Source organism: Eurypyga helias, unplaced genomic scaffold (genome assembly GCF_000690775.1).
Source record: "Eurypyga helias isolate BGI_N326 unplaced genomic scaffold, ASM69077v1 scaffold38637, whole genome shotgun sequence".
Classification (NCBI taxonomy): domain Eukaryota; kingdom Metazoa; phylum Chordata; class Aves; order Eurypygiformes; family Eurypygidae; genus Eurypyga; species Eurypyga helias.
This window is the reverse complement of record NW_010261807.1, coordinates 1-65,548: the sequence shown is the minus strand read 5'-3', so window position 1 is coordinate 65,548 and position 65,548 is coordinate 1. Positions and strand designations below refer to the sequence as shown.

General features: G+C 38.9%; 1 protein-coding gene across 1 annotated transcript; it reads left to right on the top strand.

The window, feature by feature from the left end:
* Positions 1-13,297: 13,297 nt before the first annotated feature.
* Positions 13,298-55,717, top strand: GAB1 (GRB2-associated binding protein 1). The gene is given in 10 exon segments (XM_010155499.1): positions 13,298-13,586; positions 24,451-24,664; positions 31,457-31,987; positions 31,989-32,044; positions 34,127-34,212; positions 34,413-34,716; positions 50,410-50,503; positions 50,866-50,989; positions 53,873-53,995; positions 54,241-55,717. Coding segments are annotated over 10 exon segments (1,749 nt in total). The 5' UTR covers positions 13,298-13,528; the 3' UTR covers positions 54,400-55,717.
* Positions 55,718-65,548: the final 9,831 nt, after the last annotated feature.

Genomic DNA, 65,548 nt, shown 5'->3' with positions numbered 1-65,548 from the left:
CCCTTCCGATGTGAAGGTTGTGGGAACTGGATGCTCTTTAAGGTCCCTTCCAACCCAAACCATTCTGTGATTAGCAGCGAAAGGTGGAGATTAATGGTGATATTTAAAGTGTCTCAAGTTTCTGGGCATCTCCTAGATTACAAAAGCGGCCTCATGTTCTTTATCCAAAGTAATGCCTGGTATGAGAATTGCATTTTCAGTTCATTTAATGTTGAAATGATGCTGTTTAAATTGTTTAGCCTTAGATGATACCAGAGATGTTTGTATTCATCATCTGTCCAGATGCACGAAGCCTGACTTTTCTTATTGTGCTTAGATGAAGCCTTAGATGTGGGATGCTTTTAACTGAGCTAAATGTGGAAACATTGGCCATTTGGTAAACTAAATGCCCTTTGTGTGCTAGGTGGTGAAATGGGGGGAACTGTTCTGCTAGGAGCTGCAGCACAGCTGTGGTCGCTGGCCTTGGAGACTAGGGCTGGGAAACAAGTTCCTTCTTTCATGATACAGCTACATAAAGAAAATTTTTGTTTGCATATTTTGTCTTATGATACTTATAGAAGAAGTGTATTAGTCAAAATTACAAGAGCTGTGAAGTGAGATTTCTGCCAGCAATTGTTTGAAGGACTTGCTTCATTTAAGGGGGGGGGAGAACCACAAATGACATAAAGCTTCTTACCATTTCTCTTAAACTAAGCATACAAACTTAATTCAAGATGAGTTTGGGGAGAAGCATGAATATATCTGCTATCTTCTAGTTCTTTTTTGTTCTTTCTTTACCTCTCTCAAATAGGCTAAGTCCTTAATTTTTTCATTTTGTTTTGTTTTTATGGAAATGAAGGCTTCATGGACCCTGGGGGTTGGCCTTTAATTTTAGGCCATTGTGTGGATGCTAACTACTTAAAAATAGTCATGGAGCCAACCTTGCTTCCTCTCAGGGTTTATCAGTTGGAAGCATCTTCTTTTTATCCTGTGTGTAAGCAAAGACATCTCTGGATTGATGATTTGATCTGTATAATGGAAAATCGAGGCAGGATATCCTTTTTCTGTTATTCCTTGGTGTGATGGCATCAGGTTGTGTCTTAAAATGGGGGAAGGGAAAAGGAGGATCCTATTAGCAGATACAGTGGTTTCAAGGGACTCTTAAACTGCAGGCTTGCAGAGAACCTTGTATTTACTCTCCTTGTTGAACCATTTGTGCTTCAAGTTGCTATCATAATGTGTCAGTGGTGGCTTCTGCTGCTAAGCTCGAAAGCTTTCTTGTGTGCAATATGGATGTCTTATATTTGGAAGTTGTTGGGCATACCGTGCTGAAATACATCACGAGGGGTTTCTCTGTAGTTATTCTGAGCACTTGCAGATGGTAATGAAATACTGCATTGACAAGCTAGATCCAGTGTTATCCTGCGGATATTCGGTGCCTGAGCTTCCCCTGCCAAGAAAAGAGTATTTCTACTGCAATTCCATGATTAATATGCCTCTAAACCCAAGCATCGCCTAATGTGCAGCAGAAGTACGGTGAATGCTTGGTAAAGTGTGTGCATGGGTAGGAAATGTACTCAAAATTATGTTGGAACATTATTATGGCCTTACCATTTGGCATGCTTGTAACTTCCATTGCAATACTCCTAGCCTGAAATTCTTAGAATTTATAAGGCAGAGGACGTTACCAGCCTCTGTGATTGTGGAAGAACTTTGGTTTAGTCATTTTGTGTTCAGGACAAGGAATCTGTATAAAAATGACACTAAGTCTTTATCCCCCAACATTCCTTTCTCCAGAAAACACAGTACAGCTCTTCATAGGAGGTGAGTCCCTCTCCGAGTTAGTTCATTCTGCTCTTATCGTCGTGACTCTTATATGTTGTGGTGTAACCACAAAGGAGGAACCTGAGGGCTGTAGGGGGGAGGGGGATGACAGACAGAACGTGATTGTGGGTTTGTGAAATAATAATCAGCTGGTAGTTGGGGTGCAAGACAAAAATCATGAAAGCTAATAAAAAGAAATGCTTTAATTGCCTATCTGGACTTTGGAATCTGTAACCTTCAACTGTTCATGCCAAGATGTTAGTACAATTCAAAGCACATGAATTTTTTACTGGTAATGAAGATATCTGTGGGGCTTTTATGTGAGGAAAAGACAAATATCCTTCCTTCAACACCACAAAGTACACCTCAGTTTCTTAGAATTATCAAAGGTCCTCTTCGTATTAGGAAATTGTACTGTGACTTTCCATTACCACATTTTTTTTTTTTACTAGCTTTAACTGCAGTGTTTAAGTGGACTGCTGGTTACATTTCTTAATACATGTGGTATTATTGTATGTGACCTACAGTTACACTTATTACTAATCTAAAAGCTTAGGTAAATTAAAATACTTGAAAGAATAAGACCTAATGCTGTAAGAAACTTGTGCTATTGTTTACACTGTTAAAAAATGAAGTTTGTTGTATATAATAGTCATTAGGCTATCACTTAAATGCACAATCTCAACATATGCAAGAATTGTTACCTCTGTGCTCTTAATAGTGTTTCACAGTTTTTAGCCTTGCTCAGACTAGGCTTACAGTGTTTGTTAGAGATCTGTTGTAGATAACATGTTTTAAGCAACTGTTGAAAAACCAAAGCAAGGGAAGCTTTTGAAATGTTAAGCCCACCCCTCACATATTAAATCATTTGAAATCTTACAATTGCTGTTATTTTCAGTCCATTGTGTCTGCTTCCTGTTGGTCAAAGGTTATGAGGATAGGGTGGTGTAGAGTGAGGTGGGAAGCCGGCAGGAAAAAGAAAGCTTAGCTTATTTTGGGGTAGACACAACTACAGAAATGGCCAGGACATTGCTTAAATTTTCTGAAGACTTGGAGAGGTAAACTAGAAAAAAACCCTGTTAATGTTGTTTACTTTTCTGCTTTGTAACTTAAGTATATGGAGAATGAATTGGAGTAAGTAAACAGGAGCTTCCTTTAAAGAATGTTACCTTTTTGCTTGAAAAATCTTTTTTTATTCAAAAAGGGGTGTAGCTTCTGCCTTGATTTACAAGTTGACTCAGTAATTTCTGTTTCTGAAGCGTGAGTCTGAATCTCTACTTGCTGGTTCACTTGTATCGTTAGCTCAAAGGAAGGATAAAGTTTTATGCCATGAAGTGCAAGTAGGTCTGTGATGAATTGCTTCAGTATGTTAGAGGCATATGTGGGCATGTGTGGATGTGTGTTAATATAGCCTTCTAAAACACTTAGTTTATCTTAATATTTGTATTGTTATTCAAGAACCATCTGTAATTTCTTGGCTGTTAAAACACTAGTGCAAGTACTTCAGTTTTGTCAACAGGGAGGCTTGCAGTGAGTTGCCATGAGCCAGACATTGGTGGCCGGGGCTTGGTTCTGGTGCTCAGGTTCCTCCGGCCGGGCAGCGCAGCTGCTGTGGTAAGCAATTGTGGCAACGCTGTTCGAAGCATTTGGTTTCAAAACAAATCTTGATTCAGAAGATTGCTCTGGGGTGGCAAGAAAAAAGATAAATTAATTGGTTCTGGTGGTTAAATTCTACAAAGCTGTTGATCCTAATAATATGTGGAATGAGGGTATTGTTAGAGTGTAGGAAACAGTAGAAAAGTTTGAGTTGATGCGAGTGAGAGAAAGGTTTTATAAGCTGATCAAAGTAATTATACTGAAGCATCTTAATTTTCAAGTGTGCTGGTATGTAATGAAATTTGCTATTGGTATGTGATGTAGCTGGTTTTTAAATTTCTGAACCATTTTGTTACTACCGGTGAGTTATTTGAATTTAAAAACATATTGTTTGCAGTGTTGGAAAAACAAATTTTCTGTTATAATTGCAATTCAGTTTAATTAGCATAGCAAAAGCAATTTATATATCACAATGTCTTGTAAAGAATTTTGGCTTTTTGCTTGTTTATTTTGAAATTTATTTTTTTCTGAAGTTCTTTAAGTCAGTTCAGAAAACAACTGTGGAGTGTAGTTAGTAAATATCCTATCATATAAAGTAAGAATGTATTATCAGACACAATGCTGAATTCACAGGAGCTTTTGCTTTATTTTAGCAGCTCTTCTTGCCATATCTGCATTCTTGATTGATGCATACTGCAAATGTGATGATTTGTAATGGAAAAGCTAATAACTTTGGTACTAAAATGTAAACACTGAGCATGCCTCTCCTAATTCTTCCCTGTTCCTAGAATAAAGTTGTCCTTGCACTGCCTCACAGTATTTGAGAAGTACTGTGTTGATTCTCCCTGTAATACCTTGGCAGAGCAATAGATTTCCTTTAGCTTTCCCTTTACTATGGCTGAGTAAAGTGTCTTGACTAAGTATCAGTCCTTTCATTGCTGTAATAGTTGCTGACTCATTTACAAAAGAGGTTCCTGCTTTGATCTATAGGTACTTGATTTGCAGAAATGTCAGATAGTGTACTGCCTTGTTCTCACAAAGAATGGACAAGGATGGCGAATCAGCATCTCCTATATTTAATTTATAGGGATTATGTAAAACATTGTCTGGAAATTCCTTGGGTGACTTTTCCATGTGCGTTAATGGATGTGTAGGAGCTTCTTTCATTTTGCATGCATCTAGTAGGTTAAACGAAGCTAGGTAGTTGAGAGGCAATTTGTAGAAATTATGGGGTATTCTTGAGCTGTCCTGCTTAATTCATTGCTAAATCCCCATAAATTCATCATTCCCTAGTGAAATTTGGGAAACTGCTGCTTCTGTAGCTCACATCCCCTTTCACTTATGGGGAGTACAAAACACAGTATTCAAACCTATAAATATTTTGTTGAAGAGATGATGTACAGAATGCCTGGCCTCTCTCCTGTAGAAATCTATTTTGTGTGCAGCATGAGCATGCTTGAGTGATCCAAACATGAAGCAGCAAAGCATGTTTTGTATGTTGCAACTGCAGTGTCCTTTATAGCATCTGAAAGTGTGTCAGGAATTGCATGTTTTTACATAGGTCTAGTGTCTTGCTTTTCCTTGTATATAACTTTGCAAAGATGATGAAGATAGATATCATCTTACTACGCAGGCAGGTAAGAAGGGGGTAAAAAAAAGGAAAACGGAGAATCTGTACAAAATATTACAAAAAAACACTGGGCTTGTGATCTGGAAGAATGGGGATTTTTCACACCTTGCTACAAACCATTTAAAAATGACAGTCCTAGGAAGTGAGAAATGAATAGAGAGAAGTATATGGTGAAGTATTTAATCCCTAGCCATTAGTGAGAAAGCAGTTTGCTGGTATCAGTGGAGTGTAGGCTTCGCCTTTCAGCTGTGCATTTATTGAGTCTTTATAAACCTAAATTTTTTATTTTTCTGTGCATTGCTCTCATGAAGCTTGTTACAACGTACACCCATGAGCTGATGATGGTGGAACTAGAGTCAAACAGCACGTCTGGTGTCTTCTCTGGCTTGCCTTGTTAAGGGGTCTTGTCAACACTGTAGTAATCCTTGCAATAAGTAGTGTACATACCAGTAAAAAAACAAAGGCAGAACCTACCCTGAATGTTTTGCTTTCTTAGAATTAAGACTTGTGGGGGAAGTGACTTCTAATTAAGAGCTGATGGAAAGACTGAAGCAACTTAAAAGAAAAAAAAAAACAACACAAACAAACAAAAACCAACAGACTGTTGTCTGATGAACACACAAAACCATTACTTTCTAAATAAATCCATCTGGTGCAAAGCCAAATTGTAATTTGGTTGGGTAATTGTAAGTACTATCAAAGAGGCTCACCTTCAGTAGGAATCTGAAGGAAGATGTCATGCCCTTGCTTACTCATTTGGGGAGCCTTCAGAAGTTGAAGAAAGAAGAGGTGCAGGAGAGAAGGAAAAATGAACCAAATGTGGTTTCAGTGGTAGAGCAAAGCAGTAGGAGGTAACTTGCAAGAGAGAGGGAGTCAAGTAAGTGTATTGAATTTCCTGGGAAGAAAAAGCCTAAAAATAGATAAATAGGCTCAAATCTGCAATAAAGCAAGTGGGTAAAGGGAGAACTTTAAAATAGAAGATGATGTGATCGGAGTGAGAGAAGGGAGAATGTCCTGGCAGTATTATTTTTAATAGGATGGATATGGGAAAGGCTAGAGAGGGAGATGATTAGAAAGTGCTCATGATCAGAGAGGGAAAGACCAAATTTTGGAAATGTTCTGAGAAACAGTGCAGCAAACCCAAGACCATGTAGGTGTGTGGGTAAGGAACTTCCAACAGATACACTTCTCCTTATGTCATGACAAATGTCACGTTTTCATTGCTGATAAAGCAGTGAGAGGAGATGGCAAAGCGAATACCTGTGGTAGGAAACGTGTGGCTGGCAAAGACTGTTAGAGAGTTATGGCTTAGCCACACAGGGTGCGTGGTGTGAAGTAGAACTAGAAGTGAAAAGTTAAGTTTGCAAGTGATCAGAAACAACAGAATATTTACAGGTACAAGAAGTGGTTAAGATGTAGGAAGAGGGATGGTCTGGTCACTGGTCTTAGCCTGGAGACAGTGACATGAGGGCTCAGGTTCTGGCGCTGCTGGAGATCTGCTTTATTGCTCTCTACAGCTCTCTGAATCAGTTTTCCTGTGGTGAAGGATAATTCTCTGGCGTGCAGTAGTAGGGCAGAAAGAAATTTGTGCTTGCCATTAGGAAATTTCTGACATACTGCAGAAAAGTAAGTATTTACTGAAGTGCCTAATGCTACCATTCATAGTAAGGATCAGTTTAATGTGAATTAGATGATACAGACCTGGCTGCACAATTACACTGGGACTTAGGCATAAGGCTTTAAAATTAGCAAAAATGAAAAAGCAAGAATCCCCAAGCAAAATGGAAAGGACTAGGAAAATACTCCGTTTCAAATTCACAAAATAAAGCAGCAGTTAGTGCTATACTGAGAGTTGTATTTTGTGCCTTTTTTTACACTTTAATTAGTGGTGTAACGGGAGACTAATGCACATGCTGGAATGTCAGTTATGAAACGGTGCTCAGAGTAAATCTGTGTGGAAGTATTGTTCTGCTGTATTTTCAGTGTTTTCGTTTGTTTATTTAACAAGCTAAAGTTAGAATCGACTGCACAAGACTAGAAAATGGTGACAATAGTTTGAAAACAGGAAATTTTGGCCTTGTGTGTATTCGGAACAGATGATCAGGATGATGGCCAGGAGAGTGGAAACTTCCACTGAGACTTTTTTTTCCTTATTTTGCTCAGTGAGAAAAGATGGTGCTTCCTGGAAAACAAGTCTTAAGCATTTAAAGGAGGTCGCAATATATTCAGTATTTGCCTTGTGTCACATTTGTTTATTTTGCAGCCATCTGTTTACACTTCTTGGTATTTAACACTACTAAAAGTAGAATGTTTGGACTATTCTCTAATCTTGGAAATGCAGTTTCTGCTGTTAGAATTACGACACTAAAAATACTTCTTTTTGTGCGCGGTTTAGTTCTTCTATCTTACATTTAAAAAAAAAAAAGGCATCATTTTTAGGAAAGAGGATGGCAGATGCCAGTAGGTGTTATGATTTTCAGAAGCAAATAGTTCATTACATATTCTTCAGTTCCAGTGCTCATGATATGGCTTTAAAAGAAAAGAAAAAAAAAATCCAGAAAATGCTTTCTGCAGAACACCCCTTAATTTATTTCCATGTAGAAATACACAAGTGTTAACTTCTGGGGGAAAACGTCAGCCTGAATTTTGAAATTCTACCACGTTGGAGTTAGTTCTGCAAGCTGGAAGAGTAGCAAGTAGAACAAGTAAGGTTCTCTGCTTGAAGTACTGTTTTCCAATGTGACCTCTTATGGCTACTTCTTGGTAGTCCTCCCCAGTATGTGCCTTGTGGGATGAAGCTCATCAGCGACAGTTGTCACTGGTCTATGCCTACCACAAACTGGATGCTTTAAAAAGCAGCATAGTGTGAAGGAACACTTGTTTTTATTTCACTTGAGCTTCTAATGGTATTCAAAGCACAGGTCTAATGCACGAGTTGGTGAAGCTGGGCCACACGTGTGTTTGTCTGCTGCAGTGAGCAGAACTGGACACGAGAAATGTGGAGGCAAAAAGGAGAAGAAATACTCAACTTCTGTTTGTGATGCTTCTTCCTGTTGTTTGTCAGACACGTGTAGCAATTTCACTGTTGTTGAACCTTTGCACTGGAAAAAAAGTAAAGGGAAGGGAATAGGTTAGATAGATGGGAGCTCAAAGCATAAAGAAAATCAAATCTTGACCCCAGCAGTCAAGTGAAAAGACCTCACCAGTAGGTTCAGGACTTGAACAAATGTCAAGGAGAGATTCTGAAGTGACCTTGGGCTGTCTTCCCCCTGCAACTTCTCACTAGTTCGCAGTCTGCGTGGCTTCTACTCTAAGTTCTTTGGGAGCAAGGAAACATTGTCATGTGTTTGTAAAACATCAAGTGTTCTTTTGGATGTTTCCCTTACCCCCTGGCTAAGTCGCCTCTTTCTTCCATGTCTTAGTTGACTTCTCTGCGAAAGGAAGATAAACAGTGCCCTTTTTAAAGCAGTCTAGAGTACAGAGATGAAAACCTAAGCACAAAGGTCTGAGGTCTTAAGAGATGAGAAGGAAGATCTGGGATTTGTAATTTCATTCCTGGGTCTACTGGTCATACATGGGGGAAAGGATTTATTAGCGGTATTACTGGAGCAGGATGTAAGTGATACCCTCCTTGGCATAGCTAGTGCTCAGCAGTGTTGGAGTTTTCCTGACTGGCTGCTACCCAAGAGAAAAAAAAGGGATAAATGTGCTAGAATGGGAAAATCGGCTTTAAATGACATGAGGATTATGGATAATAATACTTACTGAAGTAAAAAAAGGGTAACTGACCAGTTTCTCAGTAAGCAGTTATTTGACCACGAGAGCAAATTTTGTAAATAGATACATAAAAATAAAAAAAAAAAGACCAGAGAAGGTTCTTATATTTAACATTTTTAAGCTTTTATGTAAACATTTAATGTAATTATTTTGGCCTCTTGAGCAACAGCTTGAGAGGGTCCAAATGGAAGGTTACATCCTTTTGAAAATATAAATGTAAATTATCTACTCCTTCCTGCCCTTTCCTCCTTCCTTTCCTTCTCCATTTACACATACATCCCCCATTTCCTACATCTTTGAACTACAGCCAGCAGCTGAATGAGGTACATCTTGAATATATATGATGGGAGAAGGGAAATCTATAAATATAAATATTAAGGGATCCGTAGCTACAACTTTTTCAACTGTCACACCTCTCCTAAGGAGATGATACTGTAAATCCTTTGTACTGCATACAGGTTTAGCTACAGTCTTCATCAAAAAACAAAAAAATCAGCTAAATCCCAACACTGCTAAATGATGCTTTTTGCCAATTTCTTAGTGGATTCACTCACACTTAAATCTGCAGTTTGCACATATGTGAGTGGAAAAAATAATCATAGGAATTTCTTGTTTTGCTTTATACCCTATTCAAAATGTCATGTGAAAAATACAGAATTCCACTATTCCTTTGATCATTAGATGCTCTGTGAGTGAGCAGCTTGTCACATTTTTAACTGCCTCAAAAACAAGCAAACAAGCTTGTTTCTATAGTTATGATGGTCTCATGATATGATGGTCTCATGATACAAACAGGACAATGTTTGGCAAGAATGCTGATGTCCTGTGTTAGGCCAGCTGATACGCTTTGCAGCTCAAAGGAGAAAACAAGCTGAAAGGCACACAAGGCTTTTCTTAGTCTGAAACAAAAGCAGCAAACCTCGTTAAACCTTGTTGTGTAATGATTTACAAAGCCTACACAGGCTTTTGGTGAACTTGATTCCCATGACGTTTGCCCATACGAGGCTTTTAAAAGGAACGATTTTACTTCTGAATTTAGGTATTTAAGCTGCATGGAGTGCTTTGTAACTAGGTGTTATTATAGTTATAAAATACAATTTTAAACCCCCTGTTTGTATTAATAGCAAACATTTTATATATATATGAGACAAAACTTTTAAAGAAAGGCCCACCTTTTCTCTATTTGCTCAAATGTCTTTCCAGACATAAACATTTTGTTGCATTACCAATATAATTTAAAATACCATACTAGCTATTTTTTTGACTTCTTCTCAAACTTAATGCACTTGACTTTTAGCACAGAAAACCAGTGTTTGATAATGTGTGGCTGATACCATCAGTAACGTGACTGTACCTGTAGTTTTCCTGTGACTTAAACCAGTTGCATCTTTTTTGGTGATTATGAGAAGTAGTCTGTAACATGCTCTGTAAAAGAAAATGCACTCTTCCTTACACATATGGCACAGTGTTCTGTACTTCAGTGAGGCAGTATGCAGCTTTCATTACAACAAATACTGAAATGTTAAAAATAGATCAAGCTGTAAGAATCCCAGATATTTTCAAATAACAAAGAGTGATTTATGTGGGCTCATTTTGCACTTTGACGAAATATAGAGGCGCTTTTGTACTATGATTAGCAAGGGTGCTGATGTCAGTTCGCTTGTCTAGCTTTAAGCTTTATTCTGCTGCTAAATTGTGCTTTGTACTGTAATCCAGAGAACCTTTGTATCTGCCTTATTAGTGTGTAGTTTATGGAATTGTTTTTGTTTTTGAATATAATCTGTGCCAGTTTCAGTGAGTGTGACTCATTATATGACTGAAATAAACATTCACATATGCAGTCTGTGAAAACTCTTCAAAAATAGTAGCAGGTGCTGGTAGGCTAAATTCAATGTTTTAAGTATTTCAAAGTTGCTTTTTTGTAGCCTGAAGGGCTGAAAGCAAATCCTGTTTAGCTGGTTGATTTTCTGAGTTTTAAAAAGTCCTGTTTTACTCACTGATGCTCAACAGAGATTGTCAGGGCTGCTAAGAATTTTTCCACTTTTTAATGCAGTACTAGAAAAACTTCTAGAAGAGGCATGCTTGGTTGACAGAGTTGATTATTTTGTTGTTGGTTGGTTGGTTTTGTTAACACAAATCATGGAAAAAAAAATGCATCGTGCTTCTCAATTACTCTTGTCCATCTCCTATCTCTAATCTTTTTCCTCCTGACTTAAGCTCTGCAAATTTAATCTGAATGACTGAAAGCTGAGGTTAAAGATAAAGGTAGTTTCTGAGGCAACAGAGTTTTGCAGCTTGGTTTGTAACAGTTATCTGTGATCAACCTTGTCTGGAAAGAGAGCCTCTGATACTGAAGTTTCCTGTTATCCAAGCATCTAAGTTGTCACTTGATTTGGAAACAGGAAACAAAACAAAGTTTGCCAGTGTTTTTGGGCTGCTGTTAAACAGTGCTTATCAGCTCTTCTACTAGAAGACGAACATCCTTCAGTTTACATTTCCAGTGTGTCTGTTACATCTTACAGTTTTGTGTTTTACTGCTCACCCAGTTAAACTTACCATGGAAATAGTTGCTTGAGACCTGGACTGGATCCACACTGTTCAGTGTTTAAAGGCAGATGCTATATTCACAACTACAATAAATGTACTTGTTTTATAAAATAGAAAAGTTATCTTGAAATCAAGTAACTTTTAGGGGCTTGGTAGTTGGAGGATGGATCACAAGCCTTAATTAAGCTGTTTGGCATTTTTCCTTTTCTCCTGTTTTCTGTATTATATTTTCATAATAGCTTCCTAAGCTTAATACCCAAAAAAGGCATGCCCACTTGACAATGAGTGTTTTGTGAGTCTCTAGTGCAGAGCTGACGGCGCTAGTTCGGAGCTGTGAGATGGCAGTGCGGTTTTTGCTCTTTGTCCTTTATGTCCTCCCTCTGCTAGTTTGAAGGTAACAGCTACAGAAAAATGAAATGAAAACACTCTTGTGCCTCAAGAAAATGCATCTGAATGTTTTCCTAATACAGAGTAAGAAACTCTTGTTTTTAAAGCTGCATCCCAGTGTGTAAAGGACATCACATGACGACCTCTTCTGGGACCATCCTTGATTTCACTCCTTTCTTGGTTAGCATGTAGCCAGGGCTGGCCAGAAGAACTCCCCTCTTCTATTTTTTTGTAATTTCTTCTGTTGTTTTTTTGTCCTTCCAAAGGACTTGCTTGTGATCTTGTTTGAATATCCTGGAGGAGTTTTAAATGGGGTGCCTTGGGGCATGGTGTGAGCCTGCGGTGTAACGCGCAGTGGCTTGGGTACTGCTTTGGTTTGCCTTGGTCTCCAACTTCCCTGAAAAGCGTAAAACCAAATACAAAACAGTGGTGGTTCCTCACTGTGTTCAGGCTCTGCTTTCAGTTTTCTGACTGAACGCAGAGCAGCTCTTCTAGTGGGCAGTGGCAGTGTGTCTAGTTTTTTCTACTGTGCCAGTTATCCCGGTGTTTGTGCACATAAGGAAACTTATGCTAGTAGAGCTAAGGAACCAAAATGCAGATAAATAGGGCAATAAAGATGCTTTTGGTAATGCTTCGACAGTTGTATGCAAAACTTGGTTTCTTGGTTTGAGTTGGTGTAATAATTCTCGACGGAGATTCTGAGTGATGGAGGCCTACGGGAGGGAAAGGCAGCTGAGGATTACTTGGAAGATGAAGCAGTTCAGTTGTGCTTTTCTCTTGGGCCAGTTTTTATTCTGTCTGCAGCATCAGGAAGACTGGTATTTTTTCCATGGACATACCTTCCACAGAGACTGATTTTATGGAGTAAAATGATAATGTTTGGTTGTTCTCTCCATCCCCATTTCGCTTAACAGTTTCCAAAACAACAATGTAGCTTTTTTTCTGTGAGAAGTGCTATTGTAGAAACATGAAGTTCCAAGTGGAGAGTTACCCTAACACTGAAGTGAGCATACCGTGTGAGCATTGTCTGTTCTTTAAATGCAGGATGCTGTCGTTAAGAATTGGTGAAAAATTCAGAGTTAAAATACATCAGCCGAAAGCAGTGGATACTTGGAATGAGACACTATGGACTACTTAAAAGAGATATTTTATTTTGTTTTCCCCATGCCTGTGCCAGCTTCCTTCAGAAGTGTTTTCTGTGTGCCTTTTTCTCCTCTTCTGGTTCCCTCGCCCCTTTTTTCTTGACTGGATTAATCATTTCTCATTTTGTAAACAGTGATTTAATTATGTCAACTTGTTAAAAACAAAGCTCAAATGCAGAAATAAACTTTGAAATACAAATTGACTAATCCTCTAGCCCACTGCGCTAACAATACATAAATAGATTGTGTTGAATGTAGGCAACTGGTGTGTAATCTCTTAGAATTCTAATTGAACTACTTACTGTTATTCTGTTCAACCCAGGTTGAACCATATGCAAAAGGTAACAGTATTAAAATATAATTTCTTCCTTCTAATTTTTCTTCCTTTTTTTCTCTTTCTAATTTTCAGGCATGGAAGAGAAGATGGTTTGTCCTTCGCAGTGGCCGTTTAACAGGGGATCCAGATGTATTGGAATACTACAAAAATGACCATGCCAAGAAGCCTATCCGTATTATTGACTTAAATTTGTGTCAACAAGTGGATGCTGGATTAACTTTCAACAAAAAGGAGTTTGAAAACAGTTATATTTTTGATATCAACACTATAGACAGAGTTTTCTATTTGGTAGCAGACAGCGAGGAGGAGATGAATAAGTGGGTTCGATGTATCTGTGATATTTGTGGGTTCAACCCTACAGATGAGGGTAAGTTCTCTTGGTTTTTCTGAGAAAGTGCAATGCTTACATGCAAAGAGTGTTTCAAAGATCAGATAACTGTCTTTAGCTGGAATAAGTTTTAACACTTGTAAGCATTGGCTGTGAAACTTAGTTGTTACTCTGGAAAAAAGTAAGCAGAACAGAGGCAGATATTAAGAATTTCTTACAAATTAAGTGTACCATAGGACTTGGATGATGCTCTTTGGTTTTGCATGATGTTAGGTCTTGAGAGCATAGGAAAAAAATCTTGAAAAATCATGCAAGACAGAAGATCATAATAATCATCAAAGGAATCCCAGTTGGTATAAAAACATGGTTATGCAGCAGGGATGAGTGTAAGATGTCAGGTTTCTAATATTACCATTTCTCCGTCTGCTTTGCAACTTGGAAAAAAAAAAAAAAATCCACTCCCCACCAGCTGAAACAAACAAAAACCAACTTTTAGTTCTCCACTATCCAGCTCTAATCCTACCAAAGTAGACATTGTGTGAAAGCAGCTTATAGGAAACAGGATGGTGTGTTTAATTCCCACAAATACCATGTGGCTATTGCTTGTCCTGAATCCATCCTTATTTATTATTTACTTATTATTCCTGCATTCCTTCTGGAGATTAGTGGATTGCATGACTTGCTGTAGCTCTGTGCCCAGTCCCAAGAAAAGATTAAGTAGGAGTGGTAGGAGGGTTATAAATAAAGCATGCCTGCCTGAAGGGGTTAGAATGAAATCCGTGTTTTTTGTAGGACTGTGGATTGAGGGGAGGTATGGGGGCAGAAAAAGACTTGCATTTCTTCTACCAAATCTTCAAAAATGACTGGAAAACGTTGTTGCTTTCTGATGCAGAGCACTTTACTTTCTCCTTATTGCAGTTTTGAACTAAAACTCTTGTCACAGAAGCTTCTTCTATGAATTGTCCTTTTTTACAGCAAATTCAGTAAAGGGTACTTGTTTTGATAGTTCCAGCATGTTTTCATGACATCCTGAACATAGCCGAGACCACCCACAGCACGTTTCTAAGAGCAACTGCCATGTGATTCAGTATTTAGTCTGCCAGGCATGAGTTACATATGGGAGAGGTTGGTTGCTTTTTGGTGAATACTTCACCTAGTGTACCAGTGCAGCCATGGGCAGGAGCACTCATAAATCATTGGTTCTGGGGACATACTAGGAATTTGGGAAGTAAGGAGGAAATGTGTTAACTTGGCAGCTCTTGTGTGGGTAGGAGTGCAAAGAAGCACGTGTCTCTTGCATGGGGTGGAGAGGTAGGCGCCCCTCAAAGCCATGAGTCCTTCCTTGCTGACAGACGGTGTACTCCTTATCCTTAATTTTCTGTCGATGTTGCATCTTCTGTTGAACTGAAGATGAAACATGCTATGAATGCAGAGAGAACTATGCCCTTACTGGCTGTTTGGACCAAAACTGGCTTTTGCTTTAGTCAATTCTATCAGTAACTTCTCCCTATTATACTCCCATTGCATGTTTCATCTTTGGCACTTTAGCTTGTCTGAATTAGCCCAACACCTTTACTTTACGTAGCTGAGAGTTGACAGTACTGTCTGTTTTACGAGTTTAGTAATGTCTTGCAAAGTGAGGAAGAATTAAAAAAAGAAAATGGGAAAATCAGTTGCTGAGTGTCTGGTTTTTGCCAAGTACTCACTTTTACAAGACAAATCTTCCTGCTAATGGAAGAGCAAATAATAAATGTACATCATAAAAATCTGTGTTAACCTACAGTTTATTTTGAGAAGTTAGAGTAGCTGAATTTCACTGCAGGCAATGAAAAAGCACTGTTATTTTAGTATGGAACTGAACAAAAAGATAGCATGGGGTTAAGCGTCTTGCTATAGGAGGACTGTCACCAACATCCTCAGCTTGATCAAGAACTGGAAGCATCATTAGCCTTGTTGCTTCTGCTGCTGTTGATTTGGAAGCCCAGTCCAGTTGCCTGCTTGGATTTATAAGGAAGAAAATTATGAGATGGTGATGGTTAGTGCTATTAGAATATGAATATGGAGTAGTTGTTTTGGTGTTGGGCGAAGAGAGGGCGAAAGTTAATCATAGCTGTGGTGAGACTAGGAAAATAAAGATCCCTTCAGACTAGCTCTGAGCTGCTCTTTCCATACTTAGTGAAGACTGAGGAATTGCTATGTTGTGAAGTTTGTATTTTCTTTTATTCCTTTTCTTAAAAGTGAATATTCACAGTAATTTTTAACTATGTAATGCACCAACTAGAAATTGATGTATGCACATGAAATCTGTTCATTTTATTCTAGAGATATACAGTGTTAACCTTTGCATGCGGACTGGGTAGAGAAATTTGTTCCTTAGTCATATTTACAAGGCATTGAGCCTCCAACTTTTTGATTGCATCATAATATAGCGTAATCTGTAATGATTACATTACATTATATTATATGGCTTTGTATAGGGGCTTCCTTGTAAGGATGGCTTTACAGTGATTTAGGTCTTTTAAACTTACAAGACTGAAAGGAAAAGAAATTTGCTTTTTTAAAATAAGCTAAATAATTCTGCTTACATAAACTGATCTCTGGGTAATTTCTGTGTTGGGGTTTGGTTATTTTTTTTGTCAGCTATTGCTTCTTGTTTTCAAATGGAAGCTGGAAAATGTTTGTTTCTGTAGCACTTTTCTTTTTAAAATGCATATGCAAAGAGGGAGGAGCTACACATGAGCATGGGTTTTAGGTTTACCACCAAGTCTCACGCTGCACTTTGAACATTCATATTTTCTCTGAGGCCATAATATAGTAGGTCATTTAGAGATTAAATATAAGCAAAAATGTTTTGCCAGGTTTTGTTATGCACTCCAGTGAGAGAGGTTCTGGGATGGAGAGACTAAGTGGACATGGGAAATGACTATTCTCCTCTGCCTGGTGCTGTGGAGACTTCAGCCAAAATACTGTGGCCTGAGCTTGCAGGAGGATGAGGGTAAATGTTTAAAGAATGGTAGAAACAGAGGAAATAGATGATTTTTTTTTTTTTAACTGATTGATGAGGGGAAAAATTTGAAGGGTTTGTTTGTCCCAGGAAGAAAATACTGAGGGAAGATCTGACTTTCAAAGTATAAAAAGCTGTGATAAGCAGGACATGGATCAGTTGTTACCTAGAGAGAAGTAATTTGTTTCTCTTTCGTGAGCGATGTAACGATAAACAAACACCTTCTAAGGATATTTAAGTACAGGCTGGGAAAGCCCTTCCCTAGAACCCAGTAGACATCTGTGATGAATGTTTTATACGTGATCCAGCTCTGTGTTTCTGTAATTTAGTGAATTGCGTGCTTGGCAGAGCAGGGCAAGGAGGAAATAATCTTACTAGATGCAAACATGTTACTTGCATGTATTCATGCGAATAAAGATAGCAGTAACAAAGTAAACCAGAAGAAATATACAAACTAAAGCAGAAGAAAAAAAGAAAAGGGAAGAACAAGACACTGAAATCTAGAATTACATTTACACAAATAATACGTGCTAAAGGGTTTCTGTCATCAGAAGGACTGTACTTTGAAAGAGCTTCAGCTTGCTTCACAAACAAGGCTCTCAAAGTTTGCAGTATTTCTATTCAGGCAGCTGCTGTCTGATACATGCCTCTCATGCCTTCTGCAGTTTGAACGGCAAAATTATTTTCAGATAACTTTTTTTTTAATTGTGTTCTGATAACACATGCACTGCAAGCTGATCATAGCTTGGGCGCAGTATCACTGGCAGGATGAACGTAAGTCCACCTTCTGATCCTGACTCCTTGTGTTACCACTAGTGCTGTGTGGTAAGGCATCACTGCTGCTGTGTTGCGTTGGAGATCTCTGTATCAGATCAGGATACCAGTGTGCTGCATGGAACATAAAACAGGCTCTGCCCCTAAGAACTTACTAGCTGCAGTGAGACATTAATGAAGGAGCAGAAGCGTGGGAAGAAGTGAAAGCAATTAAGGTGGTTTTGACCATTGTGGCAGATAAGTGGTCTTACTGCTTCAGCTGTTGGACTGTTGCTGAACTCTGGGTTTTTTGAAAAGAAACTTTCAGGGTGTCTTCAGTAAATAAATAGTGGACATCAGAGGTGGTTAGTGTATCCTTCCTGCATGAAGGATCTGCCTGTAAGAAATAAAAAAATCATCTTCTTTGACAGCTTTAATAAGTGGGTGATAGAGATTGGCACACTTGGCAAGTGAAAATCATCATCTCAGTGGGAATCTGGGTCATGAAGGGGCTCAAAAATGAGGACAGATAATATGAGCCTTTAGATGAAGGAAGGGAGGCTCTGAAGAGGAGGGTCCAGAGAAGTGCCATGATGGCAGTAAGCTTAAAAAGCCTTTTCAATGAAGTTACACCATAAAGATAATGTACCTAATGACGAGTTGAGGGGCTTTTTTTGTGTCTCTTGAATATGATTAACTAGAAAGAAAATCAGCTCAAAGATGACCTGCCAGGAGGATGAGTGACTGGTGACCTGGAGTGTAGTGAAGAATGACATGAAAGGACAGAGTTAAGCATTAGGAGAGAGACCTTCCACACAAGGATTGTGGGTCTGTTGCCCTTGAAGTGAGGCAGTAGACATAGAGGGAATAGTGGCACAAGGACATCTCTTTCTTTGGAGGCTTCTTTGGTTGTTTTGAGGTGGGAAATAATGGCCACTGAGATACACAAACTTTTTTTGAGTGTGGAATTGCTGAGAGGAAGGTGAGGATAGACTGTGAAGGAAGCTGTCAGAGTTGCAAGCTTTCATCTGGCAAAGTTGCAGAGGAATAATTGAAGAAGCAGGCCCAGAGAAGGACCTGAGACTTAGCATAGCAGGTTTGGTAGAGGTGGTAGCTGGTGGCTAAAGATGGGAGTAAAGAGAGGTAAAGCTGAGGTAGTTGTTGCCCATTATCCAAAAAGAGAGAGAGAAGACAGCAGAGAAGCCTAAGATGTCTTTGACTTCGATGATTCGTTTAAAGGGTGGGTGGCTAAGTCAGATGACGATGAATAGAGCACAAAATCTGCAGTAGTAAGTCTTCCCTTACAAGTACATGAGGAAAAAAGAAATGTATATTAAAAAGATACAATTTTCTATCAGGAGTTTGATCGGAATCTTAATCTTTAGTGTTTGGGGTTATTATCTTAAGCTGCCAGCTGTATGTGGCAGAAATTCATATGGAAGGTGATTCTACTCTTCCTTGAAAAATAAACTGAATATAACATGCCTAGGTAATTAATTTTCCCTGGTTCCTGCTTGGACACCTTTTGTGGCATTAACATCACCTCGTGAACTCCTAGGACAAGGGGATTGCAAGAGGGTGGGTTGGAAAATTGCTCTGCAGATTCCATGTTCCAAAGTCGTGTGGTGCTGCGTGGCAATACGTGGAGCACTGAAACGCTCTCTGAAGCACAGAGGTGCCCACTGTTCCGGGCAGTGTGCTGCAGCCCTGGCTGGGTAAACTCACCACGTCACTATTCTGCTGAGGAGAGCTCTGAGTCTTTTTCGTGAGGGAGATGCCCAACCGTTGTGATGTGATGGCCTGCACTGTTTCTCTTCACAAGCACTTACAGAAGTTAGTCTAGAACAGGGCTCCTTGATTATTTTTCCTCCATCACCCAGCCTGCATACCATCTGAAGATGGAGAGAACAGGCTACAGGTGTTGATATTCCCTCTCCTCCCCTTTTTGAATGAATAGTCTTGCGAAGAAAATTGCAGGTGGAGAGGGGGAAGAAATTCTGAGTGTAAATGCTTTTGCTATTTTCACATTTGGATAGGGCAACCAAAAGTACAGCTTAAAATTACATATTAACTGCAGATAAGTAGTAAATTTTAGATGTGAGCTCTGAAAGCTGGAAACTTCAGCATGTGATAGGAACTCGGAAGAGTCAGTCATGTTTCTGGTTTGATGCAGGAGGCAGGGTTGTCCTGAGCATAATATACAAAGAGCAACTGCTGAATTCTTCGTTAGTGTTCTTCAAATAGGTTATCACGTTTATCTTCAGAAAAAGAGGGATATTTTGCAATTATATTGAACTAAGAAAACAAACTTACAAAACACACAGGAGCCTTTTATTCAAGTATTTAAAAGGATTTTCTCTGGGTATAGCAGAAGGGTTCAGAATTGAGGATTCCTGTGTAGACTTGATATTGATTGTAAGCTGATCGCTGATACTGAAAACATGCTTGCACTCTGTGTGTGCGCATGCACACATGTGGCCCTTTGCTTCCAGGGTCTTTGAGACCATGTAGAAGCTGACACTGGAGGAAACTCCATCAGAGTATTTCAGTCTGTATCTCATTACATTAACCAGCATAGATAATGACTTAACAGATTTAATTAAAAAAAAAAAAAAGGTCCTTTTAAGGATTAAAGCTAAGTTTGGTGGTGTTTTTTTTGTTTTTGTTTTTTTTTTTTATTTTGGCTCCCGCTGTTGTAAATTTTTATTCAAGGATATTACTCTAATATTTTGATGGACTTTGGGGGTTTTGAAGATAACATCTGCATCACAGTAAATGGGTTAAATGAGACATTTCAGAAGAATAATAGAACTATGCAATTGCATATCTCTTGCTGATTCACTGTTACAATGGGAAAATCCCACTTCTATTTTTGTCTTTCTACCTATGATCTGCAAAGAATGCATTTTCTTACTTTGATTGCAATTTTGACATTTAAAAAAATGCTTCCTCTAATGAGGCTTCTGTGTTCTGCTCACTATGAGAACGTTTCAAGTATTTACATAATTAGAATATGAAGACACCATATATCATAATGTAGCCAAGAATTTAATTTTTGCTCTTATTAAAAAAAAAAACAACAAAAAAACCAAAACAAGCAACCAAACAAAACCAACCCTAAATGCAAACTCCCACACTCAAATCTTTTAGATTGTTCACAAAGCACAGATATAGGAACATGTGAAATAAAGAAGCTTTATATAGCTAAGAAGGAAGAGAGAGGAGCCTTTTATTCTTCAGGAATTTTTTTTACCTCATTAATTTTGATTGTTTCATTAGTGAGGCAAATACAAAATGGTTATGAGGAAAAAAGTACAAATTCTAGTGAAAATGATGCCTGTAACTGCTCTTAACAAAGCAACTGAGAAAAGGTAAAACTCTTGCTCTGTTTTGAGAAAGCTGCTTGTTCTAGCTGTACTGAATGCAGGAATTATAAAAACAAAATAGGATTCTTGTTATGCTCATTTGCATGTTAAATAATCTGGATGTTTTTCCAGCTCCCAGTTATTTCAAAGCAGTCCGAGTGTCTGAACTTTGGGAACAAACCAAATGACTTACAACACTCTTTGGTGTGCAGATGACCCCTTCTCTAAAAATCTGCTAATCCAAAGTGGAGCACGTTGATGATTGTACTCTTTGAAATCATAATAGGCTGCTGGGAGTAACCCTTTCCTCATATCAGCTTCTGAAGTACGTGGCTAAAGAGAATATTTGAGAGGATACAGATAGGCAAACAGCATTCATTTGCTCAGTGATGGAAGTCAGTAACATTTCTGTTTTCTTTGTAGTTAAATTGGAAATAGGATGAATGTGTAAAGCCAGTAAGAAGTAACCCAGCAGTGAAGTATTTTAGACTAAGTTCAGTTGTTCTTTGAATCAGGCATTGGCCTACTCAACACATACACAATGCCTGCATGAGGATGAATTTCAGATCAGAAAGTTTGTATTTTAATAGTGTAGTGCTCTATCCACTGGGGGGGTGGAGGGGGTGGGGTAAGAAAAAGTTCCCAACCAAACCACACAAAAACCCCCGCAACAGATCTGTAGGAGGACTTGCGGATTTTCTCAAGTGGTATCTCTCTCAAAACAAATGAGGCAGCTCATCACAAGGAAAGTATCCCTAATGATCCCTTAACATTAATGGGCTCTCCAAATCCTTGCTGAGAGAAGAAATCATGAACCTTTTGGACAGTGTCACCTTTAATACTCGGTAACAGTCAGAAGGCAAATGGTTAGAATAGGAGCAGGATGAATTATTGAGTCTTCCTAAATCGGCGTGTCTCAGACTTTTTTTTTGAGTGTTTTATGCAATAGTTAGCTCTACTTTCAGAGAAGGGAAACTGGGAAGGGTGAGGGTGAAGGGAAACCAGGTCTGTACTGAAATGGCAAGAAAAATTAAGCAGCACCAACTTAGTAAAGCTGCGTGACAGAGTTGTGTCAGGTTCGGAATGGGGATTATGACTAGGAGGTGATTGTTCAGTGTTTCTCTCAAGGTGGGAGCGGAAGGATATCAAGTGAAACTGAGGCAGCAAGTTTCAAAGAAAAGGAAGTGGTTTTTTTGTGCCACACATAGTAAGGTGTGGAGCTTACTGCTATAGGATGGTAGCAGAGGTCAAAAATGCGTATGTGCTCAGAAGGGGTAGGACAGATTCAGAGAAAAGGTTGTCAGAGGCTGGTCAGCATAGACTGTGGGTGCAGCCTTGGCACTGGGATGCCCCAAAGCTGTTGAGCCCCAGCAGCTGAGGGCAGTGTGGCAGGCTGGCCTTGCTGCTTGTACTCGGGCTGTCTGCAGTAGGCTGCTCTCAGAGATGGCATTGCGTGCTTCAGAGGCTACAGGTCTGAGCCAATATATTTGGCCTAACAGTCTTCACCACCTTGTCTCCTGTCACCAATTCCAAGTTACAGCCAGCCTTTAACTTCTCTTTCTTTCTTTTTTTTCCTCTATCACGCACAGTTTTCTTACTCTTCTGAGAAAGTAACTTTTTCTTTCTCCAAACTTGGCAGATACATTGTTCCTCTTTCAAGCTCCTTGATTTTATTTTTCATTGGAAAGTTACCCTTGAGTCCTATTACTCTTCCTTGGAATGCTAGTGCATGGTTTATTTAAATGCATCAGCCTCATGTAGGCATGCATCTTACTGTATACCTGTTGAGCTCTCCTGACTACCTGTGGTCTGACACACCCATCTTCCTTGGAAGCTGCAGGGATGTTGTATTTGATTCCTTTTTTCCCCTTGTGTGAACTCGGCACCAAGCAGATCTAATGATGTGAAGGTCATATAGTCAGGGACAAGGAACAAGGGTGGGGTTTGTTGTATACCTACGCCCTTGAAGATCTCACTTGTAAGTGTGGCCAAAGAATGGTAGTCTATCTGGCAGGAAACCTTTCCTCTCTGCTCTTACTTGGGCATAAATTTACTTGAAATCCTTAGTTCTGGAGGGGAGAGTGCAGAGAGCTACTTGTCCTTTCTTCCACTACCTCTTTTCCAAGAGCAAGAACTACGTGCTGGGTAGATCCATTCTGTTCCTGCTGTTAAACCCCAACATTCCCCTAGAATGAAGAAATGCCAGTATGTGCCTCAAATAAGCTCCTTCAAGCTCTTGAAATCCCTAAATAATACAAATTTATTAATACTTTAATATTTTAGCATGTAGTAAAGAAACCACTTTATTTTTGTGTGTGTATGATCTCTGGTTGCAGTCTGGTTCTGCCTTTGTTCAGATAACTAGTCTGATGGATAGGTCAGGCGTGACCTTTTCTAAAAACTATTTTTTTTTTTTGGGTTATCCTACCTTTTCAGGTAGGTCGAGTTGAGGAATTTTCGTACACCTAGACTTCTTCCACCCGCATGGGTGTGGTGGGATTTAATTTCTGAGCCTGCCTAATGCCATGGGAGTTCAAAGCAAGTACTGCTGTTTCTATTTCCACATCTAAATCACTTGTACCTAGTGTATATAGAACTGGAAGCAGGAGGACTATGTTCTGGTCTGCTCATCTGGTTCTTCCCAGGATATTGCTGGGAAACTGGAGCCAGATGAAGTTACTTTGTAGTGCATAGGTGGCCTATAAGCCCAACAGGAGCAGTCTGCAGTGGATAATAATATGTTCATTTAAACAGCACTAATAATCAGCGTCCATTCTTGGAATGTGCAAATTGGAATGTATGATGAGTTGGAAGTACAAGGGAGCCTTGATAATTGAGGAACAATTTGCTTAATTATGTTCTTCTTAGTCAATGTATCATTAAAAAAAATGAAAAAGTTAAATGATTGTTTAATGTTTGGCAGTGTCAATATTTTCCAGTCTCCCAGATAATTTAATAGTCAGGATACATAAATTTGGAAGGAAAAAAGTATGCTCTAGAATATACATGAATAGGAAGTGGGTAAAAATTATGAAGGCAAGGTTATTTAAAAAAAACGCCAACAAACCCAAACAAACAAAAAAACCTCTCCACCTCCTCACACCCCCTCCCGCCCAAAAAAACCTAAACCGAACAACAACAAACCACAACTACTTCATTTATTGCACTAAAATAAAAAGTTGGTGTATGTAATGAGGGGGCTTAGTGGAACATAGTACCTCTGCATTGTTTTTGTAGTCATAAGGGATCTTCCATTCCAAAAGCAGTGTTCTTCCTGTTGCTTTTCAGCTATTGACAGAGGCCAGTTCTTGGCTGGTGACTAATCTCAAATGTTGAAGTGACCTTGGTCAAAAAGGGATGAATACATGCAAGTGCTGATTCAGGTTACCATATTCAAGTAATAACTTAGGGCCTTTGTCTGCTCTTGATTAAAACAATAGATTTGCGTTCTTAGCTGTTTTACTGCAGTGGTCAGCTTTTTTTTTTTCTTCTTTCTGTGACCAGAAAACAGGTTAAATAAGTCATTAAATAAGGCATAACCCCTGTTTCCAAGGCATAAAGAAATTGATTAGAGTTTGAAAATATATATTTCTATATAAATCTTTATATCTTTATAAGTACTCTGAAAAAAATGTTAATATCCAGATGTTTTTATGTCTGCTGTTTTACAGTTTTGAATTAAAAACCTTGACCTTTCTCATCCTCTGTTAATAAATTTTTTGGTAGTATGGTAAGACTGTGTCTTCATTGTAAAAACAATGCTTTGCTTCTGTGTTTGTAGATGCTGTGAAGCCACCAGTCAGTTCTTTACAACCGTCTGCTGAATTACCCTTGCCCATCAACACTTCACCACCTTCCATGCAAGCAGAATCTTCAATACCTCCTCCTTATCAGCTTATTAATATCCCTCCACTGGAGTCTTCCTCTGGTCAAGAAGATCCTCAAGACTACCTACTGCTAATAAACTGTCAAAGTAAAAAACCTGAACCTATGAGGTAAGTGATATTTTTTTTCTTCTTAATAACACTTATTTGTATTACAGGCCAAGAATGTTTGTGCTAAAAGTACTTTGTTTACTGCTGAGTCATAGAATGTTTGGATGTATATAATCTGTGGGGGGAAGATGCCTGTAACTTTTCCTTCTTTTTGTTCAATGCTTAAACTTTTTGCACCAATAGTAAGTTATTTCATTAGCACTAGACCCATACTGCAGTATTCAGAATGTGGACAGCAATCACCAGTGTCAAGTACCAGATAAGTGCAGTGATTCATTTTACTGTAGGTTGGAGTGATGTATGGCACAGAGCAGAGAAGTACCCTTTCTTTATCCACAATTTGATGTGGTTTAGTTTATTTTAGGACTAGAAAAAGCTGGAGAAATATATCCTTTCTCCCTCTGGTATTTGGTGCCTTAGTTCTGCCAGTTAAAGCTTTCATGGAAGGGTTTCATTAAAACATGCTGATACATACTATCACTGGCCAGACTACCACATCACTGAATATAGCCGTCCTCAAGTGGTATTTGTTGACTGTTACTGATGGGGTTCAGACTTTCAGGCAAGAGTAAGAGATAATTACTTTATGATAACTAGGAATGCAGGAGACTTCAACTACTCAGTTTCTGTATCTTGGTATTTAACTTTTTCCAAATAACAAAAATATTTAAAAGCAAGCTCAGATAAGCCTTATTTCTTACTGAATAAAGAGTACCCATGCAGTCAGCTCTCCAGAGAAGCGTACAGTAAGAAATTTTAAGGAAAGAATTGAGAACTTCTACTGAAATAAATGTTATTTATTTCTCCAACTGCTACTTCGAATTTATAGATGTACAGCACCTCCTGCTTAGAGGGTTATGATATTTACAGTAGCTACCTGGGAAATATTGCTATGGTTTTTCAGAATGGATCATGGTGGCCTGGAGACTTAGTGGAATCTCTGTCCTCTAGGATTTAAAACAAACAAAAAAAAAACCAACCCCAAAAAACCACCACAAACCAACCACAAATAAACTTGACTGGACAAGCTCCTAAGGAGCCTCACCTGACTTTGAAGTTGGCTTTGCTAAGATGTATTGGAAGAGCTGGACCAGATAATCTCCAGCAGTCCCTTCCAACCTTGTGTATTCTGTGAGAAAACCTTATAGATCTCTCTGTCAAGCTGCTTTTCAGCAGTAATTTAAAATAAAAACCACTGGGGTGTTTCCAGAAGAATAAACAAAGTATCGAGGTTTTTTTTTTTTTGATTGCAGACAAGCACATGGAAGGCTGAAGAAAGCTTCCTTTGAAAGTGTTTTCATGAGGATTTCATATGCTCCCTTAGGGCTTTACCTTTTAATGGTGGTGCCTTCTTCATCAACACCTTGATGCTCTGCCAGTTTTACCTGTGCCATGTGCTCTCCACTCCCTTGGCATTTTTATCTTGCTTTGTTGTGCCTGAGGAGCTTCCTGCTCTGTTTACTGATGATTGCATGGTAGGAAAGTATCCAACCGTTACAGTCATTCCTATAAAACAGGGGAACGAGCCTACAATTCCCCCAGAGTATGGAATGTGCAGTTTACAGGCAGAACTGCACGCCTCAAAGCCCCTTGCAAAAGAAGGGGAAACCCAGTTTCTGTTTTCTCAGTGTTAAAGGTTTTAGCGTTTACTGATGTTTAGAAGCTGATGGTGCCCGGGAGGTACATCACCGTTCCTGCCCAAAGCTGCCAGTTGGTGTCGTTTCCAGAACAGCTTGGCAGAGAAATCCTGACTTCCCATTTTGGTACCCTGGCTCATCAGAAATGTGTCTCAGTGCCCGTTTGCTTCTGGGAGCAATAGGCAGGGTGGATTTGTAACACCACCACAGGAAGCATGTTATTAGGAATGATGGAGCTTGGGATGGGTATTTGACTTTCTGGCCTGACCTCTACAGCTCTGTGATGTGTGGGTTAAGTAGAGGGAGGAAAGTCTGAGGAGACTGTAGAAGTGGGCACAAAACGTGGCTACGTAGAGAGTCCATGCATAGCCTGCGAAATTTCTTGAAGACACTGGTGGCACAGGAGAGAAGGTGTTTGGGTGTTGGAGAAGGCAGAAAGTCCAGTGGAGACAAGATGTTGAGGGAACTGAGGAAGAACTGAACAAAGTCTTTAGGAGCATAGAGATTGTTTAAATAAATGATGTTTTTGTAGGAATATTAGAAGTCTGTGAAACACTGGCATTGTGATTACATGGGTTTAGTGTATTATATTAACTAAATTCACTAAATAGCTATGCCCTTTTATTAAGAAGGCTGTAATAATGAAAATTCAGAATAATAGTTATGCTGGAGTCTCAGTTTCATGTAAAAGAACTGCCTAAGTTTCATGTCTGGTACAGCAGGTATTCTGCTGGATTTGAGCTGGAGTATAGAGGATACAGACCTTTTCCTAAGGAATTAGAGCTTTGTGTATCTGCACAGCATGTTGCTATTATGATCAGTTAGAGAGCACCCTGTGCACCACTCTAATTCACATTCTTAGGGGTGAATAGGAATTAAATGGCCACATATTTTCCTGTTAATTTCCAGACTTGGAAGGATTTATCTGTGTATTCCATACAACCTTTTTCTGTAGTGTAAAGTCCAAAGCTTAGTAGATGTAATTAAACAGGCAGGCATTGTTACTTGAATGCTTTTTTTCTGTGATGTTTTCCCTTTAGACTTTAAAGTTGCCTATATCCAGAAAGAACATTTTCTGTCCTAATTTTGCATGTTACTTTACAGATAATCTGGGAACCACTGAATTTTGTTTCAAGGCTTTGGTGTTCTTTTCTGTGGGAGGCAGGTAGCTGTGAAACACAGAGGAAGTATCAGAGCAGCCTCTCTGAAATTTTTGAGTTGCGGTGCTTCAAAACTAACAATTTTTAAATGCTTCATTATGGTGTCACGCAATGCACCACTTAGAGTTGTGAGAGTATCTTAGATGCAGCACATGCAACTGTAATAATCATGCTATATTTTGTCTGAAATAGTTTTATGCTCCAATCACTATTGCCTTGAGAAACAGTATTGTTCAACTTGGGTTTTAGTGAGATTCTAAGGTTCATATTTGGATCAGAAATAAGAAAATCCAGCCAAAGACTGTTTCCAATCCCTGTATTGTTCTGGCTCATTTGAGAGGTGTATTGAAATACTAAACGCTGTCTTCCTCATCTTTCTTATGTTTATGAACCAGCCAAGGGTCACCCTTTCTCTCGGAAGAAGGGCAGGAATACCTGCTATTAGAAGATTTTGAAAGTAAAAAGATTCCACTGCAGTGAGTGAACAGTAGCCATTCTTGGAACACGTGTGAGAAATTAAGCACAGAAACATTAACTTGCCTGAAAATACTGTTTGTTTGAGATGCATCTTGCATGGTGTTCTCTGAGTTTTAACAGGAAAACTACGTAACTTTGGCTTCCACTGTCTGGAAATAGAGCTGGTTTATTACTTATTTATTTACCTCTTTGCATTATTAGTATGCTTGCTGTTTCTGTCCCAGATTGATGGCATACGAGCAGTTTTGCTGCCACTTCGTTCGTAGTGTTCCATTTAATCGGTCACATCGAGTCCTGCAGATGGGAAAAGAATCAGCTCAAAAGGATAAGTGGTCAAGCCAGACCAAATGCAGAATATTAAAAAATGGGATGATTACCCCTCAAACTGAAACGCTTTTAAAACTTTTTTCCTGGGTTACTGTCAACAAGTAGTTTTTCAGTACATGGGGGCAGAAATTACCGAGCATCCTGTATCTGAAATCTTTTTTTTTTAAAAAAAAAAAAAAGCACAGGAGTAAAGATTGTCTCTGAACCTAAATTTCCTTGAGGTAACGTGAATCAATTACGCATTGTAGATTTTTCCAAATTGTTCATGGTGTTCTTATGGTGATGTTATCATGGTTAATATTGACTTTTGCAAGCTAGTTAAACTTCAGAGGTTGAATTCTCTGCCTTCATTTTGGTGTCATCTGCTTTCTTGGTCTGTGTTTCAGACTATCTTCAAACTTTTCCTCTTGCAAAATGAGATTGGTTACAACCCGTTCATATTTTGAAAAATGTTTCAGTAGACTGAGGTGTTGATTTCAAAACATTACTTTTAAAAACATGAAGTAAGTCAGAAATGCCCTTCTATAATGAAAAATATGAGTTGCCATCAGCGAAGCAAATGAGAGGCCTGGTTACCTTGTGTCAGTCTTCTGTTTTCAGGAGTGCTTGTGGTCAAGAAAGAAGCAGCAGCATTCACTTAGAAACACAAAACCTCCTATATTTAAAAATTATAAGTTATTTCTTACATATGATGGGTAACCCTTAAGCACTGGCATTGTACATGTGCTGTTGTTGCATTTTGAGCTTTGGTTATATATTCCTGCATGGTTTTTTTTTTTAAATATAAACATGATGTTTATCTTATTTCTTTAGTTTTGAATTTTCTGTTTAATTGTAAATTATATCCTAGTGAACCAAAACTAGTAATTTTGGTTCTGCATTTGATTGTCAGTGTCCAGGTTCTCTAGACTGTCCACTTTTATTTTTATAGCATATGAAATGCAGATCACAATCCTTGCCATACTTGCTCACGTGAAACACAAGTGACTTTTGCTGGGATGTTGGTCTGACTGAATACCACAAAACTGGAAGAGTACATCTAGAAAGTGAGGAACTCCAGAATGAATACTTTGAGTAAAGAGCAAGGGCTGCAGCAGTTGCTCAGTGTCACTAGTCATGCAGTATGCTCACAATTTATTATGCACTCTGTAGCCTCATGTTAACATAGCAGTCCTATGTGCTCTGTTTTTTGCAAGTTTGTTAAACTTTGGGTGGTTCGTTAGTGAATTTCTGAAGCTCTGACGCAAAGGAAGTAAACTGTTAGCAAAAAATAGGTATGTTTTTGATGGTCAGCATTGTAAGGAATACAAGAAGTTTCACTTCCTTGGTTGTGCCAAGGATAAATACTTCATGAGAACATTCTCTTCTTCTGTTGGGGGTCTGTTAAACTAAATACAGATTAACGTTCAGAGTCACCTAGAACCAATTCTGACCAGTGAGACAGAACTCTATGTTTGAAATAGTAACCAGAGGCAAAATTAGTGTGCTTTTTATAATGAAAAAAGCCCACAAGATCAAAAATAAGAACAAGGTAATAGAAAAAGGTGATATGATTCAGGTCATAGAAGAACTTTCATGAGCTGCTCGGACTGATGGATGATTGAATTTCTGCTTTTAAACAGGACAAAGCCCACTTGGTTAGGTGAAATGACATTTTTCTTTACTGCAGATGTCCAGCCTAAGCTAATCATGTCTGTTCCCTTGATAGCTGGCAGAGAGGCACATTGGGAGTGAATCATCGGGTTTAGATGGATATCTAAGAGCAGCAGATTGTGTTTCACACAATCTCCATTTCTCCCAACGACTGCAGAGGAAACCTAAATGAATAGCTAAACTGGATTTCTTTCTCCTCAGGTTACCAAAAACCCTGGGAGATAAATCCAGCTGTCCCTTAAGAAAGAAAGTTTTGTGTGATCTTATCGACAAATTGAAATTTGAATAATAAATTCTGGTTGTGGTTGCTTTGAGGTAGAGAGCCTCTTAAAAGAAAGGGAAAAATGCTTCTTGTGGTAGTCATACTGTTGTTTCTTTATTTATTTTATTCATCAGAAGTTTTGTAAACTGCATGGTCCAGTTGTGTAGTAGAGCTTATTATTAAGACTAGTATAGCAGCTATTCCTTGATACATACACAGGCTGAAATGTTTACATATATCTGTATAAACTAATGCAGTGGTATGATACTTTGGTAATGAAAATAGGAAATATCATGGTATAGTTGATCAAAATGTGCATGGACTGCATTAACTCCACCTGTGTTAGTATTTTGCCACTGTCTTGACTTTTCATTTAAGCAAGGAGTCAGACTGAGAACAGAATTTCTCTGCCTGGAGCGACGTAACTGGGGAGGTTTACAAAAAAAAAAACCAAACCCCACCAAAATAAAGATTGCAATGTGTTTACTTTCCACCCAAGTTCACTGGTACTGGTTAGTACCAGTATTAATGAGTGCTATCCTCATGAAAGATGAAAATGCTAAACAAATCAAAGGTAGACCTTTGCAGTTTTATCTAACAACACATTGCCTTAGCTTGCATTCAAGACAAAAGCACTCTTGCGCATACCTGTCCTATAGATTCCTCTCCCCCCCCCCCCCCCCCCAGTATGGTATCTTCCTCCTATTTCTGTTCTTCTCTGTTATTTATCTCTCCTTTATGTATTTTGAACCAGTTTATATGGTCAGTAGATAACTTCAGGCATGCACTTAAGGGTGTCTTAAACAGTCACTTTTTTTCTCTAATGTGTTTTTCATAGAGCTAGCAAGTGCTGTAAACCCAAGGATTGACTGAGTGTATTATTTTTACCTTTAACAGTGCCATTGAATTGATGCTAGTTCGCAGTGTGGGGTAAAAAACCAAAACCCCAAACCTCCAGCCCCAAAACAAACTGCTCCAGATTGGCATCATGGAAATCACTTGCTTTATGAAACATCAACTTGTTTGGTTGCTGCTAAAGCTCCACACTTGTGTTACCTGTTTACATGCATGGATTTGTATGTATGTAGTTAGTTAGGTCCTTCTTAAGTACTACTGTTTGTTTGTTTAATAATTGAGTTCCAGCATTTCATTAAAAAAAAAAAGGAGACTGGCAGACTTTTTAGTTGTTTACATTTTATGTTGTGTTTATTATTTGTAATGTTTGTTTTTCTTTTATATGTTCATCAACACTTAAATCTTACAATCTTATGTGTAGATCTCATGCTGACTCGGCAAAATCCAGCTCTTCTGAAACAGACTGCAATGATAACGTGCCCTCCCACAAAACTCCTGCTCCGTCAGCGAGCAAGCATGCTGTGAATGGCTTTTTTCAGCAGCAGGGTGTCTATGACTCTCCGCCTTCTCGTTCTGGACTGACACTGGCAGACTGCAGCCTTTATAACCTGCCTAGGAGTTACTCACAGGATGTTTTACCGAAGGCAGCATCTCCATCTGGGACTGATGCAGAAGGAGAGCAACATGTTTTCAATACCCCGACAGCAGCATCTTCGTTAGATGCACAGATGAGACACATCTCCATTAGCTATGACATTCCCCCCACACCTGGAGGTACTTACCAGATTCCACGAACTTTTCCAGAGGGAACGTTGTCTCAGACTTCAAAGCTGGAGACTATTCCAGATATTCCTCCACCTCGGCCACCAAAACCTCACCACGCTGCAGATCGATCTCCTGTGGAAACATGTAGCATTAGTCGCACTGCTTCAGACACTGACAGTAGCTATTGCGCCACCCTCACGCAGTAATACCATTTCAACTGTAGATTTGAATATCTTTCGTAAAGGTCAGTATTCCGTATTTTATCCTGGGCTTCCAGAATTTGAATTTTAAATGATGTAATCTTGTGATGCGTGGTGTGGTACAAGTGACAGGAATGGGCTGAATGCTATGAGGGGCATTTCTAGCCTTTAAAAACAAGTGGGTAGCCATTTACAAAGCAGTCTGGTTGCAGTGCTTAAAATGCGTAAGAAAGAGGAAAAAAAGGTTATTAAAGGAATCAATCAAAACAGCAAAGCCCAGAACATTGCTAAGGGATGTATATTGCACTCTAGCATTCAGTCTTAACTAAAAATATTAGAAGGCAGATATATTTATGGTGTTTTTCTTCTTTAGAAAACAGCAGTGAAGAACTAATCATCTCTTTTTTGCTAATAAGCTCATATAGCTGAGTTCAGTATTGCGGTTATCAGTCCTTCAGAAGGACCAAAGTAAGGTTAGTGTATAGTGGTCCAAATCTGCAGAAGCTGTGTTTCCTGGAGGTCAGCAGGACATGGTATATGCCCAGGGCTTTGAGATCAACCCTGATTTGGCTATCGTTTCCACCTACTTTTATTTCTCTTCTTGCTGTAGATATTAATACTGCAGTTTTTAATTAAAATCAAAGTTTTCCCTTACAGTTACCTAAATGTTGTTATTCCATATGTGCTAGTACGTTGGTGGTGGTGGTGGGTTTTGGTTGTTTTGGGGTTTTTGGGTTTTTTTTTCCCCTGCCTGCTTTTTTGTTCCTGTTTTTATTCTTTCAGATTTAAATTTGAGAAATGCAGCAAGAGGTAGAGATTGGAAAGCTGGTATTTATCATTAGAGAGCTGCTGTTCTAGTTTTGTTAACCACTTTTGGGCTGAGTTTAATTTTTTTCAGGTTCCTGAGGCAGGTGGGGATCACGGTGTTATTTTTTAAGTAGAATTTTGAACTAGTTACAGTCGATGCTTATGTTGGAGAGGATTTTAAAGGAGAATTATTTGAGTTGGGCTAGATACGGGATGGGAGGCTGAAGTGAGGAAGAGGACAAAAAGCTGTTTAAGAGGAGGCAGTGTACAGAATGGATGTGACCAGGCAGGTGCTGAGATAGTATTATCCTGTTTGCTATTCATTTTGTAGGCTAAGCGTAATAATATTGATGGTTGTTAGTGTTTTATGAAGTAAAACCCTGAAAGACCATTGTTTGCTTTACTGTCTTCTCTCATTTTGCTAAGTTTGTAAGTGAGTGCTCCTACTCTAAGGCTGAGTTCATCAGCCTCGGGAGAATTAGCCTTTCTGAAAAAACTGTTTTAATTTGGTGCTTAATAGCAGAAGTGTTTATTTTTCCTTTGAGGTGGAAATCTCAAAAAAACCTCAGAGCTTTTTTTCAGGGTGAGGCAGGGATAAAGCCCAGAGTTTGCTCACAGAGTTTTTGGCTCAGCATCAGGAGAAGGGACATGCCTGTTGCAGGGTGAGGCAGCCTGTCACCTGCATGCGTGAGCAGGACCTGGGACTCAAGTGTCTCTCAGACACCCCTGTCCAACAGAGAAGCAGCCACGAAGGTGAGGAGCACCTTAATGCAGACTGCCAAAAGCCAGGAACCTGAAAATGGAGACGTCCTCCGTTCTGTAGCACTTAGTTCAAACTGAAAGCCCCTGGAGACTGCACTGGGGAGCTGAGAGCTGGGTTTCACCTGCAACAGATTGTGCCCTGTTGAATCAGCACTGTCCAAGGGAATGGCATTCAGTCAGAAAACCTTTTTCGAGACCCTAAATTACATCTGCTGTTTGTTTATTTTAGAATAGGTTTTTCATGAGGGCCCAGTATCTCAAAACCCACTCTTGCCCTGGAAGTAATGCTTTTCTGCTTTTTTAAAAGGAAAAATAATTTTTTTCTTGTCGTGGAAAAATGCCACTTTAAAGAGCTTCAGGTTGTGACTGATGAGTGCTAAGTTTGTGAACACAGTCATCTCAAGTACATGGATAAAATCTATGGGCCACAGCTTCAGGAGGTGTGTTTGCATGTTCGTAGAAGCAGACAGTAAATAACAACAGACTCCGGATGCCTGGTGCCAAGTAACAGGAGCAGGGATGAAATAAATAGCCACTTTCTCTTCTTGTTTCTTTAGAAATTAGTTCTCAAGACTGTTATGATATTCCACGAACGTTTCCGAATGACAGATCTAATTCATTGGAGGGCTTCCATAACCACTTCGTAAGTATGACTTGATGTGATGAGAGGCGACAGTGCTTGAATGTTCTTTGTTCCCATGTAAAAAAGCAAGCTGTATGGTGTTTGTGATTTTTCAGTTTCAGTAAAATATATTAATCTGAGTAGATTAGGTTAAAAAACTCATATGATTCACAGCTGATTGCATAACTTATTTTGTTAAAGGAAATATATGTTAATTCTAGAAAAACAGAAGCATGTTGACAGTGGGAAGTGTTTCAAGTGAAGAACTAGATGAAAATTATGTCCCAATGAATCCCAACTCTCCTCCACGACAGCATTCCAGCAGCTTCACTGAACCCATCCAGGAAACAAACTATGTACCAATGACACCAGGCACGTTTGATTTTCCGTTATTTGGAAAGCAAGTCCCTCCTCCTGCTCACATGGGTTTCAGGTCCAGTCCAAAGACCCCTCCCAGACGGTCAGTACCTGCTGCGGAATGTGAGCCACCACCAGTGGATCGGAACCTCAAACCAGACAGAAAAGGTGAGGAAAATATCCAATAGGAGTTGATTTTTATCATCTAAGAAAATAACATAGAAGTCCCAGTTGGATTAGTGGAAAATGATCATATTCTTAGAAATTCTAACGAAATAATTTTTATTCTAGGAGATAGCCATAACACAAAAGAATCCTAGGATTATTTTTAGGCATATTAAAACATGACAGTAACAGTGCCAAATACAAGCAGAGTTTTAATTTTTATTGCTGTAGTTATTAGTGGAAAAAATGACACAGAATTGCTAGCAGTCAGAAGTGTGAGTTTTAGTCCTTATACATAGAAGACAGCAAACTGACTTGTGATGGAGAGAGAGTGCACTGGGCATTCGGTAGAATACAAATTTATAGCCATAACAGTGCTTGGTACAGGATCAGTACACATTTTCATTGTATGAAGTACAAGTTTAAAATAACTTATTTAAATATTTTCATTTTTTTCCTTTGATGTGAACGTTCTTAGAAGAAATTAGTTGATGCAACAAGAATGAGTTGTACATTCTGTTGCTTTTTAGTCCTACTAAAAGCATATAATGGTCTTAGAAGTTCTTACATAGAATTATTCATACAAATGCTTCAAATGAAGGAAGAATTAGATTGAAGAAATAGTGTTTACTACTAAGTAGGTCACATTAAATCCTCATTTCAGTCTGTAAAAGCAAGGAGAATCACTTGATGTTGGAGCTGCTTAATGCTTAAATGCTAGTGGCCACGTGGGGCAGTCAGGGGAAGATGTTAAACATACGGGCTCTGAGGTTACCATATATATTTTCCTTGGGTTCCAGATGAGATCTTAAGATATATTTGCTTTATCACAGGAGCTGGGCGCCATGCCTACATTGAAGTTTGTATAAATTGCAGTAGGTGAAAATTTCCATGCCTTTATAGAGTGTGGTACATTAAACAAAGTCACAGAGCAAAAAGAAAGGTAGATTTATGTGGCAATATTTTAAACTGCTGAATATGTGGAATATGACTGTTTATCAGTCTGAGGAAGCTGCAATAACTTCAGTGACAAAATTGAAAAAAACCCCAAATTTTAGAGGGCCCCTTCCAAGCTATGCTAAAAAAATTAATCTCTTGAATCTGGTATATACTGGGTTTGCTTTTCCTTAAAATAAGGATTATTTGGGTGATTGGTGTTCTTTACAAAGATGACACTGTTGTGTTGTGTCTGTAAGTGATACCTGTATAGAGAATCGCTAATAGATTGGATGTTAGGAAAAAATTCTTCACTGAAAGGGTTGTCAAGCACTGGAACAGGCTGCCCAGGGAAGTGGTTGAGAGGCAAATACCTGGAGGTGTTTAAGAGATGTGTAGCTGTGGTGCTTAGGGACATAGTTTAGTGGTGGATTTGGCAGCGTTAGGTTAAGAGTTGGACTTGATCTTAAAGGCCTTTTTCAACTTAAATGATTCTATGATTCTAATCAATACTTTAGACTTTCCAGTTAATCTAAAATGTTTTATCAGCCAGCTTATCAGAAATGTAAGTAACTTATTTCCCTACTATGCGGTTTTTCAGGAAAGATAGCTTGCTTACTTGCAGAAGAACATTAGGTCAAATGTCTGCACTATTTTATATTTGAGTAAGTCCTACTTTTAGAACTGCGTGCTTGAAAAATTAGTATTTATGTTCAGAATGAGCATCTTCATTTTGGGGAAAACTGGATGGCAAATATTCAGATGATACAAAATATTCACTGACTAAAGCTTTAAATTAGTCTACCCCTAAGTGAAAACAGCCTGTGATTTAAGTGAAGTAGATTTCATTGTGATATAGAGGATTTTGTCGTGAAATGGGAAGTACTGTGTCTCGTTCTGACCATGCATCTTCGGAAAACGAGGCATGCCTTTTGCAAGACCTTGGCTCTCTGCTTATGTCTAATTGTTTTTGTCTTACCAGACAGTAGTCTTGTTTAGTTCTTAAGAAATACTGGACAGTAACAGATTTATGAAAGCTGATACTGGAAAATATTCTCAAAATAAACACTGAACTGCTTTAAAATATTTTTCCTGACTGGCCAGTTTGTGTATTTTACTGATAAAATGTTTTGACATTACAACATAGAAATTTACTACTTTTAAAAGCTGCTTACTTCTGCTGTTGGCAGTGCAAAGCAGTTGCACAGATGTCTGCTGGGCAGCAGTACTGCTCTTGCATCTTTCTTCTTGAAACTGAATTAGTGTTTCACATTCTGAAAGTGGTGTGTAAGGTTCCTGCTTTGCTCCTGTCCTCAAATGCATTACGTATAGAAAGGCCTAGCTAACATCAGGAAAAAGATTTTTACGTGTGCTAACATACCTGTTGATGAGTTTAATGTGACTACATTTTTTGCCTTTAGACTTTTAGAAGCTGTTATCAGTGTAAAACGATATGATTATTTAATGTAATTTAAAGATAGCTTTACTTTAAAACTAATCTATCACCTAAAGTAAGTATTTTATAGTAAATGCTTAGAGGCTGAAACCAAGAATGCTAATGATTCTGATTTATCACTTTTACCTTAGTAACACACACACACACTGGCTCACTCAGATTTTATTAAGTGTACTACTTCGAGTCTTCCATTGTTGTGAAGAGCAGATGTGATGACACATCAGGATGGTAATATATTCCTGTTTCCATAGTGAGTTCTCCATGCAAAAAACCTTCTTTCAGGAACATCTTTGGGAAAATGGAACTGCAGTTCCTTTTGAATTTAAATAGGATAAAACTCTTGTTTTAGTGGGCCCTTACCTAACTAAAATGAGTGTGTGCTTTTCCAGCTTTCAAGTTCTTGTAGCGGCTTCTATTCTCATGTTGTTTCTGCTTATATGAATGTACTGTGATGGTCTTAGGCTACAGGTTAGTGAATAGGAAGTAACAAGTTGGCCAGTGTGTTCAATAAAACTTAAGAAAGACATAGAAAGGCAGGAAATGTGACATAAAATAGTTATCTCCTGGGTATTGCACCCTTTCAATGTTTTAGGTTGGTGGTGGGTTTTTTTTGTGTGTGTGTTGTGGGGTTTTGGGTATGTGGGTTTTTTTTTTATATGCCATTATTTCAAGAATTTTGAAGACCACTGCTCAGTAACGTTTCTGTGTGGGCCAGGGGGGTTCATTATATTCAGTGCTAAAAATGCATTTCACAAAGAAATAATGCAGTGAAACTAGCCCATAAAAAAAGAATGCACTGCTGCTTGTTGTTAAATGAACATGCTTAGTTATCTCCTCTATTTTTCTTTGGTTTAAGACTTACTGTTTACAGGCAGTATAGTTTGGCAATGGAGTGGCCATTCTGTTGTATATAGCCTGCTCTCCTTCTGCTGTTTCTGTTTTGTAAACCTGAGGTGAAACACGTACTCGGTGACTTCTGATTCTGCTGGATTTGAAGAATAATGCGTCAGGCAGCAAAGGGCCTGGCGATCTGTTTATCAGCAGCATTGACTGTAATGTGTATGTCTTCACAATAAGCACCTGATGTTCTGGATAATCTAATGAATTGTTAAAATTCTACAAAATTTTAAGCATAAGTACAGTTATATAGAAGTAGTGACTGTGAGAGAGGACTGAGTTATGAAAAATCAACAACATGGGTAAACTAAATGTAGGTAATAAGTAGGTCTAAAATTCATTGAAGTTTGTGCCGATTCTCCTGAGGAGAGGGTGCTTGCCCGTACCTACTGTGAGAGCCTGAGTCTCTCTGGGCTTCCCACATATAGGAGTAGCCTGGGCCAGGAGCCGTGGTGAACTATGAGATACCCTGTGTCTTTTTCTGCTGGTTTCTAGAAGAACGTTGTTTCAGAAAATGGGTTAAAAAATAATAACAAATTAAAAAAACACGACCATCTACAGCCTTGAGATTGCACTGCATTTTCTTGTAGTTTCATTTTTCTAGCTCACAGCTGCTTCTGTAAATGCAGGGAGCTTCCAGTACTTTCTGGAAGCCTTGAAAGTACTTTCAAAACATGGTGTTGGCTTCTTGCCCCAATAGCTTGAATCAAAGCACTTTACTATTTCTTTAGAGCATACCAAAAGGTAAGTGATATATTGCTTGGGACAAAATGCAGAGCGTTTGGCCAGGTGCATTTCTGCATTTGCCTGTAATTGAATGACAAAAATAATCTCTTTTTCATTTGCTTTTTCAGGGTGCTATTTCTTTTTTGTAATAAAGAACCATTGTCTCTACTGATTTTTGTATTTCTGCTTTTTGGCTGCTTTAGCTTGCTATGGTTGCATGTAGTCATGATGCTAAATGGGAAGCATTGTTGCTAGCAAAAGGTTTCAAGTGGAAGAAATACTGCATCCATCCATGCAGTTGGGTCATATTCTCGGAATCGTTCAAAGACTGTAACTGGTTCTGCCAGAGTGTTTGTGATTTTTGTTTTGACAGACGCACAATCCTTCCTCAAAATACTGTTTATCCAAGAAGGAGCAGTAGAATTAAAGATGCCCAAATGCAGTGAGGTGAATACTCCCTAGACAGCTAAGACAACAAAGAACAGCCAGATTCTCTTCTGCTCCACTTCATACTTTCCCTAGGGCTCTTTCAGAAAATCTGAGAAGGTTTATGATACGAGGCAGTGGATCCTGTGATCTCCATCCTGCTGACAGCTTGCAGGACTGTAGTCCACGTTTCGCTGTTCCACAGGGAACTGCTCTGTGTAGCAAGGCAGGTCCCAGGTGGCTGAGCTGGCAGTCCACAAGAAAATTTTAAGGCCTGACAGAGGTCTGCGAGTCTAGACAATCTTAATCTTCAGTACAAACGTGACGTAAGTCAGAGATCAAGGGAAGTACATGGTCAAAAATAAAAGGGGTAGAGCGTGAATTGGTTTTTGTAGGTCAGGAGGCAGCATTTGAGTGGTGGGGGATGTCGGTGAGCCTTTGGGCATGATAATGAGCCCCTCCTACCCCATAGTTTATTTCCAGGGGTAGGAGGGTGGGGTTTGTGATCTTAAAGCAAGACTTTAAGACCAAACAACTACAAAACAAGATTTATTTTTTTAAAAAAATAAGCATTTAGGAGTGTATGTAACTGTGTGTGTGTGTACATCTCCTCTGTGAAGTTTAACACTTGAGAAATATGTGCTTGCCATCTCCACTGATAAAACGTAGTTTTTCAATATCTGCATCAGTTCAGTCAATGGTGGAATTGGCAATGATGGAATTTAGTTCTTCAAAGTCTTGGTTTGATGCCTTACTTACTGTAACTTGGTAACTTCTCTGAGGGGCTGTGAGTCTGTGTGCCAGAGTGGGTGTTTTTAAACTTCTGAAAAGGAATGTATGAACTGGGGGCATATGGCTGAACTAACAATTCGTGACTATGATGGAATGGAAACCAGAAGTTAAATCTCAATCATTTGAATATAGTGTAATGCTGCCATTTTTGTAGTGTTTTTGATTCACGGTACTTAAGCTGAATTCTCTCGTAAAACATTTTTAGCACAGATCCTAGTTCAGGGTCATGGGGAGCTGTGGTAGAACGATGCACTCAGCCACTGACCAGATTGCTGACATAGGCAGTAAAGAACCTGGGGTGCCCAGCCTACAACATGGCACTGGCCTATGCTCCATTTGTCTGAATAGCAGTTGTATTCATCCAAATATTGTGAGTTTAATTGCATTCAAGATTACTTTAAGCTAGATTTTCCAGTCCTGGTTTTGTGTTGGATCGCACAGATTATTTTGCTGATGGCAAAAATAACCAACAGCTAGTGTAGTGTATTTTCACCTTTGTTTTTTTACAAAAGGTTTATGTTTCAACCAAAATATATCAGTGTTTAGTCTGAGAGGCTTCCTGTAACTGTTCATACGATTGCCTTTAAAAGAGACTGCTGCTTGGCCCTGGTAATTTTCAGCCCAGCAAGTGGTAAATTAGGAATTGGAGACAGTGAGTGATGCATACATTTCTTTTCATGCAAACAAAATACCCAGTTGAACCTTGAAAACAAACAAACAAAATAAACCAAGGGAGAAGAAAAAGTCTCATGGAGTTGGGGTTTGTGATTGTTTTGAAAATGTTAAAAAATTTTATCTGGTTGTTTTTCTAATAGATTTTTCTCATTTAAGATTAAGACATAATCTATGTGGTTAAACCACAAATATGTGGATTGCTTATAAAAATGTGACTGCATCTTTGTCGTGACTACTCGTGAGCATCTCCCAAACAGATTAACTCCATAGAAAATTCCGTTTTTCTTTAAGAGCATAGGCCCACTTTGAAGCAGTAACTGTGTACAGAGCTTTCACTTGTCAGGAAGCATCTGCCATATTCTGGCCCCTGTAGGACCCACTGTGATGCTCCTGGATGACCAGCATAATGACCCATTGTAGTGTAGTATGATGCTGTAAAAATCCCAAGCAAACTAGGTAGTTGTTAAGGAAATTAAGAACCCTCATTAATCATTGTTAGTTATAATAGTCCGGTGAACAGTTTCCATGTTAAATATTTACATGTTTGAGTGTCTGAGTTGGACAATGTGAACATACTGCACATCCTGATATAGCAGGAGCACCACGCCATCCTGAAATAAATCTTCAAAGAAACAGTTAAGGCATTTATGACAACAGGAGCCGACATTTCTTTAAAAATAATACTTAGAAGTTGGCAACAACTGCAGTGTTCTACACTACCATGATTATCTTGTATATTCTTAAAGGATCACTCATTTTCTCAGGCTTAAGGACAGGTAGACATTGAAAAAATGTGAATGGTAATTTTAATCAGTAGCAAGAACTGAACTGTAGATCAGTTTAAAAAGAAACTAATTTTCATCATGACTTTCCTCAGCAGTACTGTTCATTTTGTTTTGAAGAAAGCAAAATCCATGTGTTTAATCCTTCCATTTACTCTTGAAAGCTACACCTCCTGTTCATTCCATTTAGGAATTGGAGGGGGGGAAAAAAAAAAATTTTAGGGATGTGGGGTGTTGCCTCAGAGTTCCTAAAACAGGCTAAATACAAATTTATCCTATAGCTCCTTGCTACTATATACTGGTCCTAAAGTGGCAGCTGTGATTTGTCTTATAAAACTTTGAAACAACAAATAATTTCAAGTAAAGATTGTGTTTGGATGGCGGCACCACAGCTGTGAAGGAAGCTGTGGTTTACTGGATGGTTTTCAAAAAATTAAACGTATCTGACTTTTCTGAAGACAACCTGCAAGACTTGCTCTGATACTAGTGGCAGACATGATAGTGTTGAACTCCAAAGATGCTAAGGAGAGGAGGAACAGGAGAACACGGGTAATAGCACCCCATTTTTTTTTCTTCTCTCCTTGTTTTTTGTTTTCTTCCCTGTATGCTTAATGCCTTTTTAGGGACATGTAGTTTTTATTGTGCATATTGTCATGCTGTTCTATTGGCTTTTTTTATAGAATTAATGGTAGGCTTGATGGGGTTTTTTTTTAGTTTTTTTTTTTATTTTAACAAAACATAAAAAAACTAAGCGAGTAACTTCTTCATGGGCTAGGGTGTGTGTTGGGGGAGGTCAAAGCCACGTCAACCACGTCAAAGTAGTATCCCTTGGCCTTCGTGAATCTTAATGCAGCTCTAAACGGCTAATCAATGAACATGCGAGAACACTGTCTTAAAAGACTTACTGAACGCTTGCCGTTCATCATGCTTTGGGGGCTTTTTAAATACAGACATGTAGACTTTACTTGTTAATTACAGCAGTCAAATAGTAGTTGGATGATTAATAGCTTTAGTATTTTCTGAGTAGTTTTTATGGCATTTGGCAAATACTTTATGAATACCAGTGAACCTTAGCTGTCAGATGCAGTTGGACTTCTTTAGAACCAGCTATTTTTTCCAATTCATTCTTAATTTCTGGAGTATTTGAAGTACCAGTGCTCAGTGAGAAGTTATTTTGAGAAGGTAAAGATATCTAAGAAAACCTGAGAGCATCTCTTCACATGACTGCTTTTTATATTTTGTAACAGTGAAAGAATAAATTGATATCAGTTTGTTTTTACTGTCCTGAAGAGGCTATAGTTACCCCCGTCCATGTGGTATCACTGACTAGAACTAAGCATATTATTGATATTCCTGTTTGTTGCTGGATACTAGTATGGAAATGGATATGAATGTTGTATAACTAAATACATGTTTCTAATTAGAAGTACCTTGGCAGGAAAGAGTCTTAATAAAAACAGAGATGAAAAAGCAAATTCAGGATATTTGTATAGCTCTGTGGTGAAGACTCTGAACTCTGGAATCAGAGTTCACTGGGGTGAGGAAGAGGAAGAGAAGAAAGGGGGAGGTTATTCTGCAGAATTGAAAGCCAAATAATAAACCCTGTGGGAGTAACACTCTGGGAGCTCCATCCTTGTTTTTTAAGAAAAAAACTACAGTGGTTCTGAGTACTGGAATTCTTGGACCTCAGTGCAAATTTCAGTTTTTTCCACTTACAGAGAAAAATGGGCGAAGAGCTGTATTTTTTAATGGAAACGGGAAACTGCTGTTAGTTATCTCTCTTTACTTTTTTGGATGCAGGGTACTTATGTGGCTGGGTTTGCCCATTGCTGTCCCCCTCCTGTTCCAAGTAAAGCACTGCTGTAGCATTCCTATGTCGGATCTCCTTGTCTCGTGAGGATTAGTCCTGTTGGCCAGGAAACGGCATTAACAGATCACACATTTCCTAAATTTTATGTCACATTAGTAGATTTACTTTAAAGTTTGAAGCCCTAAATAGCTGGTATTTAAATAGAGCGTTGGCCTCTTTCATGAGGATGTTAGCAATTTCCTGACGTAAAATCTCTTGCCAGCAAGCCATGGAGCAAGCAGGCAGTCAGGAAAGAAGCGTTCTTAACAGAAATCTTGTTTAGTACTAGTGCTTCAAGGCGATAGTCTGAAAACAAGTGAGGCTCTTCAGTGAGTGGCTTACGTCCTCAAAAACAAAAATGTTTGGACCCACCTACTCTCATGCAGGAATTCGCTACAGTGGGACTCCTCTTCCTCCCCCCAACTTTGTATTCCAAGTGTTTTGTGGAAAACAAGAAGAGAATACATTAGCCGATGGAAAAAACAGAAGGTTTTTCAGTTTAAACCGTTATTTGAAACAAAACCAAACATGTGAAACAGACTCTTCTCCTGGTGACTTCTCGGACAAAGGCGGCATTGACACACACCAAAATGCCAGGAGCAGAATTCATGCCATCTGAGTGCGCTCTAACGCTGGATCCATAATCGCTTGTTCTGCTTGGTGGTTTTTACAAGCAGTCATTTGTTAGAAAAATAGACTTCATTAGTGATTATTCAGCTCAGAGTGCCCTTGCACAGTATTCGGCTGATAGAACGTGCAGAGACCCAGGTTCTCTCCTGGCTGTAGCACTTTGCATTTCACAGGTGGTGACTTGACTGGACAATGAAAACATCCCATTTTCACTTCTTGTTTGGTTGGTTTCACTTGCAATAATTTATTTGTTTGGTTGGGTTTTTTCCCCCCATAGGTCTGCGTTCCATGGTGTTGTTACACAATTTATTTCCTTTTCAGTTTAAAAAAACAAACAAACAAACAAAAAAACCCTATAATTTTTTACCCAGGTTTCTCTTTCCCAGAATAGGCATGCAAGTTAAAAGCATTGTCTTATGTGAGTACTTCAACATTAGATGAGGTAGATTTGGCCCTGTGGGCCTAAACCAGGGGAAATGTGTTCCTCAGTGTTGCTGGTGTTGGAATGCTGTGTGGAGCCAGGCTCTCCATGGAGACCTACTGTCCTTCCTCCTTCACTAAGCTGATTTGAAGAACAGCTCTAGGACAATTATCTCTAGTGATTATTTCTCAATAGAAATGTTGAGGACCAGTCTGTTGTACGGCTGTGAGGCACTTTCTCCTCCATGTTCTATTCAGCTAGGATGTGCTCTTGGAGAAAATCGGCAAGGTTCATTGGGAACAGCACCATGAATTCCAGTTGTAGTACTTAAGATATAAAGTTCTACAAAAATATGTCTTACTGTTCAGAGATGTGCCTTAAGACAGTGACTGAACTGACAATCCTTAGATAAAGAATGGCACTGCTAAATTTTCTGATGGATTTACTAAAAATAAGTCTTTTGAGGGAGTAAGGGATGTGATTGAGGGATTTCTGTGCCCTAGCTTGTGTTACTTTATCTTTCTACATGGGGAAAAAATAGGGTGGAGGAATTCTGCACTACACAGACACAAATAAGTAACCTCAGTGTGGTTGCGATTTCTGCCCCCCTCCTTTTCCTTTGCCTGGTGTCAGGTTTTTCTGTTGCACAGTGTAAGCTCCTCAACAGAGATTAGGCCTTTTGGTTTTTTTGTTTAGTAAGGAGGAAAAACAACCGTTCCACAAATATTTCAGTTCTCTGGGACATATTAAACTAGAGCAGTTGCATTATTCTGGCTAGCTGGTAGCACAAGCTGTTTTACCTCCAAATTTATTTAAGTGTAACTGTCAGCAGCAAGAGTTGAAAGCTTAGTGAGATTATTTTATACTGTAACATTTTGTATGTTCTTGTCTGATGCAGAAGAGGAATATTAAAGGTGCCTGTGTTTATTTATATAGCTCTTCTCAAAGTCTCAGAATGGTTTGTAAGTGCTAAATTAAATATGAGGCAGGCAATTACATAATATTCACATTTACAGATGGGGATAGTCATAGTTCAGCAAGGTTAGCTGCACGAGACCACATTAGCATCATTAAGAAAAGTAGAAATGAGTCACAGCCCCGAGTTCCATGTGCTTATCTTCTGTGTTACGGGTTTCAGGCACTCAGACATATGTTTGGCTGTAAGAGCAGCAAGGTTATAAAGTACACACTGGTTAAGTAATTTCATTAACCCTGTTAGCCTTGCTAGATGTCTTACTGTACTTACAATCTGCGCTCTTATGTCAATGCATTGATTGGCATTTTAAATTGACTTGCATAGGGCCAAATTTCTTTTAAATCCAATTATAAAACTGTGGAACACAAAGTTAATGTGTTAGGTAATGATATTCAGCAACAAATTGTTCTTAATAAAAGGTGTTTGAATTTGCTCTTCCACATTTGTTCAATCGATTTAAGATCTTGGCCTTTTTATATAGGCAAACTTTTATGGTAGAGTTGTAGGCAAGAATATCGAATCAGCTCAGAACGAACTGTGCCAACATGTTAGGTCATGTTTTCGACTTAGCTCCAGTCAACAGCATACTTTATGGAAATGTTTTGTGTACCACTTTACAATCTGGGTCTTTGGTCAGCATTGCCCAACTGCTTGGTCTTTTCACTGGCATGTTGAGACACTTAAGGGAGCATCTGATTTTGAAACTGGAGAAGAACTGTCTGTGTAAAAGTCATTTCATGTCCTTTGCTTTTTAAGGATGTTGCTGTGCAGCACTACTAGTAAATAAATAGATGTAGGGTTATGTGCATGGTGTCTCAGAAGCACTGTGTAGAAGTTAAGATCCAGTACAAAACCTATCTGTTTACCTTTCTTGTTGTTAGTTGATTATTCCCAATACTTCAGTGATAACAGTAATAGAGCACTTCATATGCAAAACCCTTGGGGTAGAGATTTGCAAATTCCTGGTGTTTGTTGCCAAGTTTATTTTTCACAAAGGATTCTCACTCATTGCTGGTAGTACCAGCCCACATCTGAGTCTGTACCTGTCCTTTTCCATTTTGTGCTGCAGGGCAACTTTCTAACATAAGCGGACTTAAACTTTTCATTTGGTTTATTGTAAAGATTTACCTTTCATATACCTTGTTGTTGTGCCACTCGAAGGCACTTGCCTTTTCTAATATTAACACTTTCTCAGATACACTTCTATGACACATAAGAGTTATTATGCATTATTGGTCATATTTATTTAAAATAGACAATGTGACCCGAAATGCAGAGTTTGGTCAAGTTGGCTAAGAACTGTGTTGGGGGAGAGGTTATATTACTGCCTGTAGGGACTTACAGGGCTTATTGACCCCACTGTTGACTTTGTTTGTACTCTTCACTTTGTTATCAGACTCATCTGAAGTGTTATGTTGTGTAATAGCATGACTGAGGATAGCTAATAGTATGAGGAATGATTAGTGCATATACTGCACTAGTATATAGATTATATACAATTAAAAAAGGGTTTAGAGAATGTAAATTTATGACAGGGTCATTTGTGGTGGAGGCTGTGTTGTGCCATGATGGGGGGACTGTAGGCAGGCTGGGAGCTTGAAGGGAAAGTTCCCATGTGTCTGCTAAGTTGGAGAGGTGTGTTTGCTAAAGAGAGATACAGACCTCTGGGGTACAAGCTTAACCAGTGCAGTGTGGAAAAAGTGTTGTAGAGAACGGATTGAGAACAGCTCTGAAGAGAAGGACTTGGGGGTACTGGTGGATGAAAAGCTGGACATGAGCCAGCAGTGTGTGCTGGCAGCACAGAAAGCCAACCATACCCTAGGATTATCAAGATAAGCGTGGCCAGCAGGTCGAGGTAGGGGATTCTGCCCCTGTACTCTGCTCTCATGAGACCCCTCCTGGAGTGCTGTGTCCAGCTGTGGAGCCCTCAACATCACAAGGATATAGACCGGTTGGAGCGAGTCCAGAGGAGGCCACGAAGATGTTCAGAGGGCTGGAGCACCTCTGCTATGGGGACAGGCTGAGAGAGTTGGGCTTGTTCAGCCTGGAGAAGAGAAGGCTCTGGGGAGACCCTATTGCAGCCTTCCAGTACCTGAAGGGGCTACAAGGAAGATGAGGGGGACTTTTGACAAGGGCCTGTAGTGACAGGACAAGGGGTAACAGGTTTAAACTGAAAGTGGGTAGAGTTAGATTGGACATCAGGGAAAACATTGCTCACGGAGAGGATGGTGAGGCACTGGAACAGGTTGCCCAGAGAAGCCGTGGATGCCCCATCCCTGGAAGTGTTCAAGGCCAGGCTGGATGAGGCTTGGAGCAACCTGGTCTAGTGGAAGGTGTCCCTGCCCATGGCAGGGGGGTTGGAACTAGATGATCTTTAAGGTCCCTTCCAACCCAAACCATTCTATGATTCCTGAGGCTTCTCAAGTGGAAAATGCACAGTGGATAGGAGACCTCCCGAGAGTATCACTGTTTCAAAACTAATGTAACTAATATAACTAAAGAGGGTTTAATTTCTTTGAGGGTACTTCAGCTTACATCATGACTATTCTCTAGTCATGCTAGATATTTCTCAAATATGGAATTTTTTAATGTAATGCAACTTGAAATCAGTTAATAGTAATGATTAGTTTCAGTATTTGTTCATGCACTTTTTAGCCTTTTTATACATCTTTTATGCTTGCCTCCAACGAATTACTTGCATGCAATGTTTTCTTTCTTTCTGGTTTGGTGCTTAAGCCCTTAGTGTGAGACCTAGCTAGACTGTAAAACTCTCCTTCAGCAGCTTGCTTATGCTTGTGGCATTAACCTTTCTGCAGGGGGTTGTGCTGTTTATTTACAAAATTCCATTGTCCTGTTACAAATAGAATATTATTAAGAGAGTCTTCTTTTTACCAATTAGGTCAAAGTCCTAAAATTTTAAGACCTAAACCACATGGTTTAGAGCGAACTGATTCACAAACCATAGGTGACTTTACTACAAGAAGAAAGGGTATGTACTTTAGCACTGTATGTATATGGGGATTTATAAAATTAAGTAAAGCAAAAGTTAAAAAAACTGTTATTCTAGGATAACTAACTTATATATAGCCTTTTTACTTCTGCTGTAATCTGAGATACATTTTCCTTGCCAGGCATAAAGTTCCTATATTAGGAATTAAAGTCTTTCTGGCTCGAACAGCACATTAAAAACATGTCCTTAATATGAACATGGGTGTTCTGATCTCTTAAGATGTAGCTGTTCATACTTTGAATTGACTCTCGTCTGCTTATTTAGAAATTAGTATATATAACTTAACTGTAGGTTGCTTGAAATAAATTTTGGTAGGCAATAACCTGAAACCACCGTTTAGCCAACAGCAGGAGACCCAAATAAACACTGAAATACAGCAAAATACCAATCCCCTAACCACTTGCTAGTACAGAGATTTATTTATGCATCTTAATGAGCACTGCTGGGCTTTATTGAAGGTGCTGAGGTGGTGCCTTATGTAGTCACAAGAAGTAGAGGAGATTACAAATAATGTCAGTGATCTCACAAAAGAGTCACTCCTCATTACCTTGGGTTTTTGAAGCCCATTGCAACTAGATGAAATATTCCAGCTGTTCTCAGTGTGCTTTGGACAAAGTCCTGACTGTTTCGACTGGAGCAGTACCTTGTTCACCAGTTATATACACCAGGTACTCTCAGGCCTCTACAGAGGACTTGAGCCAAGCTCATCATTTTGTGTCATCTTGCCTAAGTCAAGTTCAGATCTGCCACTCTTATATCTCTTTATATCTAGAGATGAGTTGTAGTTCCTCTTCTGAGTCTGTGGGGACAGCTTTTTATGAGCAAGTGAGGTAAAGTGGCGGAATTCCTGGAGTAGGCTTGATATACTTTGAGTGTCAAAACTTACAGCATTATGTAGTTATGACTTCGTAACAGAAAACCATTTGGGATGCTAAAGACTGATACTTATCCAGAAAATTTGAATCGGGGGTCCTTATCTTCAGTATATATAATGGCTGACTTTTCAGTAAATGCAATCTGAAAAATGAGTATAATGAAATTGTGTGGAGTACAGTTCTGCTTTTTTCTTGTGAGACAACCACACTGATTAAGCAACTGATCCCTGTCAGTTCCTCATGTGGTCACTTAGGACAGCTCTAACTCCACATGAAGTAGAGCCCTAGGCCTGACATTTGACCTTGGTAAATCTGCTAATCGGCAGCAAACTAATGGGGGAGGGCAAGGAGAGAAAGGGCTGTTATTGTAATGACATTGCATTTTATTTTCTAAAAACAGTTTTAGGGAAGATGAAATTGAGATTCAAACTGTGACAGCAGTTTGTGTGAATTTTTTAAATTGTTTTTTCTCCCCACAAGTCCTTTTACACACACATGCACACACAAAATGTTTAGGAGGTGTGAAGCATACAAGCTGGAGAGACAGATAGTGTGTTTCTCACTAATCATCTATTTGTGGTTCTGTTCTGAAAATGGAATTTAAAAATGGCATCTTTTCGAGAACAGTGTTAACTCTCACTAGTGGCACAAACACGTTGCTGCTGTGGTTGTCCATTGGTAAGCACTGAAGCAAGCCAAGCACTTCTTGGAGTTGAAGCTGGGTTTTGGCTCATCTCACTTTTGCAGACTTAGTCTTAGCTGCAGGTTCAGCCCACACTTGGAGCTGTGACACCTCACCAGTAAGGGTACATGTATGCAGCGAGGGCAAAGTTTGCATAATAGTAATTGTCTGCAAGACAAGGAAAGAATTGGCTCTGCTGAAACAGTCCATCAGCCCGATCCTGGGCTTCTGAGTTCAGCAAGTCGTCATGGCAGAGTGAACATGATGCTGCCATTTTCAGAGTCTCTTTTCAAAACAGAATTCCTACATAGAAGTATATCTTGCAAAATTCTTAAATTGTGGGTTCTTTTCTAATTGAAGCTGCTTTTCAGTACCTGGAAAGATTAAAAATATAAGTTAATATATCATGGCTTTCTGAGAACTGAACAGTGTCTCCTTTTCCCAATTAGGACATTTACTATTTAAAAAAATAGTATTTTTTGGTATTAAGGCTTTGAAAAGCTATTACATTCAAGTTTGTTTAGGAATGTTCTGTGCTTTAAGATTGTCTGTTTCTTCTATAGCAAAACCAGCTCCACTAGAAATAAAACCTCTGCCTGAATGGGAAGAATTACAAGCCCCAGTTAGATCTCCTATCACCAGAAGCTTTGCACGAGAGTAAGTTTCTTAGCTTTTCCTCTTTGAGATTAATTCTTTTTGTTGACTAGAGTGTTAATAAATGTGTGTACTTCCGTATTATATTTTTAGCCGGTATATTACAAATTGAAGTTTCCTTTGGAAGTGTGCATTTGTATATGTGTGTGGGTGTGTATATATGCTCACGTGCATCGAAGCAAGGTGTGTCCATACAAATTTTTATTCTGTCATATTAAATATAAGGGACTGTATATAACTAAAAGAAGTGACACTCTAGTAAACTTGAATGAAAATTTCAGCTCTAATATACTTATTTTTGTTGTTTACCAGGAGGTTTAAGATATTCGAGATGTATTGTTTGTAAAATAATTCCTGGTAATTAGCTCCTCCAGGTTTCCCATGTCTCCCAGACCGGATTCAGTTCATAGCACAACTTCCAGCAGTGATTCGCACGACAGTGAAGAGAATTATGTATCCATGAATCCAAATCAGTCCACTGAAGACCCAGTATGTAAAATCTACGTATTAACTACTCTCTTCCTGCGCAGTCCTTCCTTTAAATCATGCGAACACAGATCCTTTCACTTGACATCACTTGCTTTCTAGATCAAAATAATAATTTTAAAAATCTCCATAGAAAACCTGTGATTTTGCTAAGATTTCACTGAAGAAGTTAAAAGCATAATCCTATATAAAGAGGATGGTTAATATACATATCTATTGTACAAAACAGTTCAATACACATGACTTCTTTTTTCTTTTTTTAAACTCTCCTATTTGTAATTGCTTGTCCTTGGCTATGTACCAGTTCAGTATTATGACATCTAGGGAAATAAACTGTTTTGGGACTTCTGAGACATGCTTAAAAACCTTTATTAATAGAACTTTTTCCACGAACTGTGGCAGAATAGGTTAAAAAACAAAGATTGATGATTGTTGTTTACATTCTATAAAAACTGAGCTTTAGGTACTTTTATTAGTGTTCTTTCAAAAACAAGTATAGAAGGGATTTTTGTGTATTTAGAATCTATATTTTTCTCCTTTGGGGGAAAATTTTCTCAGATAATAAAGTTTGAGACTCAGCTTGCAGTGCAGTAAGTGTGGAGCTAGTTAAGAAAAGTTAATGATATGTTCTGTGGTTTTTGTTTGGTTGGGAGGGAAGGGGAAAGAGGAGAAGAACCAGTAACATTATTTTAAAGTAAGAGAGTAGCAGTAAAGCTAGGCCTAAACTAAAATGTGGTCCAGAATATCCCTAAAGCACTGGAGGAAAACCTGTGTCTTGAGCTCAGCATTATAGTTCAATGCATTTGCCACATCTTTATGGCTTGGGTTTTTAGTAGAGAATACAGCAATGCTTTTCATCTATAAAGCATTATGAAAGACCTTTGGGGAGGGCCTGTCTAGCACCTCTTTTGTGCTGTTCGTTTGTCTACCTCCTAATATGGCATGTGCTAGCCCATTGCACTATGCCCTGGACTCTGCTCCTCTTGCAGTGCTGCTTGCTTCCCCATCCCCTGCTGCTCTGGGTACCTGCCCTGGTCTTCTCCAGTCTCCCTCCCCTCCAGCTCACCATTACTGCCTCTTGGGTCCCCCTGAGGGTGCCTCTCCTGCTGAGTCTCTGCAGCAGCTCTGACTGGGTGCAAGCTCCTGAGCCTCTGGAGCATCCTGACCGGGGCTCTGTGCCCTGTCTGACCTGCCAGCAGCACAGGTGCACTTCCCAGGTGAAGTGCCCTTCAGCAGTGGGGTAGATGGCATAGAAACTTAGCTCCTCTCTTGTGAGAGACTGATTGGTAAGTAATCAGTAACGTCCTATTCCGTGGCTGTGAGAAACATCCCATTTTACGCAACTGTTTAGAATGGCCTGTGCCCACAGTTCTCCGGTGGCAGGTTCAAACTGAGGGTTTCTGTTGATTCCTTGCACAGTGCTCTTTCAGGGGTTTAACGACAATATAGTATCACAGCTCAGGCAGCCTGTTGTTAATATCTTCTGTTTGCTTGCACTGTTCATTCCTTAAGGTTGCTCTACAGACTTCCCTTCATTTTCATTTACATATTTAAAGTTTCTGTTTTCTAATGCATATGTTCTGCCTGTTGAGTTTGTTTGAAATAACAGATTATTTTTTGTTTAAAGAGTAATAGCTTTTTTTATTTATGCTGGAAACATTGATACAGAACCTGATTTTTGTATGTAAAATATGCAGAAATTTGTTTAGAGAACTTGGGCAACAAAAATTAACTTTGTCTCAGTTGTTTGTTTGTCGTTGTTACCACTTAAATGAGTTGGACGATACAGATGTAATGGATACCTTCAATTTAAAAAGCCCAGCCTCTTAGGCTTTAACCCATAATTTTTTTTTTTATTTTCTAGAGAACCTGAATGTTTCCAGAAATCTCAAGGCCTTTGTTTTAAAATGTGCCAATTACATAGATGCTTTTAAGATTTTTATTTGTTCCAACTGCATCTTAGAAAGGAGTCCATACTTTTTCATCTTTTTCTGTCATCAGCTTCGAAGGATCTTATTTGGACTTGTCATACTTCTGGTTTATTTAATAAAATCGGCAATATTCTGCTTTTTTCTTTCAAGTTGCTGACAGCCTTACCCTTCCGTCTTTCCTGCTGCCTTCCTCTTCATTTTTTGCTGACTGCTGCCCTCTGTCTTCCTTTTTTTTTCTTTATCTTTTAGAGAAGAGTCCTTCTATTGTACTGTTCCTATAACACCTGTTAAGAGGGAGGGATCAGGCTGGGAGAGGACAGAGGAGGTGAGGTTGTAAAAGTCTGGGCTAATTGAAATTTAGGTATATACAATGGAGCTTGAGTTCACACAGCCCTACCCAAGTTTTCCTAAGTTTTAATCTTTTGGTCTTATCACTTCAATAATACATTTTGATTTTCAGCTTGATCATGATGGCTTTTGAATGAAATGCCTAAGTTTCATTTCAAGTTTTGCCACTATTGTAAGGCTGAAATTCTTGTAAGGTATTGAACAGCAATTTAAGGAAATAAAAGATTTTGTAATTAAGTAATATTAAATTTGAGATGTAACAACTTCATTTAAAAAGAACAAACCGCGCTCCATTCTTATGATATGAAAAGGACATTAGGTGGAAGACACAGATCTGTTTGGTGGCAACCTTAAATTTGAGGGGGTTGGTTTGGGAGTTTCCCCCACCCCCCTGCCCTGTTGGATTTTGTCTCTGTCCCAATTTTGACTTAGAATCTATCCCCTTGTTATACAGTGTCAATCAAATTGGCATGGTTTAACTGATTGCAAGGCCTCTTAGTCAGTTCATTAACCTTTAATATTTTGGCAGCTTATAATAAGTGTATTTGATAATGTGGACCATTAGCATGTACATTTGTAGCTGAAGTTATTTATATTACAATTTCAGAATTTGTTTGGAAGCAACAGTCTTGATGGAGGAAGCAGCCCTATGGTAAAACCTAAAGGAGATAAACAAGTAGAATATTTAGATCTGGATCTAGATTCGGGAAAATCTACCCCACCTCGTAAGGTAAGCAGATCTTCCTCTTGCATTTCTGCCATCAAGAGTTTAAAATTTCTTCACACAGGTAGTTGCTGGAAAAGAGGGAGCCTCCAGCAAGATCATCTTAACTAGTTTGTCAAATGGTCAATTGAAGAGCCTATTTGCATCTTTCAGACAAACCTATGCTTGTTCTATATCCGTTTGGAACAGCTACTTACTTTTTGTTGTTAATTAATTTTAACATGTTTTTCACTCTCCCTTGCCGCTCCCAGAAAAAGAGCAGTGGCTCAGGCAGCAGTGTGGCAGATGAAAGAGTTGATTACGTTGTGGTTGACCAGCAGAAAACGCTAGCGTTGAAGAGCACACGTGAGGCATGGACTGATGGGAGGCAGTCTACAGAATCTGAAACACCTACGAAAAGTGTGAAATGAAAATACTGCTTTTTCTTGAAAGAACAGAAAGGAGTGAATTTTGAAGAATTGCAGAACCACAATGGCAATGTTGTTGGACTGTACAGTACCTGATTTCACTGGTGTGTGAATAGGTTCTTGACCGAATAGGATGGAAGCCAAAGGACACTTCAAATATATCAAAGGAATTTTGAGGTCATAAAAGTGGCTATGTGGTCTCTGGAAAAATTGCAGCCTGTAAATAACATGTAAAATAGTATCACTTAGCTTTCAGAAAACCTTTTGTTCTGTAGTTAACACATTTGTAGTATTACTATGTTTATGCACTTTTTCAGTTACAATGTTGGTTCAGGTATTCCGGGTTAGTGTACCTTAACGCCTAATTCATCTGGAGAATTTTTTTTTTCCTTACACTACTATTCCTTACAATTTTAGGTTAATTAAGCTACATGTAGATACAGAAATTAATATTTGAACTTCATTTTAACAACTTAAAATTGATTTTTGCGGAAATACTTTCACAATTGAATAATCTACTTGAAATGCCAAGAGATGACCGTTAGTTACATACTTGTTTATATTTAATACATGCAAGATTATTTGGAAGTCTACAGGTTACCTTCCTAACAAAAATTGCTGTGAGTTAATAATAATGAACTGTACTGGGTTTAGACATACAATCCTGGCTTTTATGTTAGTTAGTAGTGGTGGAACTTCTATTGTATTTTATTAATGACAGTGTTCTGTGTTCAATGGGTGAAGATTCTGCAGGGTGGGATCTTACACTTTTAAAGACTGAATAATTAAATATCAAGTAAGCCTGCAAACCACTGATGGCATGCAGTAAAATTGTGATCTCACATGTATTAACATGAAATAACCTTTATATTATTTACAGAAGGTAGAGTATATAAATCAGGTACGTACCAAGCACTGTTGTGCTAATTCACTGATCAGGTTTAGACAATGAGCTTTAGTTTTTTACTGTTTAGAAGTTCTAATGTCAGTTTTGAGTTCAAGATAAATGGGACAGTTTGACATTCACTGTTTGTAGTACTAGCAAAATACTGTGATTTTGAATTAGACATTAATTCAAATGGAAATACTATGTTTTGACACCATAGTGCCCTTCTTACGATCTCTGTTACTTTAATCTCCTGCTTGGCCTTATATTTAAATCCCTATGCAACTGATATTTTATATCTCTGTTTTTAAAAATTAGATAACATACTTAAATGATCCCACTTGTTGCTCTTTCCTGGTACAGGATTTTAAGCTCTGTATACTGTGATCTTTTATTTTACTATGCCAGTTCCAAATAATAATCTGCCTTGGTTTAGAAACATTTTTTGTTATTTGGAAGAAGATAGGGTTCTTTAAATATGTGAGTGAGTTAGGTCTAGGTAGAAAACTTACTAACACCTTTTTTTTGTTTTTTACACAAACACCCTTGAGTAAGTGGTGGTTTTATTTTCCCACCCAATTGTTTTTGTCCAGGTCTTTTAAAAGTTGAGTGTCGAGCTGTGTTGTTTTCTGGCATGTTGGCCTTAGTACTGTGCCTAATCTACCGCTGGTTGTTTCTCTCCCCTCACAGCCACAACCTACAGTATGTAAATTATCTTATTCTTAACAAAGGTTCTTTTTAAATTAGTAATATTTTGATGCTTTGAATGTCCATTTTAAAAAAGAAACTAAACACAATGCATTTTGAGGTGAATTTTAAATAAATCAAGTTGTTCAGTTTTGATGTGTAAACTCTGTCCTGTGAAACACCAGACCGATGTTAATGCATCTGCGAAGGTGCCCGGGTACCAACCACACTTTTGCAGAATTGTAGATTACCTCTTAGGACCTCTAAAAAAACATACAGCTAAAACAATTTTCAAAATGAATCTCTCCCGGCACCAAGCAGCTATATTATCTGAATTCCCAGACTTCTGGGATCCAGGGGACCTTGGTGGCTCAATCAGAAGTAGCTCCAATACATAAAGATTCTGGAACTACAGCTCAATTTTGCTTTGATGGTCTTCCTATCCAATCATAAACTCTTCTTCACTGACGCGGCAGTCGAAGCACCTGTAGACACGGTGAGTACTTGGTAACTAATGTAATGCTAGTTTTGTCCTAGGACACTGGCTTTAAGCATTTTATCGGTGCGTCTCCGTTCATTAGCAGATGTGCTTAGATAATTACTTTGCTGTTTGTCCTACATGTTTTGGTGCTTGCCATTGGGGAGAAGAATCCATACTGTGGACTCTCGTACTCATGTACACCCAAGGACTAAGATCATCCTGGAATATTTCAAACTCGTGTTTCTTTAGTCTTTCTACATGCAGGAGAATATGAAGGAGAAGGTTTGGAAGAGCTGCTCATCTTTTACCTATCCCTAACCCATCTGTTCTCAAAACATTTAGCAACTACACAACTCTGCATTACTTTTAAAACTCTGAGTTTTGATAGTCAAGCAGTGATACTTATATTTAGATAACTGTACTGGTTTTCCAGATGATGTCAGCATCTCTGCTAGTGAAGTATAAATCCCTAAAAGAATCTGTTTCCTAGGCTGACGTCTCTTGTTGAGCTGGTGATACAAGCTGGTTTTGCTCCAAGTTTGCTGGTATCAGTCCTTGGTTTACAGATCACGCTTATTCTTTGTTTTACCTTTGGTAGCATTTGTAATGTTAATTACTACTATGATTGAGAATCTGCTATTAATTTCTAGGCTTTTTCCCTTCCTTTTTTTACTGAAGACAGCAGTTTTCAGCGTGTACAGACACTAATAATGCATGCTAAGTAATAGTCTAAAATTTCTCTTTAATTAGATTTCTAAGCAGTTTTCTCTTCCTAATTCCAGTAATACGTTTTCTCTACTTACCTGTTGTCCAAAGTATGTTCGGAATCAGAGCCACGATACTAACTGGATGATCCATCTCATTTTCACCTATAGAGCTAAAGCGGGGCTTCATGCTGCAGGTATGTCTGAGCTTGGGGATGGTCTAAGGGTGCGAATATTAAATTGAAAATATGATTCCTAAAAATGTAGGTGGTAGAAAGAAAGCTAGACTAAGGCTAGCCTTGTGTAACTTTCAGTTACTAGCTTTGTGAAAAAAACAGTTAAAGGGATGGGTGCTGGTGGAACCTCCAGTAAATATCAGTGCAGTAGTAGTTTATGACTGTTGTTTGTCAAGTGTTTTCAAACAGGTAAGTTCTTGTTTCACTATAACAGTATGTTACCAGTTGTGGATATATTTTTCGTTGCTGCGTGTGTCGTAAACAAGAGTCATTTTAAGCTGCAAATACGTGTGTGTAATAGGTCTTTCACAAATACACAAAATCTTGTCACCAAATCCAAAAAGAAAAACCTAGTGCCTTGGGCACTAAGATTGACTCTAAAGATGGTTTGGTATCACTTCATGGGCTAATCCAAACAACATGTTACCGGGAAAGTGCTCGTGGCCACCCTTCTACACACCGTGACATCATCAGGACTACCTCGAGAAGTGCTGCACAGCTGATTCACACATGGCACTAGTGACATAGTGCCACGCATAGGGCGTCCTGGCAAATTACAGTTTTGCTGTTTTAATTAAGTAATTTAGAATTCATTGCTCCTTGTAGCTAAATGAGTAATGGGCAGCTCTGTACCTTGCACTGTGAGCTAAGCAATGTTTTTATCGCAGTGAAATTTAAGCTTAGATATGACTGACAGCAGCACTCAGGTTTTATCGATGCATATAGTAGTCTTGCAAAACTACTTTGGAAACTTCGCAGCCCTGGACAAACCTTCCATTCCCTCCTTCACGTAGAGGTTTGTGTCATGAAAAACCAAAGGATATTTATTTGGTCAATAAAAAGGTGCTATCGTACAATATCAGTGTGCAGTTCTAGAAAGCAATAATATGAGTTAATCTGGTTGTTTTATACCTATAGTTCTGAAGAAGCTGAGCACTATCCCCAGGTGAACTTAAATTTGGAGGCTATCCTCCGTATTTCTTGCATCTGCCCTTAGTCTCTGTATTGCACCAAACACCGCTTTCTTGTCTGTCTTATTACATGGAAATACTAATGTGGCCCATGACCACAGTAAAAAGTGGTTGTCAGGCAATTAGTATGATAAATGTTCCACAAAAACATTGTGCTGATTGGGTGTAGATGGACCAAATACCAAGTTGTGAGGTTTTTGTTTGGCTTTTCTGTTTTAATTGAACAAGCAATTTGGGTGTGGGTCTCAACCTGGTAAGATGCAAAGTGAGGCAAAAAGAAAAGGTGCTTGGGATAGTTATGAACAAAGTCTTGGACATTAAAGGTTTCCTGGTATATTTCTATGGTTCAGCATCCTTGATGTTAATTTTCAGTAACAGAAGTGGAAGAATAGCACGTGGTTGGATGGGTGACCAGTTGAAAGGCTTTTGCCATCTTGTTGTTAGATAAACAGAGCTAGACCGTTAACGATGCCACTGTTTTTCTTTTTAGATAGTCTTTAAAAGAAAGTTGCCATGTTTTATGTAAAAGGGACAATCTAGGCTTGCTTCAGCTTTTTTATAAGAAACAAGTTAGCTGAAGTGTACAGCTTAACTTAAGAAAGCCCAAACATTTTGGTAAAACTAACTTGCAAAACAAGTGTCTTGCTGTGATGCCAGATGGAGTAAACCAGTAGAAATACTTTTCAGTTTCTAAACCACAAAGCATGGGCCAATGCCTTTTACCTCTGTGTAAAGGAACACAACGCCAATGTTAGAAAAACTTGCTAATTTTGAAATATTTTGTTTGACTGTGGTAAAGTGGAATAGGAAAAAATCCCATACAGTTTAGAACATAAAATACAAAGTTGTTAAAATGGGGACTCGTGATATTTTCTTGCAGTTGTAAAATCAGCATTTGTAGTAATCATCGTGATTCACTCTTGAAGATCTTGCAGGATCCATCATGGTTGCCAGGCTTTTTCCTGGTAAGTTACATCTGCAATGGAACAACAAGAAAATGTATGTCACATCAATTTTGGAAAAGGCCAGTCCTACTATTAAAACAAGGTTTTATTAAATGCTGTTTGGGGTTCTTTTTGGCTGGTGGTGGGTGCTAGGGTGGGTGTGTGAGGCTTGCACAGGGTATCCAGACAACTTGATTGCACTTTGGGGAAAGGGTGTGGAAATCTAGTCTTCTGAAGATATTTAAGAGGTGCAACACAAAGTAGAACGAGGCTTAGTGTTACTTTTAGAATCGAACCAGCATTTCTAAGTATGAAATGAAATGCTTCGTAATAAAACAAGGCTTACAGTAGAGCATTTCAATATTTTATTCAAGTTTAGCTGTAGTCATTGCAGGGGAGTTGAGCTAGTCTTGAACTAGTTTTAACTAGCCGGTGAGTAGCTGTATAATCTCGCAGTGCCACTACATGCCCAATGGACAACACTTAAAGATAAAGGAAAAGTATAAGATTTCTATTCTAAAACCCCATTTACAGAAAATACATTGGTACCTGGGAAGCTGATCATTGGCACTGAATGTAAGCAAATAGAGCTGCATCTTTTTAATTAGTGGACTAGAGTAAGAGGAAAGTATAATTATGCCTTATTTTTCCTGAATTGAGATTATATAAGTTATCATATGCTGTTTTCAGGGAGTGTACTTCGCAGGAAGGAATCACTACTTGCTTCTGTGCACTTGTACTGTGGATTTGTACAGTTGTAATCTGTGCAGATTAAATGTTTGTTTTAGGATTTTTTTTCCCCTTACCCGTTAGTGGTGAAGGATGCTGACCTGGGAGTTTTGGAGGTGCTCATGAGTGTGGAGTGAATTGCATCAAATCCAACGCTCTGCTGAGGTCGTCTTCAAAGTAATACATATAAATCATGTGTACACATTGAGTTATTGTAGAAAAAGATTACAGACAGTAGAGACCAAAATGTTGAAAGAAAGGGTGCTCATGGTTAGGCTCCATAATCTCTTGTTAGGCACGGAGCAGCATTTTCAAATGGCACCAGGTGTAACAGGGTTACAAGTTCCCCAGGCACACAGATCCATTGTGTGCTCTTTTAAGGAGCAGACTTCAAGATTCAAGGCACGGGTGTATCCTGTTTAAGTAACTGAAGGTCCGAGAACTTTTTCAAAATAACGTCATTTTACTCAGGTAAACTTTGGCTGGGAGTAGTTGCTGCAGGAGATTTTGGCAAGAAGCTGAAATGGTGCTGATCAATGATCAGGTCTGGTCTTGAACTGTGAGATGTTTCTGTGCAATCTTACTCCGGACCTAGTTTTTGTGATAATGCACTTCATGGTGTGTGACATGGTGGTCACACAGATTCATTAGTAGTTTCAACCTGGTTTTGTGAAGGTCTACTTGCATAAAAATTCAGGGATAAGTGTCCAGTTGACAGTTCAAAGATCTTTCTTGAGTTTTTGTTTTAGTAGGTGCATTGTTTAGAAAGATCGAAACTTTAAATTAAACAGGTAGTTACTGTTCTGTAAATGAGATTAAATTCTGATGTAAAAAACCTCAAAACCAAACTAACAGAAAATAACCACTCTGAGAGCCCTCAAAAAAAAAAAAATACAACCTGATTTCAGCTGTACATCTTTATTTAGTATCTTCTGTTCATAGGCCTGACCGCAGGTAAACCGCAGCCGTGCGGACCTTTTCCCTTTCCTTCAGAGAGCGTTGCGTCTGAGCACTGTCAGTGCTGTTGGCTGAGGCTTTCTGCTCAGGGATGCTGGCATCCCTTTGCCTGGCTGACTCCCTTATGGTCAGATGGTTCTCTGAAGCTCTCGGAGGTTTGGGGCACACGATCTGTCAGGATTTTTTTTTTTCCCCCCCTAGTAGTTTTTGTCTCCCCTGCATCGCAGTGGTCCGAATGCATGCTGTTACATTTTCCCCAAGGCACTTAGTTCTTTGGTCAAGTCTTGCTTTGATTTCCTGTGCCTTTCTGACATGATTTTCTTCCCCAAATACTCTGCTTAATTAAAGGAAGTTTGAAAAATAATTACTCTTATGATAGCTGCTCTGTTTTTCCTGAGTGAGCAGATGTTTTCTTAACCTATCAAATTATCTGCTGTTTTTCAGAATCACTAATGCAAAAGGAATTCAGGTGCTGTATACAGACTAGGAACTCAAAAGTAGTAAACAAAGCTTAACACAAAATGGGTATTCATGTCTAACACCAGGGACTTGGAAAATACCTGTGGCACAAAGCACAAATAAGAACACACAATTTTTACAATAAAAAAGGCCTTTTGCAGAGGCCTTGATGTAGCAAATTTGGGTGTACAGGGCAGATAACCTGTGTGTATGTGGAATCCCACTAGAACCATTATTTCAGGAATAAAACTGCAGGTTTAATTTAAACAGAAAAGTTGAAGTAATGAATCTTGCTTAAGAAAACTCTTGCAAAGTTATCCCTGTCTTTTCAGTGAAGTCCAGATTTGTATCTAACTTCTTAAAATCCTTTTTTTGCTCTAAGAATGACAGCCCCAGGAGGAAGTCAGGTGGTTTAACTGCAGTGCCAGTAGACGGAGGGAGTGACTTCTGCAAGGGAGCCTCTCTGCTTGCCTTGTCTCGCTCTGGTTGCCACGCCACACGGTGAGAAGTGAACTTCATGGGTGCGAGGAAACAAGGTCAGGGGAGAACCTCACCACTGAGAGGGAGGAGAATGTAGAGTTTTGGAAAGGGTCTGTCTGTGTAATGAAGAGTGTGTTTGTATTAGATATAAAAATATATTTTACATATTTAAAAAAAATAACAAACCATAGATTTTTTTATCTTGATTGAGTCTTTTCAGTCACAGCAGCATGCAAATAAAACCTAAAAGCATTTTATTTATTTGGGGTTTCTGTTGTGAGCGTGCTGCTTGCTACAGAATCTCCCTTCTCAAGTGTCAGCAGCTGGCACTACGTAGGGTTAGCTTTTTGCATGGGTAGATTTGATTGATGAGAGGGCTTGTTTTAAACTGGACGCAAGCGGTGTGTGACAAGCTGTGTGGATGTGTCGCTGTTACCAAATATGAAAGATTTTTGGTTTTCACCTGTCACCAATTTTTTAGTCTGCTTTTTGAAGGTAGACCTAAAACATAATAGGCTTACGTATGTTCATTAGTTTGTTTAAGCACTCTAGATGAACTCGGTGCTGTTTATCTTGTATGAAACATTAATTTTGCTAGGGTATTTACACTGGCATCGGAACAACTTTGTTCTCTTCACACTACTCAATTTAAAGAGCACATGGATAGAAATTTATACACTTCCATGTGCTAAACCCTAAAACATTTTCTGTTGCATTAAGGAATCTGCTGAAATTAATGTATAATATGTTTTGCATGTGTTGAGATTTTTTGTGTGGGGTGTGGTTTTGGTTTTGATGGTTTTTTGGGGTTTTGTTTGTTTTTTAAACAGTGAAAATTGATGCATTATCAGTTATAGCCAAGCTGTGCCTTTGTTGGGCAGGGAGGTTTGAGGTTTTTTTAAACAAACATAGCATGAATGTCGTGGCTGATTTGACTGCTGGTCCTCTGTGTGTATATATATCACCTGTTGCCTGCAGCAGCATTGATCTGAGATTGGAGTAAAAATGATGGTGACAGAAAAGCAATGGCTTTGGAGTAGGCCTAATTATATGTAGATTTGGATGGGACAGTCCAGCTCAACATCAGTGTTGCGAGGGGCTAGAAAAACTGGCAGTGTCTGATGTCACTGGTGGAGTGTCTTACTTTCGCATTTTTAACTAAACTTTATCAAACAACAACCAAGCTGCTTAAGATCTGAATGCAAACCAGGTGCTTTCCCCTCTCCTACCTTCTTGAATCCAAATGACTGCCATGTGTCTCATGGTGTGACCACAAACAACTCTAGTTCATTCCTTTCGTTTCCCAAACTTTGGGAAGATTTACAGTGTTGACGCCTATTAGCATAATTGCTGCACAGCTAGTAGTAGCATTTAGAGCTGCTCTTACTTGTGGTGTTTCAATTTCTTGTTTAACAAGAAGTCATCTAAAGAATATTAATTAAAGTTATGATTACACAACTGAGCAACAAAGTTGAAAGACTTATTGCCTGAGAGATTTGACAAAAATCTGTAATTAAAACGTGCTTTACTAACTTAATAAGCCTGTTCGTGATTAGTAGTCTCTGCAGTTTAGTACTGGCTGAGGGAGGATTTTTTACCTTATTGTGTATTTGACCGTATGTTGGTGTTTAGCACATTGGCAACCCCTGTCGTGAGCTGCTTCATGCCGCTGGTTGCTTTTAATTTAAGGTCTCCATATTTGGGATCTGTATAGACTGTAAAGACTTTGTGTGTTCATGAGCATCTTCCTGTTAACTTGGAGAGTTTTTGGATTTTTTTTTTTTTTTTGGTGTAGTCTCCTGCTTTGCTTTCAGGACTTTAAGAAATTTGGAATCTTTAGTCTTACTTTCCGCTTTTTACAAGAGAACTTTCTTTGTCTTTTTATTTATTATGCCTGCCCTCTGTACTCGTTAGAAGTCTAACAGTTCGCTCTATTTTTGCCTTCAGCTGAGCCTTTTCCTCTGAGCATGGCAGAGATTTTGGTAACTCTTCCTGCTGTTTCACAGCATGGTTCTCTTCACTTGGAAACAGCTTGTCCAAAATCCTGATGTAGGAGTTGAGCTCCTGGTGATGTGGCTCTCTTGCAGTGTGATACAGGGTCCATGGCAAAGTCAAGTGAGTAATACTGAATAATGAAATGATGGATGGTTTTGAGTTAGGATTTCTGTTGAGAAAGTAAATTGTTTATTCAGAAGCATTTGGTTCTATACAGTTGTATTTCATTACTATCCTGTTAGGGTTATAAAAAAATACTCCTATGATATTGCTGGTTGTATACAAGTGCAAGATTACTGGGTTTTATTTCCCTACCTCTGATGTAGAGAGAGAAAAAAACAATCCTGTTTCTATTGTGGAATTAAGGTTTGGGCTAGGAACCTTTTTTTTTTTGGGTAATGCTTCACCTTCTGTGAATTATTTCTTTGAGGCTGGTGTTTTCTTGCATATTAACTTTGAAATCTAAGCAAAAATTATTCTGTTGCTGTGGTAAAGGCAGAGTTTCTCCGAAGTAAGGGAATTGGAGAAGCTAAAGCAGTAGCCAGGAAGAGAAACGATTTTAAGTGGAGATGAATGATGCCATATTAATCTTTCCTGGATACCAGGCATACAGATATCTCAACACCACCCACTGATGTGGGGCAGCGTTAGGGTTGTTTTTCTGGCTGGCCAAGGATCAGTGAGATTTGGATGGAGGTGTGGTGCTTTTCTCCCTTCTCCCCGTACTAACTTCTCTCACCTTACCCATGTGGTGGTGCCCCCCAGTTCCTGGAGGCTCTGCAGCCTAAAGACTTCCATACGGCCTCAGCCATTGTGTGGTGAGTTTGGCAGTTAACTCTGGAAGAGGAGAGGGGGCAGAAGCTGAGGCAGAGCAGATTAAAACTGGACACAAGACTGCTGGAATAGTACAGGTGGCTAAATCAGTACAGTTTACTATCACTTGCTGCTGCAGATATTTAAAATTTAAAGCTGCCTCCCTGAACGTGGAGAAGAGCCTTCAGCAAAGCTCAGGGACTGGGTTCTCATCTGTGATGAGACAAGAAGCAGCAGGAAAAATACGTCAGTAAATTTGTTATTAGTTGAGGAATCCTATTGTAGGAAAATATGTTGTGCTCAGCTCCGACCTACAGCTGGGCTCTGCAGCCCCTGACGGCTTCAAGCCAGGAGCACCTGCGGGGTTTCGTTCAGTTGGTCCCTTAAACCTCTTTCTCTACCTGCAGACTTTGCCTGGCCCCCTTGGGCAGGTTCAGTGAGGGAAGGTGGCTTGGGTGCTTAGCTGTGGCAGTTTTTGGTGAAGTCACGCTTTCCTGCTCAAGCTCTGGTACGGAGATCTGAAAAAGCGCTAGCGTTTATGCAGACCTGCGCTTTGACAGCACCGGTGTCGTCCGTGCGTTTTGTTTTGAAGAGCAGACCACCACGGTACCAGTTACATTTTAGTATCGAGCCTTCGTGCCCCTGTCGGGATAGCAGCGTTGAGATGTTAACTTTAGCCTATCTCTTGCTTTCAACGATTGAAAGCCGCACTGCGGAGCCTACGCGGTAACCTGACCGATTTTCGGCAAAGTGGTCTCGTTAGTAACGTTACTTAAACCTGGTCACCGGCGTTAGTGACACAACCCTGCT